Source organism: Argiope bruennichi, chromosome 9 (genome assembly GCF_947563725.1).
Source record: "Argiope bruennichi chromosome 9, qqArgBrue1.1, whole genome shotgun sequence".
In the NCBI taxonomy this organism is placed as follows: Eukaryota; Metazoa; Arthropoda; class Arachnida; order Araneae; family Araneidae; genus Argiope; species Argiope bruennichi.
This window is the reverse complement of record NC_079159.1, coordinates 33,397,448-33,469,536: the sequence shown is the minus strand read 5'-3', so window position 1 is coordinate 33,469,536 and position 72,089 is coordinate 33,397,448. Positions and strand designations below refer to the sequence as shown.

Below are 72,089 nucleotides of genomic sequence, written 5' to 3'. Positions count from 1 at the left end.
TATCATCCTTATCGTTGGTAAATAGCAAAAACTGAACGTCCTTCATTTTCAGAGGAAAAACTGAATTACTTTCATTCCGACAGCATGGAGGTGTAAATTAAGATTGAATCCTAGTCATCGGCTATTAGAAGATACATCCTGTTATTAAAGGGGAGGTAACTCTAGCCACACCCTTTATGTAACAAACGGTAACAGAGAACCAAACTACTATATTGCAAATTTCTTATTCCAATACCCAATGTGTTATACGAAATCTTAATTGAAATTAATAAAATCTATTGGCTCAAATTTTTCATAAACACGTCGTTTGAAAAATATTAGCAGCTCGGTAATGAATAGTTATATAATCGATTTCCAACAACATTAAATTTGAATAGAAAAAGTAAGATAACTTTCCATTAAAAAAATATTTTCTTCAAAAAAAAATAAAGTTTTTATTTTATTCATCAATCTCTATTCAAATATTTGGATGACACTCATAAGACGAACAACAATAATAATAATAATAATAAACAGAAAATTTTAGATTTTCTCTTTGAATTAACGTTTTCAAAACTCTACATCTGACAAAAAAAAAGATATTAGGCACGTCTGTACAAGATACCTTTTACTTTTATTTCTTTAAGGAAGAAAAAAAATAGAGAAATTAAAGTTAGTAATTTTTTGTTTCAGTTCCTTCTTTTCTGGTGTCAGCAGATAAACGGAGCACAAGCGACAGAGAACAAACATCCAATTAGTTCTTACTTGTCTCATGATTCAGCCAAGCTCAATTTAGGAGGCTTGTTACCATCTAGGATTGAAAGGATTAGAAGTAAAAGCAGGATATATATATATATATATATATATATATATATATATATATATATATATATATATATATATATATATATTCCTTTTTATTTATTTTTGAAGATGTCGTGCCTGAGTGCATTTGCTTTCTGATGGCGATTAATTTAGCAGTTGTATGTCTACTTAGATATTTCAGGCCATCAACAAATCTTTGTTTTATACTTTAATATTTTTTTCTTAAGGTATTTTTGAAGTTCATTTCCAGTTGATGACGTTAAATGCATGAAAAGATAGTTATATTCGTCAGAACAAATAAATCTTGTTTGTTTTGTTAGTCTGTAGCAATTAATTACGAGGTCATCATGTAATCGGAAAGTAAAACTCATTACATAAACTTTTGTTTGTAACTCCTTTTCATTAATCTTTTATTCACTGGTATTTATTTATAATCCTTTCTTTAATCCTTTATAATCCTTTTGAATAAAACTTGTATTAAATTTAAATTTAATTCAATCCTCTTTCATATTTTGGGTTCATAATATTTGTTTTTCTTTGCTTCACTTTCTGGTTTGGTTAATATATATGCTGACTGCAATTTCCTTTAATTGCAACCATCGTGCTGTTTTATTGGGAGTACTACTGGCTTCTGGATATTAATACAAATCTTTCCAAAAATAGCATGTTTTATAATCTGGATGCACTATACAATGTAACTTTCTGTTTCCTTTCTCTTTTAACTTTTTTTATTGTTTTTAAAATTACAATACTTGTAAGAGTAATTATTTATACAAGAATTATCATTTATTGTTCACTTTGCTATTTTTATGAATCAGCTTGTTTATTTTCAGCAGTTATTGGCCAGGATTCATTGATTTAAAAATGATAATTATCTGAACGTTTATTTGCACATACCAGAGTTCAACGAACTCTTCTCAGGAGCAGTAGTGATTTCACTAAAACTTTCTTGCGTACTCTCTATTAAAAGTTTTAACCCCATCCCTCGCAAAAAATGTGCACCTTAGAGTGCAGAGAACGCCTTGCTTGGCGTTGGTGTAACATTTACGAAATATTAAATTTTGGCGCGAATTTAACATTTTTGCCTAATCTATCGTGAGTTTCTTGGCGAGTTTTTTTCCGATTAATACCTGTCATGTGGCTAATACTATCCAAAAATCGAATTACTTATTTAGATGTGATTTCCCAATGGATTGAAATCTAAATTTGTCACAAAACTGCAATTGTAGTCGGAAAATCAAATACTGTAAGTCATTGCTGTTATCGTGTTTACGTGCTTATGAAAATATAGACCAACTGATGCTCAATCAACGGAATTTGATTGGGAATTTTGATACATATTTGCAATATAGAATGACATTATTTACAAATTTTTTTCATTTAGCTCTCTTCGTTTTATAGGTATCGTGTTAACTTATATTCGAACAGACGGACAAATAGACTTACACTGAATAATTTTGTTCGAAATTTAATAGAAATCTACAATTTTGGTATAAAGACCACATACCAAATTTCATCTGTCTAGCTCAAAACGTTTTTGATTTATCTGCTTTGCTACGGGCAGAGATATATAATGCCGTGAAATGTGTTTTTCGAAATCAGAGTGGTCTTAAACATGAAGATTTATCACAATCTTGATTTCAAAATTGATAACGATTGCAATACTTTTTTCTATACTAATCTACGAGAAAGTAAAAAATCCATTTTGAATTTTCTTGGTGGCACATCCACTCCCGAAAAATAAAAATGATGACCTCAATGCGCAAATACTCGTGTACTGCCTCTTTTATTGTCTTTCCATTCTTGAAATTTGATTGTCTTTCTGAAGCTATAAGAGACATTCTTTCCCATAATGTTGTTGAAATCTAACATGAAATTCACATTTCCTTTCTCCAACAAGGAATGGTTTCACAGTGCTTTGTTCCAAATTTTGAAATCATTTACATCCGCTAATTTCATTAGGAATTCCCAATAGAAATGAAGACTCTACCTGAAACAAAAGTGAAAATGGAAATTATGACCCCATTTCTTCCAAGGTTTCATAACTGCCATATAATGCACAAAATACAGACTTGGGTACGAGTTAGCATCAAGGTGAATTAGAATGAGGTACTTTCCTTTTGCTAAACAGAATTGCTAAAAAATAAATAATAGCTGGAAGCTGAGGAGGAATGGTCAAAAATTATATTTCTAGAAAGACAGAAGAAGTTATTTAAATACATATCATCTTCTGACAAATAATTTGAAGAAGGAAAAGGATTTTATAGCAGAAAGTTTTTTCTCTCCCTTCCAAATAATTGAAAAAATAAGAACTGCCTTTCATTTCGACCATCTTTCGACCTGTGACCTACTCTTACCTACTAACAAAAGTAACAAATAAGGCATTTGAGGCGAGGGTGATAAAGTTGGTGCTATTAATATGATTATTAGAAGATTTCAGTGCTCATATAAATATTTACCAAAAATAGCTCTACTATCTTTAAAAAATTTCAAGATAATTCCATAGTAATATGCTGTATTTTAGTCTACTGACATTCTTGTGAGTGAAGAATGTTAGATTTTACTTGCCATGAAGTATTGTCATTCGTATTTTGAATTTATAAAGGCAATCATGTTTCTTGTACTGATTGAATTGAAGAAATATGATGAATTTTCTATTGAATTTTATAGGATTTTGCATACTCGTCCATAACGTGTTATGAAATTTCTGAAAATTTGTGTGGATCTAACATAAATCATAACCGATATTATATACCTATTTGCAGAAAATAAGATCATTAATCGCTATAGTATCTGCATACTATTCTTCATGCTTTTTGTTTGAATATTTATGCACTGCATGCGCAAATAAATAAATAATTTTCGATCTCTGAATTTAGAGTTGCTGAAGCTGCAATCAGAGTAGACCCGCTTGATATGCTGGTTGGTCCTTTTCTCCATTTCTATCCACATTTTTTCCTTTATTCTTTAAGGTCTATTTTTTATTGTCTCTCTAATAGGATTTTTATGTGATTTAGTTTCGATTCTTTTGCCTTACAAGCAACACATTTGCTTTATTGAATATTAATTAATCTTTGGGGAAAGTTCTGGAGTAATTTTCTTAAACGTTATTTAGATGATAATTTGTATGTGGGGTCAATCCTTAATAATTGTTACATGTAAAAAACAACTGACATTGCAGATCATTTGCTGCATATTTTATTTGAACATTCGTTTCGAAAGAGCATTCTCGAGCTGACTGGGCAAAGATGCAGGTCTAAGGTGGAAAGGAGGCTATGATATATAATCTCTTGAATTATAGCTCCAACATTTGCATAATTCTCTATTGAATAAAATACAAATAATATAAAGTATCTAATGAATATTTATATATTTGAAAAACAACCAAATTTCAAGGCTGCTTATGGGTAAAATAATTTCTTTTAATTAATATCTATAGGAAAGTTTTTTCTGACCATTCGAAATTTTTAAGCTGACGGGCCCTCACCAGAAATGTTTAGTGATGATGTCGTGTCCGCGTTACCACGGATTGGAGGTGCAGTAGCTTCTGAGGGTAAAGACCCCTGAGCACCCGAGGGTAGAAGTCGGACTTCTAGCTCATATGAAGATGATACACTCACATTCGCTTGCACAACCCCTTTTTACAGGGGGACACATTCACACACCTCACAGACAGAAGACAGATGAAGAACAACCATGCCCGAACCGGGATACGAACCCGGGACGCCCAGATCACGGAGAAGATACGCTACCCCCTATGCCAGGACGCCGACAGACATATTTAGTAATTTTTAAAATTAAATAGACAAAAATAACAAATAACAAGCATGTATTTAAAATATCTGCCTATTATTGTTTCATGGTATACCTAAACAAGATATATTGGTAGAAATTTTCAACGGTTTTAATAATTTTTGATACTTTTATACAAGAAAGCAGAAACAAATGCATAAGAAATATGTACCAATAATTGGAAATAAACAGGAATTAATAACATTTAATTACTAAATATATTTTAACAAACTTTTCAAATTTAATATATTTCTGTATGAATCTCTTTAAGTAGTCTTATTTATCTCAATAAAGTTTTCTCTATTAAAAGAATTATGACGTTATCTTGTCATTAAGATTTTCAGTACAATACCCCAAAGCATAATGCAATTTATGCCGATTTTCAGCCAAAATAAAAATTTTCAAAGCCATCTAAACAATAGATTTTAGTAAATTCATTCATTTTACCAGGTAGTTTCTAAATCTAAACATGTGTCATAAGTGTTTACATTTGCACATATTCAAACATAAAATTGTTTGCTGCTATCCATTTATATCAACCTACTGTTTTCTGTCCACTTTTATCTTATCCACCTACCGGTTTATTTAATCTTATACTGAAACCATAAATTTCTGAAATGAGTTCACTGTACACGTGCCGATGGTAATTTGATTTTTCTTAAGAACAAAATAAACCATTAGATCCATGATAATTTCGAATGTTTATTGCAAATCATTTTAAAACATTAAGGTTGTTTAAACACATGGGGCTTAAACTATTAATTACATTGAGACTTAAATCTAACCCCCTCTCCAGCAATTAGAGTCCATTATATTTGCCTAATTAATTATACGAATGTATTGGAAATTTTATCGGGGGAATTCCAATTGCCAGATGCGATTACAATTAAATACTAAATTCTAATCGATCGACATCCCCTTGGAAATAAAATTAATACGACTTTAATGAGTAATAGTTTTATAATTATTTGGTTGTCTAAAATCTATTAAATTAAGATATTTCCATCATTTTCTGAGAAAAGAAATAAAAAGATATTTTCAAGGGTTTTTTTTTCAATTAATATTACCTTTCATTATATTCTGAATAATTTTTTTTGTTAGTTATTAAAAAAATACAGTGAACAAAATAACCGTATGTTAGCTTCTCATGCTTAAGAAGTTATACCTGGTTTATAGGAAAAATGTCATTGTATAATGAGTTTGATAATAAAATAATCACGTGTTGAAAGAATTATTTTTCATTAATCATTCAGCTTTTAAGTACTAAAGTATTAAATACTAAAGTCAAATCGATCGACTTCACTTTGAAAATAGATTTAATATGCTTTTGATGAATGATAGTTTTATAATTATCTTATCATTTAAAATTTATTAAAATTGAGAACATTCCTTAATTATTTTCATAGAAAAATAATGTGATATTTTCAGAACTTTTTTTTTTTATAATCGCATTTATGTTTTTTTTATCCCCTTTTTTTGTAAATTTGTTTTTGCTTGAGATTATTTTTAAAAAATGCTGTGGAAGAAAAATCGTCTGGTACTAGTTTTTCATGCTTAGCAAGTTAAATTAAATGATTTTTTGTGTGCAAAAAGTTGCCATGTATAACCAGATTGATAATAAAATAATTATGTGATTAAGGAATTATGTTTCATTAATCACTCAGCGTTTTCTTTAATTCAACGAAAAAGGACCAAAATATGTTTTTTATATTCAATCTAATTTACGTTTTCTTTATTTTGTACTTTCTTTCTTTAAGGTGTCTTTCTTTTTTACTTCATACTCAAAACAATATCGCATTATTATCGGAGAAAATGAAAATAAATATCAAATTTTTTCAAGTACATTTTAAAGCGAAAGTTTTATTTCATTTTTACATGCACTGAAAAAAAAATAAAACTGAGCTCATACGAAATTTGCACTTTATCTTCAATACTTAGACACTTAATTATAAATGCTTTAAATGTTTACGCTATAAATGTTTTAAACGAAACTCGTTGAATTAAAAACATTCCTTTTTCTGTTGAAAAATATTACAATATTTTAATACTAAACTTTAGCTAAAAAAGTGTTTTTACTTCATATTTATTTAAATATGTTTTGAATTTATATAATTGGGCAATTTAAAATGATTTCATAAATTTATTCCAGTTTTATTAAAATGTGCAATTAATTTTGTATTAATATTTGTATAAAAAGGAAATCATCACTATTATTTTCTAAGTCACGAGAATTAATCGTAATATAAATTATCTCGCACTCCCTTCTTATTTTTCTATATGAATTGGTCTTTTAGATAACTTTGATAAACTTCAGACAACAATTAAAATAAATAACTAATATTCATTTTCAAAATTTAAAAATGAAATCAGGTAGCTGAGATGTCAATAAATAATATAATAATATCCATGAAGAAAATCATTCATTATATGCATTTTTATTTAACTTTCTTGATTTATGTTTGTAAAGATGAAATTATGACGATATTACATGCCGATGTGCTACTTTTATGAAATAGGCCGCGATGGCCTGGTTATAAGGTCTCGGCTAGTGAGTCATAGGGTTTCAGGTTCGAGACCCGATTCCACCGAAGAACCGTCATATAAGGGGGTCTGTTGCACGTTAAATCCGGCTTGCCAAATGCCCTCCCACTGGTGTAGTGTGGGAAGGGGGTGCCAGCTCAGGTGTCGTCCTCGTCATCTGACCGTGGTTCAAAATTACGATGTTCGTCCCAAAATAGCCCTATCGTTGATTTACAACGGGACATTAATATAGCTAAACTAAACTGAGCTACTGTTATGAAATATATTCTTCTGCGTTTTCAGTAATAAAACATTATTATTATTATTCAGGAAACCAAAATATAAATAATGAATCCATTCAAACGGTATAACATTGTAGCTTATTTGATAAATATTTCAAGATTTCGTGAGATCTATTTAATGAAATATAAATTAAGTACAAAAATTCTAGACAATAATTAGGTTACAGATATTTCTACTTTTTAGTATACTAAAAAAAAGTTTTTCAACAATATTTTTTATTAAATCAATACCACATGACATTCGAAACTGTGCACATCAAGTAATATCACGTGGAGATCATCACATTTTGAAAGCTGTGACTTGTTTTTTCTCCTACGACATGCGCTATAAATTCTAAAATTGGCAAAGAGTATATGACATATACCTTATAATAATGATTCAATTTATGATTTTCTTTTTTTGTGTATATGTGTTTGTGTGTTGCGCATGTGGGGGTTTTGTGTTCACTACTTTCGAAGTTTCTTAACCCCTAAAGTAAGCAGAAAATGCTGACCTTGGATGATTAAGTAGCATGGTAATTAAATGGAAAATCTTGACCCATGGGGAAAACTTCGAAATTAGCCTTTCACGTGCACTCCATCTAAAACTGATCAGCAGTATGGAAACTACTCAGGACTATCTTGATGTGGAGCAGAACACACCAAACACACCGGTTTCTTTCGTTCTGCAAATTACCCGCTGTGGACCTGTTGCACATATACAATGAGAGTATTAATCGAGGAGGGAAGGCAGTTTGTTCTGCATTTTAAAGAGACACTGATTAAGTCGGTTGGAAGATTAGATGGAATGTCTAAACTTTAATGGATTTGCTTGGTGTGAAATGCCAGTGAATGTGCAGTGGAAGTGAATAAGCAGCATACTTCAATAAGCCATTTTGTTCAGAATTGTATGAATTTAAATAAGCCGTTGTTGCATTAAGTCACAAAAAATAAGCATGAAGTAGTATTTAAATTCGGTTGGAAGATTAGAGGGAATTTCTAAACTTTAATGGATTTGCTTGGTGTGAATTGCCAGTGAATGTGCAGTGGAAGTGAATAAGCAGCATACTTCAATAAGCCATTTTGTTCAGAATTGTATGAATTTAAATAAGCCGTTGTTGCATTAAGTCACAAAAAATAAGCATGAAGTAGTATTTAAATTCGGTTGGAAGATTAGATGGAATGTCTAAACTTTAATGGATTTGCTTGGTGTGAAATGCCAGTGAATGTGCAGTGGAAGTGAATAAGCAGCATACTTCAATAAGCCATTTTGTTCAGAATTGTATGAATTTAAATAAGCCATTGTTGCATTAAGTCACAAAAAATAAGCATGAAGTAGTATTTAAATTCGGTTGGAAGATTAGAGGGAATTTCTAAACTTTAATGGATTTGCTTGGTGTGAAATGCCAGTGAATGTGCAGTGGAAGTGAATAAGCATCATACTTCAATAAGCCTTTTTGTTCAGAATTGTATGACTTTCAATAAGCCGTTGTAGCACTAAGTCACAAAAAATAAGCATGAAGTAGTATTTAAATTCTGTACTAACAACATCAATTACAAGAATTTCTTTACAGCACTTTTTACAAAAAAAAACCCTATAGTAAAAGATAAATGGCATCGTCATTGATGTAAGTGACGTATAGCTTTTAAAATGCCAAATATTTCTCGCCTTCGACAAGCCTCAATGACTATTAGATCGCTGAATTCATTCCAAAATGTAAGTCAAGTACTCTACAACACTTTTAAAACTCGTTGAAATCTATCCTATTGGTCCTTTCATATGACTAAAGTAAAAATTATGGGGTCTGTTAAGGTATATAATGCACCGTTGCTATAAGTAAAAGGATGCTGATAAAATTACTTCTCTTGACGGTATAGGGATGTCATATTGGTGACAATCTCAAAAAACAAATTAAAATTCCAAACTTACAGCACTGCTATTGAACTCATTTTAAATGTGTTGTTGTTGTAATTATGGCACTTTACAAGCCCGCTGATTTAAGCCGAGTGAGTGTCTCCTATTTTCTCAGTAACGTCACTAGGGCGAAGAATACGCCTTAGCTACTCACTTGTCACAACCCTTTTTTTACGGGGCGGACTTCATTCATGCATTTCATTCATTCATCCACAGATCGTAATTTAGACCTGAATCAGAGAACGATCACCTCTGAACCAGTACCCCCAGTGGTATTACTCACGACATGTAAGACTTTGTGACCACAATAGATTTATACGTGTGCCAGCCACAACACGGAGAATCTTCGGCCGGCGGGGTTCGAACTCATAACCTAAGGGATGCAAGTCCAGTGCTCCACCAACCAGGTTAACCTGGCCTCTACTCATTTTAAATGACAGAAGCAAGATTTTTCTTTCAAAAAACACTTTTCAACAATACATAAAAAATCAATTCATGTTTTCATTCAGTTTATATCTTCTATTTGTGTCTCAGAGGATCATTTCCATACATTTTTGTACAAAAAAAATCTTTTCCATTCATTCAATTTATTTTATTTTCTAGTTAGCCACCATTAAAAACTTTCACATGATTTCCAATCTGTTTTGTATTTCAAAATTTATTTTCTGTAGGCTAAAATTTTATAAGATGACAATAAAATTAATATAGCTAAAACATTTATAAAATCACTTTCATTACTTTTTGATAAATAGCAGTTTTTTATTTTTGTTTCCTACTTTTACTAAGTTTAAGATCTGTAGTTATTTATCCTCATTACTTCTAAAGCACAAGATTAAATTTAATATTTGACTATTAATTATCTATTGAGAGCACTATAAAAAGTATTATAAAATTCCATCTTTAAGAAAATTAAAATAAGTTAAATAGTATTATTTTAAACTAATCCGTCTGTTATACAGAAAATTTCTTCTTACTAGAATATTATTTGAATTTGATAATCAATAAATAATCAAAGTTGTTCAAAATAATTCTTTATTTCGGCAGTTCCATCTAAATAAAGATGCTGTGAATGGAAATTCTAAGAATTCTAATCTAATTTCGTTCAAATATATGAATAGAAGAAGACATTTCTTTGTTAGACAATACAGTTATACAAATATTGAAAAGAAATTTCCGTTATAGCTAAAGCATACCATATAGCTGACCTGTCAATAATTATTTCATGTTTCATTGTGCCTAGAATTATGAACAGTACCAAAATAATAAAATTCAATTAGGTTTCAAAGTTGAAAAGTATTAAAGCCCTTTGTTTGAGAAATTTTATAATCTGCATATGATCAAAAACAAGGTATTCAATGAACTCAGAAATTGCAAGGTATTCAATAAAAGTAGCTTGCAATACGATCAATTTAGTACTGACTAGAAGTTATAATTACTAAATTGAAAATTACTGAATGGTTATAAAGTTTGTGCAAGTTTATAAAACTATAATAAAAATTCTGAATTTACATTCTAACATTCACAATTTCTTCAGGTTAACGCATTCATCACTAAAAACCAATTAATTCCTTTAGCGTAAGAATTCGCTTCGTTATAGTTAGTTTTTCTATTCTATTCGATTAATCTATATTAAATTTAAGTCACATTAATGATAAATATTTTTCATGTATGAAACATTAATTGAAGCAATGTAATTTATTCATCATAATTTTTATGAAAATAAATCTTAACAAAAGTTCCTCAAATACTATCAAATCTGAATCAAATATGCGTTTATAAAAATAAATTCTAATAACCATGGAAATTCCTTTTTCTTGTTAAAGCCTGTTGTCACAATTATTCATTAAGTCACATGATGGAGATTTTAAAAATCCAACAATAATATTGACAAATTAAATGATAAGTTTACTTAAATACATGCTCATTAACTCCCAAGAATTTTATAATCACTCACTCAATTATAACGCAAAGCAAAATTTAAACATTTTCGCAGAAACGAGTAAACTTGTATCCATGTATTCACGAAATTTTATTGATACATGCTCTAATGAGATAAGTTTTAAGTAAGGCTTCGCGTCAAATATTCGAAATTTTCAGTTCATTAAAGGTTTTCAGCTAGTAAAACGCTCCTGCTAACAGCAACTTTGGATGAAAGAATAATAATAAAATGAGGCGCTCATTTGGCAGTTGAGAGTTTTTTTTTTTAATTGTGAGCTCGAAGTTAAGGACTGCCAAGAAATATTGACATAATGAGCTCTTTCTAATCAATATTGTTTCGTCGTTTTGAGTTGGTTATAGAGCATCTTAAAAGTGTCGACATTTATTTTATTTCATTTTGTACTGTATAATGCTTCAATTAAATCATTTTGAGAACTTTTGAATATTCTCTAATATCCCATCAAGGTTGATTAGGATACTTTTTTTCTGTTTGTACTATATTACCCTTAGCGTATTTACAGAAAAAAATATTCATATTATACTTTCATATCTGGAAAATTGTCTGTCTCTATGAGATTCATTGATGAATAGTTCATTGCTTTTAGATAATGAGGCGCGAGAGCTTTCTGTTTCTGATTTTTTTTTCTTTTGGTATTTAGTAATATTTTTTTTTTACATATTCAATCTTTTCAAGGCATAAAATCTTTGTGTGTGTGTGTGTGTGTGTGTGTGTGTGTGTGTGTGTGTGTGTGTGTGTGTGTGTGTGTGTGTGTGTGTGTGTGTGTGTGTGTGTGTGTGTGTGTGTGTGTGTGTGTGTGTGTGTGTGTGTGTGTGTGTGTGTGTGTGTGTGTGTGTGTGTGTGTGTGTGTGCGTTCGTCCGTGCTTGTGTAAAAACCGATGGATAAAGAAATATACAGGAGTTAAGTGGCTATATTGAAAGATTTTTCTCTTTAAAATGTATTTATTTTAGTACATTCTGCTATAAAAGTGTTTTCGTAAAAAATGTTTCATCAGTCTCCGTGAGGTTCCATTATAGAGATATATATTGTTCCGAATCTGTAATACCGCTTTCTTGCCAAATTAGTCGCAAGGATAGAAAGAGTGATGTATAGATATTTTTAATGGATGCTGAATGGATAATTTAAAGACTCAAACATTTATGCCGGGTTTCCACTCGGACATTTATAAGACGGCAAGTACGCAACGCATGCGCAGAAAGGCTGAAAAATGCTGTTCGATCGATGGCAAGTAATTGCCCGATGAGAAATCAACGGGCTTCTATATTGTATTTTTTCTTACTGCGCATTTTTTTTTTTGAATTTGGCGGTTTTGGGGCGGGAAAAAATTCATTACTTATCAAGAATTAATTCCAACATTTTTTTTTTTTTTTTACTCTTTCTTATGCCAGGTTGTGTTCTTTCAATTCCTAATATTAGTTCACACTCTCCCCATATATATTTATATATCTCGTTCAAATTTTCAATCGTTAATAAAATACTTTTTATTCATCCACTCAAGTTCAAATACATTTTTTTAAACTTGTAGTGGATAACACGATGTTTATACAGTTTTTTCAAATATTAATTCATTAATTATTAAATTTAATTAATATCTAATACTTCAAATAGAGTTTTAACAGATTGTAATGAAAATTGGAAATCAACAGGCAGTAGCTCAATCGATAAAATGCAATGATTTCAGTATTTTTCAGGTCAAGGTGAAGACTGCGAGTTCAATTCTTGCGAAAGTGGGAATTGACTTTAATTTTATTTTTCTTATATTACTTGTTTTTCATTTTATTTGCCCTTTCTTTTCTATAGTTTTCCAAATTTAGGTATGCTAATTTTTTTACCATATTTTTTCGGTTAAATATCAATTATTTTTATTGTTTTTGTTTCTTATTGCACTTGGCACGGACAAGCACGCTGTTACGAAGACAGCGATTTTAAACCGGAGGGGGAGCGTCTCTTGTTTTTATAGTGGCGCCAACTAGGGCCAAGAGTACGACTTTGCTACTCACGCATCACTCATTCGCTTGCACAACCCCTTTTTACAGGAGGATACATTCACACATCTCACAGATAGAACAACGGAAAAACAACCATGCCCAAACCGGGACTCGAACCCGGAACGCCCAGATCACGGTTAAGACGCCCTACCCCTATGCCAGGGCGCCGGCAATCATTTTTATACGATGCGCAGGGGAAAAGAAAAATTCAGTGATACCAAAACTGCAATTTATAGCCAAGCATGGAATGCCTGAATCTACCTTATGAAATTGTGGCAAACATAGATCAGTCCCTTTCCACTCATGCGCTGCCTACTTGCCGTCTTATAACTGGCCGAGTGTAAACCCAGCATTAATGCAACCATTTGGAGACTTCGTGGAGAAAAGCGAGTATTATGATACTATTAATATGAAAAACCGAAATTTGAAAATTTCTTTCGAGAATTTTATGTGAGACCAGGATCCTTCAAGAGACTACATGAACCTATAATCTCAGATGATGGATAATTATCTGTTATTGGAGTTGCATTTGTTGTTGATGAAGTATGATTATCGAGGGATATTTGTGGTATATAATTAGCATTTTATTGTCTGTCTGAAATGTTAGTTTCTATATGTGCTATAGTTTGCGTGCATTTTTGCTGAGATTTTCTTATCCGTGCTTCATATTTACAGAAATAATCTTGAAATTTTGAAAAGAATCGCTTCCATGATCCAACTTGCTAGGTTACATTCACCTTACATCCATCAAATAATCTCTGTAATCATCGGATAATATCTCAGTAGGAAGATAGTTTAGGGACAGCAAAAAGGAACAGATTCCTCTAATATATTGATGATAAAATGAGCAGAAGTTAGGGAAAGTTATAAGATATATTCTTTAAACACATACTTTATTACTCAAAAATAACTCGCTTGAAGAAATTGACGCTTTGATTCTCTCAAAATCTATGCATTTCAATTTCATTAAATATAAACTGCAGTTTTCAATAGAGAAAATATAAAATCAAAATAAAATCTCAATATTAAAGGGTTATTTCGAGTTTCCCTTAATTAACTTTCCAGATTTTAACAAAAGTCTCATAAATTCGATGGATAAAAGTCGATCAAATAAATACCAACAATTTATAATTCTTTTTGAAAAGTACATCTCAAAGACAGCTCATAATTAATAAGACAGCTCATAATAATAAGACAGCTCATAATTAATAAGATAGCTCACAATTAATAATACAGCTCATAATTAATAAGAAAGCTCATAATTAATAATACAGCTCGTAATAATAAGACAGCTCATAATAATAAGACAGCTCATAATTAATAATACAGCTCATAATAAATAAGACAGCTCACAATTAATAAGACAGCTCATAATAATAATACATCTCACAATTGATAAGACAGCTCATAATAATAAGACAGCTCACAATTAATAAGACAGCTCACAATTAATAAGACAGCTCACAATTAATAAGACAGTTCATAATAATAATACATCTCACAATTGATAAGACAGCTCATAATAATTAGACAGCTCACAATTAATAAGACAGCTCATAATTAATAAGATAGTTCATAATAATAAGACAGCTCATAATTAATAAGACAGCTCATAATTAATAAGGCAACTCATAATTAATAAGACAGCTCACAATTAATAATACAGCTCACAATTAATAAGGCAGTTTATAATAATATGACAGCTCATAATTAAGAAGACAGTTCATAATTTCAGTAGCTCAAATACAGCTTATAATTAAATTCCATGTTTGGAAACAATTTTAATAATAAAATTAATTTGCAAATATTTTCAGCAAACTTATTGTGCTGTCATTAATGAACAAACAATACTTTACTTATAAGAATTTAAATAAACTGACCTCGTCTATCAAAGTTCATTCATATGTCAATTTAGAAGAATAAAACTTGTAATAACAGTATGTATTAAAAATAATAATCTCATTTCGTAGTTTTTATTCATTAGTTTGCGGATAATGTAATTGGATTTTCGCTGTATTACTTTTTTTCTGAGAACTCCGAAGAATGGCTAATATTAATAAGTTTAAGAACTTTAATATTTAAAAAATTAATAAACAAATAAGATCACATAAAAACAAATATCACATTTTTTTCAGAATGTGATATTTTCTTAAATAATTAGCCTACCGCAAAGTTTTAATTCTGCTCTTATGTGACTCAACTATTACATTATTTAAGAATTCCAGACATCTATCATTAAAATAACCAATAATAGTGGGTCACTGTTTTGAAGATCAGATCAATTTCTTAACTTCAATTGCATTATTTTACATTCTTTTCAGTAAAATTTTTATGCCTTTAAAATTTGTTATCTTTCATTCTTATTTTTTAAGGTTTTTGTATCTGCATTAATTTATTTGGTCTATAATTTAAGAAAATGTGTTCATTCACTAAATTTAAAGACATATTGAAACAGGGTCATTTTCTAAAAGTTAACTCTTGTATTATGAAATTCTATAACTATTGCGATACTTATTTTATAATTTTTAATTATGTAATGTTATAAGTGACTTGCCACTTTTGTCAAGAAGATTTTACTGGAAATATTAAATTGGTTTTGGAAAACTGGTAACCATTCTAACAAAAGGAATGATTGGTCACACCCTATTCACCCACCAACTTCTGCGTATTTGGTGGATAATGCGGGGATTTCACAGCCACCCCATGTTCCGATATTACCATAAATATATGTAAATATTTTAATATCAGGAATTTGGCGCAACTTAGATAAAAATGCATTTTATGACATAAAACTCAAACAAACTCAATCTCCTAGCTATTAAATTCATCCTTATTTGTGACAAAATAGAAAAATTGAATTAATTGAATCAGTCTATTATAAATAGTTATGAATAGAGTTACAAAGAGTGCATATTACGAATAAAAGTAAAATTGAAAATCCTTCTTCAGTATTTACATCCGAACAAATTAAGATTTCAGAATATTGTCACATAGGTATTCTGATGTGGAACTCAATGACACACACAAGAAGTAGAGCTAAACCAATTTATTAACTCAACTCTGAACTCAGAACACAGTGACTGATAGATGTTCTGCTTTCATACAAGCAGAGAAAGTTCCAGAATACTTTTCTGCAGACAGTAAGAAAAGTCCAGAACACTTATCTGGTAAATTAAAGAAAGATCCAGAATCTTCTGGAACATGAAATAAAGGAAAACATAAAATCAAGGAGTTAAATATTTACACAAACTGTAAATCGCATTGTCTCTAGCGGGATTCGAACTTACGATCTCTTGATTCTGAGACCAGTGCTATGACCATTCGATTATGGAAAGTCGACTGCCTCTTTTCAATGTGGAAATATTAACACTGGCACAAGTACATGAATGAATAACTTAATGGAATAAAGAACTTAATTTAAATAAATAACTAATGAATTATTAAATACATACTTTAAATAATATCATGAATATTAATTACTCATGAGAATAAAATCCCATCATTCAGATTTTGTATCAAATTAGATTTTAAAAAATTAATAAAATTAGAGAAAAAAACTGTATAAAAATAATTGGTATTATTAAATAAATATTTGTTTTCGTTTAATTTTATTATGAAAATCATTTTTGTGAGACAAAATTAGATAACTGACACATTCTAAAACTTTGTTTATTTTTTAATCAGCTTATACCTGAGTAAATTTTTGAGCTTTGAAATACTAACTGTGACCTTTCTCTTATCTTCAGGACCGTGTTCGTGGAATTTCAAAATGGGACAAAAGTTGAGTATTTGTAAGAAACAAACAAAGGCGTATTTTGCATTATGCATTTACAGATTCGACAATGATATAAAAGTGAAATTTCAAAACAGGACAAAAGGTCTGTATTTTTAAAAGAGAAACAAAGAAATATCTTTATTAAGCATTTACAGATTCGACAATGATATAAAAGTGGAATTTCAAAACGGGACAAAAGGTCTGTATTTGTAAAAAAGAAGAAAAAAAAAATACTCTGCATTATGCATTTACAGATTCGACAATGATATAAAAGTGAAATTTTACTTTGAGTACTGGTAAAAAAGAAACACGTCTAAAAAATAGTGAGACCTGAGGTAAAGTTTGCGAGAATGGTTAATGGTTTCGTTTCGCTAGAGTCGCTAAATCCTCACTACTGATATAAAATAATTTTTTTAATGTTCTTTCGGTGCATTGAATTAACTTTTAAGCTAGGTCAAAGTTTTCGTAAAGAACATATATAAGGAACCAAGTCATACTCTTGACCCTAGTTGGCTCGACTGAGAAAACAAGAGATGCTCACTTGGCTTAAATCGCTGACAGGTAACTGTCAGCGGGTTCATAAAGTGCCATAAGTCACAATACAACAACATGTGTTACTAAATTGCATTTATCAAAAAATAACAGAAGCAAAATAATACATTTATCAACGAATTTTAAGAAACTGTCGAATTTGAAAATTTATGCAATAAAAATTCATCTGACAGTGAATATTCATTTGTTTGTAATATTTTAATGACTCCAAAAGTGGAAATATTCTAGTCATATAATATTAAAAAAATGAATATGATACTGTAACCAGCATTTCAGCAGCAAGAATTAATAAGAATGCTTTGAATGTTTCTGAGTAATTAAGGAAATTTAACTTTTGGGGAATGACTTTAAACTATATTTAATTGTTTGAACAATCCATTAACTTACCGAAAAATTTTCTAAAGCTATTATGTATTTCATTTAACAGCAATATTTACATTTTTTATGGGTAGTTTCTTTCACTTTTTGCATTATCTTTTGGTTTCCTTTTTAAATATACTTCAATGATGAATAGGAAACATAATGTTTTTTTGACAAAAATTAATATCTTAAGTCGTTAAAAGATCATTAAATGTTTTGACCCATGAATAAATATGTACAAAAATTATAAAAAAATTCATCGAAGCATGAATGAGCAACAAGAATACTTTTTTAAAGTTTAAAAAAATTATTGATGTATTTACCTAAATATTAACGATTTAAGCAAATTATTGCTTGTCCCCAATTTCAGAAAATGCTTAAATTTTTGTGATCTCTGAGTCACAATATATGTTCAAAAGCCTTGAAAGGGTATTTATGTTCTTACTATAACTTTGGAACTGAAGATGATAACATTGTATAAAAAGATTTCTTTAAATTCTCTTGGAGTAACCCGTGTTTAAGAGAATGACATAATTCAGTATCAAAATGAATATTAGTTCTTCTGTAAAACAAATTCATAAAACAACAAAATAGTAAATTATCAATAAGAACACAAAAACGAATATGGTTTTGTTGTTACTAAGGACATTTGTCATAGACTTTAGAAGTGATTTAATTTAAGGGTGCGTCTCCTGTTTTTTCAGTAGCGCCATCTAGAGACAAGAGCACGACTTAGCTACACACGCACGTCACAACACTTTTTATGGGGCGGACTTCATTCATGCATTTCATTCAAAGCTCTGAATTTAGACCTGAATCAGAGAACGATTACCCCTGATCCACTACCCCCAGTAGTATTACTCTCGGCAAGAAGGACTTTGTGACTACGACAGATTTATACGTGCGCCAGCCACCACACACACGGCCGGCGGGGTTCGAATTCACAACACACGGGACGCAAATCCGACGTTCTACCAACCAGGCTATCCCGGCCCTCAAAAATGGTTTTAAAACATTAATAAATCAGGAAAGAAGAGGAAAATCCATCAAAAAAATTCCTTTATGTAAGCAGAAAAAATATCTTATTTAATAACAATTCATAAGAATTTATGCTCGCATTTTGAAAATTTTTACAGATAGAATAAAAATCCCCAATTAGCTGAATTTCGAAGAAAGAGATACCGGTATTTATAATACTTTGAGCAAATGTTAATTTAAAATATTATAAATACCGGTATATCTTTCTTGTAAGTGGCAATTATAAAAATAAATTTCGAAAAAGCGTGATTTTGAATTAAAAGAAAAGATTCTGAAATGAAGCTAAGATGAGCAGAATTTTGAAAGAGATATTTTTTAAGACAACTCCAATTTCCAAGAAAGAATATTGAGGAAAAGCAAATACTTCTCGAAAACGTGGGTTCATAAAGAATATTAAAAATTAAGATTATAAAGAAAACTAAAATAAAAAAAATGAAAGTTTTGACATTGATGAGAATTTGATACAATATTTGAAAAGAGATTTTTTTCTTTTTTTGCCGTTGAAGGAAATTTTACTTTATAAATTGATATTTTGATAAATAAATATGAAATTAAAATATTCTAAAAGAAAACAACTAGTAACATAATAAAATTATAAAAATGAGATGTATCTTTCCATCATGCTGACGATGCATAAAATGGATTCAAAATAAATGGAACATTTTTCAGATAGTGAACTTTTCATTTATAAATAGAAAATGATCTGCAAAGAGAGGGAAACGTTTGTATACATAAGCAACTCTGGTTTTTATGTAAAATAAACTAAATTCGTATCAAACAAAGAGAATTAAAAAAACTGAGATAAGCCGATGCATTTGAAAGAAATGCGAGATTGAAAGTTAAATAAAATCTTTTTAAAATGCTTAGAGCAGTTTTCTCATGAAATAATGCTAGAAGCAGATATTAGAAACAATGTCAAAGAAGCTTAAAAAAAATTGAAACCTTAACAAATTTCATGTGTTTAAAAATTTAAACTGAGTAAATGAGAGTGCTTTTATTGAATTTTTGCTTGGCTTTCTTTTCATTTTCTAAACAAGATCTAGCATAGTTTCTTTTTTCAAATGCATGAAAATGGTAGTAAAGAAAATAAATTAATGTAAAACAAGTTTAATTGAATTTATACTACTTTACTCCTGCTTTTCTAGTAAATATTTCTGTAATAAATAAATAAATTGTGGTAAACAATTAAATTGTGTAATGAATTATCTACTCTTTTTTAAATATGGCAAAGACCCTACGGGTTGTCATTAAATACTTAACTGGTTCTCCAGTAATTCGCCTTTGTCCCATCATCAAATTACTAAAAAACAAGTCATAGCTTTCTAAATATGGAATGAAGTTTCATCTATTCTAATCTTTTAAAGCGTCATAAGTAAAATATTTTGCTGAATATCTAGATGCTCTTCAGATGATCTATATATCAATAGAAATGTAAAATTACTTAAAATTATCAAGTCAGAATGGCAGTAGTAAGTATGTGGGATATATTTTGGAGGAAATTTAAACATTTTATATATCAGCTATATGATAACAGAAGAATAAATTTATTTGCGAGTTGTTTAAAGATAATATTGATAAAATCATTACAAGATATTAAATATCTAATAATTCAGTGTTTTATAAACAGTATTCGAAATTCCACATGCAGTGAAAAAAATATAGGATGTTCATAAGAGAATATCAAAAATTCTGGGTCATTAAAAAAAACTAAACAAAGGACAATCTTGATTTCATTGAAAATCATATTAATAATATTTATAATCAATAATTCAATTAAAAAAAACTAAACTAAGTACAAGTATGGCGTAAAAATCAATTATTCATTGATAATCGATTATACAATCAAAATCAATCATAATCAAATAACGGTTGAAAATTTACATTCAACACAGTTATATGTGTCAGTATAAATCCTTCTAGAAACATGAGAGATACGGTAACTCACTCTACAATTTTGTATGTTTGTTTTGATGTTTTCCCGCTAGTATGGCGTGAATGCTTGGAGAGGGGGTGCCATCGCAGGTGTCGTCCTCGTCATCTCGTTCAAAATTACGAGGTTCGTCCCAAAATAAACCTAGTGTTGCTTAAAAAACGGGACGTTAATATAACTAAACTAAACGAATTTTGTTGTGATGCTTTGAAAAGCTATAAGGATGCCTGTATTGCAATCATTGGAGGCACAAGAGGCCATTAGATTGCTGCTGAGATCAGCTGCGAATTTCGCATGTATGATCATTTCTCGCTGTTACGAATCTGTAATATTGCTTCGCTGCGTAGTTAATTTCATAGTAAAGAAGAAAATTTTACAAATATTTTAATGGTTGCTAAGTGGATGACTGGGCAATGATCCTCCATCCTTCGCAATAAACTTGGGGATCATTTGGTGACAAATAATAAATATTGAATTTCAATTTTCAAGTGTTATTCTTTTATTTACAGTGAACAAAAAGATTGCAATTTGTTATCATGTGAGAACATGATGTTGTTTTGGTTAGGAGATTTTAAAGCTCAAAATCGTGAGGGCAATTAATAATGAAGCTTGGAATCGCGTTGGCAATGAATATTGAAGCTCGAAATCGCATAGGCAATACATAAAGCATAAATGGCAATTTTCATCATCATCTTTTAATCGTATATATTTTTTATCTGTTTATACTAGTATTGCGAAATGAGGATATATATATATATATATATATATATATATATATATATATATATATATATATATATATATATATATATATATTGTTGTTGTTGTTTCAAACCCGTTTAAACTGGTTAATGACTTAAATTAATTAAGACAAATAATGACTTAAAAATAATAATGTTCACGCATGATATAACTTGAAATTTGCAATCTTAGATTTCATTTTAATTTTTCTTGTTTTGTTTTCGTTTAAATGCCATACAAAATGAGGATAGTAATTTATGAACACCCTATACACTGATTCAATATCTCTAGATTCGAAAGGTAAATTTTCATATAAACAGTCTATCTTGCTGTCTTGTATACAGTATATCCTCATTTTGCTTGATGATGTGTTGTAAGTAGAATAACCAGACCTCAGCGAATAGTAAATTTCGATTCTATAGTAGACTCATAATAGTCACTATTAGTAGAAACATACACAATAACTTCTTCAAATAGAGATACAGCCATCGGCGGCTGGAAGGTCATTATTCAGATAACACCAATATTATCGAATAATTCAAAAAGGGAAAACCTTTTTACCGCAGTCTCTCAAAACCATATTTCGGATAACGCCCGGTGATATCAATCCTTGTAAGGAAATATTGGTTAATAAAATGATGTCTTTAATTAGGATGAAATGTCATAATAATCATGCCATTAACATACTCAGGATATATACTCAATACCTATAAAGCCCCTAAAATAAACCTAGATTTATAGTAGGTCTACAATTATGAGATGAAGCGTTTATAAAGAGTTATTTTAGATACCATATCTGCTACGAATCAGCTAAAACAGATCAAATGCTCATGGGAATATACAATAAATTTAAATAACCATGAAAATTTAAAAAAAACTCTTAGCTCCAAGGATGAGATACTAAGATTAAATGATAACATGAAAATTTATATTTGGCCAAAAAGTATTTGAGGAGTAAGTAAAAAAACGTATTACCGAAGGACATAATCAATGATAAATTGTAGTTAACTAAGAAATAAATTTCAAAAAAATGTAAAAATTAAAATGTTAATATAGCATAACATAGAAAGGAACACAATTGCATTTTTATTGTGATACTGCTATCCTAAATATTTGACTCTATTTGAAAAAGTCATGTATTTATAGATTGTCATTGTATTTAGTGTTAATATAGCATTCATAGAAACGAACGCAATTGCATTTATATTGTGATATTGCTATCCTAAATATTCGGCTCCATTTGAAAAATTCATTGTATTTATAGATTGTCATTGTATTTAGTGTTAATATAGCATTCATAGAAACGAACGCAATTGCATTTATATTGTGATATTGCTATCCTAAATATTCGGCTCCATTTGAAAAAGTCATTGTATTTATAGATTGTCATTGTATTTAGTGTTAATATAGCATATTATAGAAACGAACGCAATTGCATTTGTATTGTGATATTGCTATCCTAAATATTCGACTTCATTTGAAAAAGTCATTGCATTTATAGATTGTCATTGTATTTAGCATCATATCATAGAAACGAACACAATTGCATTTGTATTGTGATACTGCTATCCTAAATATTCGACTTCATTTGAAAAAGTCACTGCATTTATAGATTTGATTTTTTCATCATTTATCAATAATGCATTAAGCCATTTAAAATCATGTGATAATTCTGCACATCGTGACTACACTCAAATTCATCGAAGAAATAAATTAGAGTAAAAAGTTTTATCTTCAAGCATCAGATTTTATAATGGATTCCTTTTCCAAAACACTAGAGCTGATTTTTTTTTAGCATGGTTGTCCCTTCCTTAAATCATTGATATCTCCCTTATCATCCATCTGCCATATGTCCCACCTCATTGGCTTTCCCATTCCCAAAAACGAGAAGGAAGGGAAATTATTCTTGTTTCCAGCCTCTTGAGGGAAAAGATGAGGATATTCATTCACATTCAAATCACGTGATATACGAACCCAAAGTGTTTTGTCTAGCGCCATTAACACTCCGCTCGGGCTTAACTGCAGAGAGGGATACTTAAATGTTCAAACATCCGTGATAAGGGTAATCCTAACGATAATGTCATTATAGAGACTTGGACATTACAGACGTTATTAGGTCTCTTTCACGTCGTTTTTATCAAAAGAAAACATCAGTTCGGTCTGCCTTGTTACGAAAATTAAGCTAAATGAGACGAAAGAACTGTAAGCTCATCAACAGTTTTAGCCATAAAATGACCTTCTTATAGCATGTTTCAAAACATTTTATACTAAAGACCAAATACAAACTTGACGAAAAAATTACAACTCTATGAATGAATAATAAAATATCTTTATGTAAAAAGTTTTTTATAAAATATTAATAAATTATTTTCTGTGCCAGAAAATAATACGATCATATATTCTGTTTCTTCAGATGTTAGTATCATTCGGGCCATTGATACTGTTTTTACCAATATAGGAGTGAAATGAATTATTTAGGAGCTGCTTATTTTTCACGATGCAATATGTAAAAGTATCGCAAAAACTAACTAATTAAAACCATATAATACAATTCAAAATGGAATTGAGTGAGAATTTTAGAAAAGTATATCTAAAAATAAAATGCGTCGAGTGAAGAATTTAAGAAAAGAACTATTTTCACTGACAAATTCTGCCTTTTTCTGAGGTAAATCTCCCCAAAAGTGATCGGTAAGCAATAAAACTATTTATTTATAGCATTTTAGATTGGAAACAAAAAACTTTTTACTAAAGATATATCATTCTAATAAGAAAATGAATTAATTAATTTGAAATAAAAATCAAATTTAACGGCTATTTTTGAAATATATTTCTTTCATTTCGTATGCCCATTTATATAGAATTTCAATCCTGACAAGAGGCTGCAATCATTGTAATGTATAAATTTTATTTGAAAAAAATGCCATTTTAGATTGGTCAGAACAAAAGCAAACACCTCTTTGACAAAAGGAGTAAAATATTTGCCCAACCTGCCGACAATTTACTAATATTTGTGCTGGAAATATTGTGCTATTCACATTTTAATAATATTTGTACTAGAAATCTACGGGCATTTTATTAATATTGATATTTGGAAACCTATATATATTGTCACGTAGATACTTTAGTTTAGAACCGAGTGACACACACAAGAAGTAGAGCTAAACCAATTTATTAACTGACCTCTGAACACAGTGACTAACGCATCTTCTGCTTTTATACTAGCAGGGAAAGTTCCAGAATACTTTTCTGGAGACTGTAAGAAAAGTCCAGAACACTTGTCTGGTAAACTAAAGAAATGTCCAGTATCTTCTGGAACATGAAATAAAAGAAAACATAAAAACACGGAAGTAAATATTTACACAAATTGTGAATCGCATTGTCTCTAGTGGGATTCGAACCCACGGTCTCTTGATTATGAGACCAGCGCCATGACCATTCGACCATAGATATTCGACTGCCTTTCTTCGATGCGGCAATATATTAATATTATTTGCACAAGAAATCTATCAAGATTTCACTACTATTTATACTCACGATACGTTAAGTTAGAGAGAAGTCATCACCCGTCTCCTCCTAAAATATAAAACAAACAAACAAAAAGAAATACATAAACAGCGCGATAGCGTCTCCCGCGTCATTTAGCTGAAAGAAAGCGAATTCCTTTTTTTGAAAGTAATAGAGGTTAAGCAGATAACACCTGCATGGCACATAGACACATTTTCCCCCTTTCTTTCCCTTTTTCTCTTTTCACTTTCTTTTCTCCCCTCACAGTGAGGAGGGAACATTGCTTGATCTTAAATTTATAAAGAAGTTGGAAGTGCTAATTATTACAATTTCTACTGTGAGTTTATGTTGATATCCATCTTGAAAATTCTTCACTACTATCGGGGACGAGGAAAAGATTTAATGAGGGTTGCTTATAACATGCAAGTTCAAAAATTCATTAAAAATCACCTAATGAAGTAATTGAATCGAGTTTGACTTTACTTAATTGCAAATCTCTTGCTAATAAATGCGATTAAAGAGTTATATTGATAAAATATTTACTAAAGAAGTTATTAAGGCGTTAATTCAACTTATCGAAATATATTCTAGAGATATTAAAATTGAAGAGAAACAATGATTTATAGAGTTATTTAAAAATAAGCAACGACATAACCAAAATATATAGATGATATTTTAATTTACACCCTTGAATTCTCTTATAAGTTTTCTAACATGATTAATTCAAATATGATTTATGGGCTTTGAAGGACGTTGGAAACAGGAAAATAAATTTTGGAGACTGAATAAAATCAGCAAGGAAGATGGGATATGTAACTAAATTCATAAAAATTTTCAAAAAAAACCCCATAGGATTTATAATTTAGATTTATAAATGTACCTATACCGCATGACACACACTAAAAGTTCAAGATATTTAGAGAACATTTACCCCATTTGCCTGAAGAGCTCTTAGCCTAGTATCTTTGAACAGCAATAGGTACGAAAAAATTCAATTTGTCCTCCAGATGAGACTCCAATCGACTCATACAAAAGCTCTGAAGTACACGATTTGTAATGGTAGAATCATAAATGATCTTGTACAGGCACAAAACACTGCGAATAAACACTAGAATCCCTGTTGAGATGTAAAAAAATAAAGTAAGATAGCTCGCAGTCTGAAGTTCAGTAATTGCTGAGATGATGCGAGATTGAAGTACGCTCTTTGAGAAGAGGACAGTAAGCACGACCGCTCTCGTTGACAGCGGAGAGTCGACTCTTCAGCAAGACATACATATAAAAATTCTAAAATGACTTTTAAAAAAGTCATACAATTAAAAATACTGTTTTCGTCAAACTCAATAGAGCAAATTTGGATTCACACAACATTTTATAAAATCCATTCTTCGTGGACAAAAAAAAAATTAACAACATGCATCTGCATTGTTCAACATTAACACAATAAAGTAGTAAACATACCGCTGTATACTAACTGCTTACTAGCATTCGCATAGTCTATACTCCCGCCTTACTTAAATATCCAGCGAAAAATAAATGACCGTGGTGCCGACAGCATATAAACGGAAAATGTACTCTAAATGCAGTAAAACTCTTCAAGTAGGAGTTATAAATATAAAAGTGGATGATATTTTTGTAATTAAGATTGCATGCAGTTGTTGTGACTCCAATTACTGGGACGTTTTAGAAAAATAATTTTATTTACATTTTAACTAAAGAAATTGAACATTTCATTTTTTTCCTACGAGCTTCACCGAGGCAGTGTGCGATGGAATTCCGAAGAGAAGGAGATAATAACTTTTTTTAGAAGCATACCCGGATGATGAGCGGTGCAGCAATTATGTAACACACAGCCTCGATGGAGCCTGTAGTTTAGAGATATCTGATATGATTTATATAACTGATGATATATATTCACCACACAAACCAACCCTATTGCCTTAAAGAAATCCCCGTGGGAAGAAAAAAATCAACCAATATACCCGAAGCTATTTACCTATATGAAAGAGTTACCATGTGTGAGTGGTATATTAAGTGGTAATTAAAATTAATAAAGTGCTGATTAAAAGTTACATAATCAGTTTGTCAGCTTTTCATATAACCAGGATTTTTCTGAAACATGCGGATTTGAAAAATAATTGCACACAGCAGTGAACAATTCTGCAATTAAACATTACGAAATTTTAATAGAAAAATTAAGACATTTTTTTTCATTTAAAAAAAAACATTATATTTTGGAAAAGAAGATTTCATTCTATAAATTAATTTCTATTTAGATATCTAGATGATACCCAATGCGACACGTAAAAAAGGCAAAAGAATTAAAATTTAAAAAAAATGAAAAATTTTAGATTTTCGCTTTCAATTAAGATTAACGTTTTCAGAATTCTGAAAAAAACGAAAAAAAAAATTGTAAGCGAGTCTGATGCACATTATATTCTTCCGGGCCAAACATCCTATCACTGGTATGGTGTGGAGAAGGGGTTGCCAGCTCAGGTGTCTTCCGCGTCATCTGACAGCGGTTCAAAATTACGAGGTTCGTCCCAAAATAAACCTAGTGTTGCTTAAAAAACGGGACTTTAATATAACTAAACTAAACGAATTTTGTTGTGATGCTTTAAAAAGCTATAAGGATACCTGTATCGCAATCATTGGAGGCACAAGAGGCCATTAGATTGCTGCTGAGATCAGCTGCGAATTTCGCATGTATGATCATTTCTTGCTGTTACGAATCTGTAATATTGCTTCATTTCGTAGTTAATTTCATAGTAAAGAAGAAAATTTTACAATTATTTTAATGGTTGCTAAGTGGATGGCTGGGCAATGATACTCCAGCCTTGGCGATAAACTTGGAGATCATTTGGCGAATTAATAAATATTGAATTTCAATTTTCAACTGTTATTCTTTTATTTCCGGTGAACAAAAAGATTGCTATTTGTTATCAGGTAAGAACATGATGTTGTTTTGGTTAGGATATTTTGAAGCTCAAAATCGTGAGGGAAATGACTATTGAAGCTCGAAATTGCGTAGGCAATAAATAAAGCATAAATGGCAATTTTCATCATCATCTTTTAATGGCATATATATATATATATATATATATATATACAAACATTTTTTTAATCGTATATATCGTATGCATATATATTTTTTATCTGTTTATTGCATAAACCCCTGGGGGGGGCACTTCTAATGACAGCCATCGTCGGCAGGAAGGTCATTATTCAGATAACACCAATATTATCGAATCCTTCAAAAAGGGAAAACATTTTTACCGCAGTCTCTCAAAACCATATTTCGGACAACGCCCGGTGATATCAATCCTTGTAAGGAAATATTGGTTAATAAAATGATGTCTTTAATTAGAATGAAATGTCATAATAATCATGCCATTAACATACTCAGGATATATACTCAATACCTATAAAGCCCCTAAAATAAACCTAGATTTATAGTAGGTATAGAATTATGAGACGAAGCGTTTATAAAGAGTTATTTTAGATACCATATCTGCTACGAATAAGTTAAAACAGATCAAATGCTGATGGGCATATACAATAAATTTAAATAACCATGAAAATTTAAAAAAAAAACTCTTAGCTCCAAGGATGAGATACTAAGATTAAATGATAACATGAAAATTTATATTTGGCCAAAAAATATTTGATTAGTAAGTAAAAAAAACGTATTACCGAAGGACATAATCAATGATAAATTGTAGTTAACTAAGAAATAAATTTCAAAAAAATGTAAAAATTAAAATGTTTATATAGCATACATAGAAAGGAACACAATTGCATTTTTATTGTGATACTGCTATCCTAAATATTCATTTAAAAAAGTCATTGTATTTATAGATTGTCATTGTATTTAGTGTTAATATAGCATATCATAGAAACGAACGCAATTGCATTTGTATTGTGATACTGCTATCCTAAATATTCGACTCCATTTGAAAAAGTCATTGTATTTATAGATTACCATTGTATTTAGTGTTAATATAGCATATCGTAGAAACGAAAGCAATTCCATTTCTATTGTGATACTGCTATCCTAAATATTCATTTGAAAAAGTCATTGTATTTAGTGTTAATATAGCATATCATAGAAGCGAACGCAATTGCATTTGTATTGTGATACTGCTATCCTGAATATTCGACTAAATTTGAAAAAGTCATTGTATTTATAGATTACCATTGTATTTAGTGTTAATATAGCATATCGTAGAAACGAAAGCAATTCCATTTGTATTGTGATACTGCTATCCTAAATATTCATTTGAAAAAGTCATTGTATTTATAGATTGTCATTGTATTTAGTGTTAATATAGCATATCATAGAAACGAACACAATTACATTTTATTGTGATACTGCTATCCTAAATATTTGACTTCATTTGAAAAAGTCATTGCATTTATAGATTTGATTTTTTTCATCATTTATCAATAATGCATTAAGCCATTTAAAATCATACGATAATTCTGCACATCGTGACTACACTCAAATTCATCGAAGAAATAAAACAGAATAAAAAGTTTTATCTTCAAACATCAGATTTTATAATGGATTCCTTTTACAAAACACTAGATCTCATTTTTTTTTAGCATGATTGTAATTTCCTTAAATCATTGTTATCTCCCTTATCATCCATCTGCCATATGTCCCACCTCATTGGCTTCCCCATTCCCAAAAACGAGAAGGAAGGGAAATTATTCTTGTTTCTAGCCTCTTGAGGGAAAAGATGAGGATATTCATTCACATTCAAATCACGTGATATACGAACCCAAAGTGTTTTGTCTAGCGCCATTAACACTCCGCTCGGGCTTAACTGCAGAGAGGGATACTTAAATGTTCATACATCCGTGATAAGGGTAATCCTACACGATAATGTCATTATAGAGACTTAGACATTACAGACGTTATTAGGTCTTTTTCACGTCGTTTTTATCTAAAGAAAACATCAGTTCGGTCTGCCTTGTTACGAAAATAAAGCTAACTGAGACGAAAGAACTGTAAGCTCATCAACAGTTTTAGCCATAAAATGACCTTCTTGTAGCATGTTTCAAAATATTTTATCCTAAAGACCGAATACAAACTTGACGAAAAGATTACAACTCTATGAATGAATAATAAAATATCTTTTTGTAAAAAGTTTTTTTTATAAAAATATTAATAAATTATTTTCTGTGCTAGAAAATAATACAATCATGTACTCTGTTTCTTCAGATGTTAGTATCATTCGGGCCATTGATACTGTTTTTACCAAAATAGGAGTGAAATGAATTATTTAGGAGCTGTTTATTTTTCACGATGCAATATGTAAAAGTATCGCAAAAACTAACTAATTAAAACCATACAATACAATTCAAAATGGAATTGAGTGAGAATTTTAGAAAAGTATATCTAAAAATAAAATGCGTCGAGTGAAGAATTTAAGAAAAGAACTATTTTCACTGACAAATTCTGCCTTTTTCTGAGTTAAATCTCCCCAAAAGTGATCGGTAAGCAATAAAACTATTTATTTATGGCATTTTAGATTGGAAACAAAAAACTTTTTACTAAAGATATATCATTCTAATAAGAAAATGAATTAATTAATTTGAAAAAAAAAACAAATTTACCAGCTATTTTTGTAATATATTTCTTACATTTCGTATGCCCAGTTATATAGAATTTCAATCTTGACAAGAGGCTGCAATCGTTGTAATGTATAAATATTATTTGGAAAAAAAAATGCCATTTTGGATTGGTCAGAACACAAGCAAACACCTCTTTGACAAAAGGAGTAAAATATTTGTCCAACCTGCCGACAATTTACTAATATTTGTGCTGGAAATATTGTGCCATTCACATTTTAATAATATTTGTACTTGAAGTCTACGGGCATTTTTATTAATATTTATGTTTGGAAACCTATATATATATTAATATTATTTGCACAAGAAATCTATCAAGATTTCACTAATATTTATACTCATGTTACGTTAAGTTAGAGAGAAGTCATCGCCTGCTTCCCCCTAAAACAAACAAACAAAAAGAAAGCCGTAAACAGCGTGATAGTATTCCCTGCGCCATTAGCTGAAAGAGAGCGAATTCCTCTTTTGCAAAGTAATTGAAGTTAACCAGATAATACCTGCCTGCATGGCACTTAGAAACATTTTCCCCCTTTCTTTCCCTTTTCGTCTTTTCACTTTCTTTTCTCCCCTCACAGTGAGGAGGGAACATTGCTTGATCTTAAATTTGTAAAGAAGTTGGAAGTGCTAATTATTACAACTTCTACTATGAGTTTATGTTGATATCCATCTTGAAAATTCTTTACTACTATCGGGGAAGAGGAAAAGATTTAATGAGGATTGCTTATAACATGTAAATTCAAAAATTCATTAAAAATCACCTAATGAAGTAATTGAATCGAGTCTGACTTTACTTAATTGCAAATCTCTTGCTAATAAATGCGATTAAAGAGTTATATTGATAAAATATCTACTAAAGAAGTTATTAAGGCGTTAATTCAACTTATCGAAATATATTCTAGAGATATTGAAATTGAAGAGAAACAATGAGTTATAGAATTATTTAAAAATAAGCAACGACATAACCAAAATATATAGATGATATTTTAATTTACACGCTTGAATTCTCTTATAAGTTTTCTAACATGATTAATTTAAATATGATTTATGGGCTTTGAAGGACGTTGGGAAAATAAATTTTGGATACTGAATAAAATCAGCAAAGAAGATGGGATATGTAGTTAAATTCTTAAAAATTTTCAAAAAAACAACCATAGAATTTATAATTTAGATTTATAAATGTACCTATACCGCATAACACACACTAAAAGTTCAAGATATTTAAAGAACACTTGCCCCATTTGCTTTAAGAGTTCTTAGCCTAGCATCTTTGAACAGCAATAGGTACAAAAAAATTCAATTTGTCCTCCAGATGAGACTCCAATCGACTCATACAAAAGCTCTGAAGTACACGATTTGTAATGGTAGAATCATAAATGATCTTGTACAGGCACAAAACACTGCGAATAAACACTAGAATCCCTGTTGAGATGTAAAAAAATAAAGTAAGATAGCTCGCAGTCTGAAGTTCAGTAATTGCGAAAACGATGCGAGACTGAAGTACTCGTTGAGGAGAGGACAGTAAGCACGACCGCTCTCGTTGACGGCGGAGAGTCGACTCTTCAGTAAAACATATAGACAAAAATTCTAAAATGACTTTTAAAGAAGTCATACAATTTAAAATACTGATTTCGTCAAACTCAATAGAGCAAATTTGGATTGACACAACATTTTATAAAATCCACTCTGAGTGAACAAAAAAAAATTAACAACATGCATTTGTATTACTCAATATTAACACAATAAAGTAGTTAAAACATACCGCTATGTACTAACTGCTTACTAGCATTCGCATAGTGCTATACTCCCGCCTTACTTAAATATCCAGCGAAAAATATATGACCGTGCTGCTGACAACATATAGACGGAAAATGAATCCCTAATTGCAGTAAAACTCTTCAAGTAGGAGTTATAAATATAGAAGTGAATGCAATTGTCGTAATTAGGGTTGCATGCATTTGTTGTGGTTCCAATTATTGGGACGTTTTAGAGTAATAATTTTATTTATATTTTAATTAAAGAAATTGAACATTTGATTTTTTCCTACGAGCTTCACCGAGGCAGTGTGCGAAGGAATTCCGAAGAGAAGGAGATAATAACTTTTTTTAGAAGCATACCCGGATGATGAGCGGTGCAGCAATTATGTAACACACAGCCTCGATGGAGCTTGTAGTTTAGAGATATCTGATATGATTTATATAACTGATGATATATATTCACCACACAAACCAACCCTATTGCCTTAAAGAAATCCCCGTGGGAAGAAAAAAATCAACCAATATACCCGAAGCTATTTACCTATATGAAAGATTTACCATGTGTGAGTGGTATATTAAGTGGTAATTAAAGTTAATAAAGTGCTGATTAAAAGTTACATAATCAGTTTGTCAGCTTTTCATATAAGCAGGATTTTTCTGAAACATGCGGATTTGAAAAATAATTGCACACAGTAGTGAACAATTCTGCTATTAAACATTACGAAATTTTAATAGAAAAATTAAGACTTTTTTTTATTAAAAAAACATTATGTTTTGGAAAAGAAGATTTCATTCTATAAATTAATGTCTATTTAGGTATCTATATGACACTCAATGCGACTCGTAAAATAGGCAAAAGAATTAAAATAAAAAAAAAATAGAAAATTTCAGATTTTCGCTTTCAATTAAGATTAAAGTTTTCAGAATTCTGAAACAACCAAAAAAATCTTATTAGGCAAGTCTGTTCAAGATACATGCCTTTTACTTTTAATCTGCTTAAGAAAAAAAAATAAACAGAAAAAGTAACTTTAATAATTTTGAGCTTTAGTTCCTTCTTTTCTGGTGTCAGCAGATAAAACGAAAACGGAGCACAAGCGACAGAGAACAAACATCCAATTAGTCCTTACTTGTCTCATGATTCAGCCAAGCTCAATTAGAAGGCTTGTTACCTAAATGTTAGGATTGAAAGGATTAGAAACAAAAATAGGACCTATTCGTGTTATTTTTTATTTACTTTTGAAGATGTCGTACCTTGAGTGCGTTTGTCTTCTGTTAACAATTAATTTAGCAGTTTCATGTCTACATAAATATTTCCGAAGTCCTCTGTTTTATATTATGATATTTTTGAAGATGATTTTTAGTTAAAAATGTTCAGTGCATGGGACAGATCATTAACTACAGTGTCTTTGCTTTGTTGACTAATCGGAACCAATTGTAAGAATATAATGCAGTATGAAATATTAATTTTCTTTAGCATAATTTTTTTTGCTAAAGAATTTGCTAAAGAATTTTTTGCTTTTCATTGACATTTATTTGTCATATTTTTTATATATATTCTTTTTCACTGACATTATTTATTTAAATAACGCCATGTATGAAATTTAGGATTAAACTTTATCCTCTTTCAGATTCTGGACTAATATATTTTTGGGTTCTATGTAGTTGTATAAGATAAATATATTAGTTAGACATATGTTAAATTACTGTATATTGTCATATAGTATTACTATTTCCAACTATCTTACTATTTTGTTGTGAGTACTCGTTCGTCTGTCATGTTGCAACTCTTTTCTGCATATATTTTTATATGGAGGTAATAACTTCGGAATTTTTCTATTTTCTTGCTTTATAAATTTTTGTTGCTTTTGTAATTATTCATGTAATGATTTATTAGAAAACTAATGTTAGTTCTATACATTATTTCATAATTAATATACATAATGATTGCAGCAGACACAAGATGGTTCAAATATGAACAATATTGCTTGCTTAATAACTGTGATCGCCAAATATTTGCTTGAACATGTCAGTTTTATTTCGCCGTGTATCCACTTCCTAACATTCTAAATGACGGTTCCATTGGCCATAACCTTCAGTTCTGCATGTCTGATTGTCACTTAGGAGTTGTTATAAAATTTAATACGCAGATGTGTGAGTAACACTCTTGCCTCTATTGTTGGTGAGCCCGGTGGTGAATTTTATTCAAGTAGTTGTTATCTCCAACTCAGAGCTTGACGAAAATGCCTTGCTGCAAATTCCATGATTCCTTATATTCGCTCATCAAATAAGAAAACCTAAAGGGAATGAAAATGTTTTAATCAAAGCAGAAGATTTGATTGGAGAATGTGATTTCGTTCTTCCAAGACCGTGCTGTTGCTGCATAGTGCTGTTTATTTCCGCAAAGGTCAAAGCTTGACACATTTCAATTGCCCTTCGTCTTTCAAAGCTGCTTATTTGATTAGAAAGAGAATGATAGAACACTATCTTGTAGCATTTTCTCTTTACATATTTGACATACTATAAAGCAAAGAAAAATGCAAAAGTATACTATTAATTTGGCTGACAACAAACTAATTTTTAAGTTGTGTATTTCATTATAATTATATCTACCATAAATAACCAAAATAATATTTTTAATCGAGATAGACTGCTCGAAATTTTCAATGGATTTAATAATTTTTCCTTCGTGAAAAAAGAAAAAAAAGGGTTAAATGGTAACACACTGCGAACGGATCACGAGATTTCTCGTTTTTAGCTGGTCGGAAGTTGCGGCCAGGTAACGAGATATCTCGTTTTCATGTTTTTTCGTCTGAATCGATGCATAATCTAACAGAGGAAAATATTTCTTTTTTTTTTTACGTTACCAGGGTAACGGAGCCTTTAGCTTTCTTATGACAAATGATTAGCAAAATAACCGAATGTTGACATTCCAAGCATGTGGAAACAATCAGTCAGTATAGCCAGTACGTCGTCGATAAATCTGTGACGATTTATCGACCGTATCGACTGTATCGATTTATCGATCGTTTACCGTACCTTATAAATTGTTTTATTATTGTACATTTTGTTATTTCCAAGCTTGTGCTTTAATTTGTAAGGAAAAAAATCTTATATAATAAATAAATGTATAAAATATATAGTAATTTTTAAGAATACTTTACATAAATATAATACTAAATGCAAATTAAAAATGTACATATATGCATCCTATTGCTTGAAAAGCAAGCTTCTAGAAAATTCAAAAATGTGCGGGCTATGGGAGCACGTTGACCTTGCATAAGTAATGTGCTAATTTTCGATAGCGAATAGGTATTCTTTGACATTCTGTCATGCCATCCTTCCAGCAAATATGGACTATAGGCTTCCAAACATTTATTCACATTAGGCATTTGCAATAATTCGTGATTTTTATAATTTAATTTACTGCTAAAGCAGACAGATATTTCTATATATATAGGATTTCGATGATTATAATGATTTTCATTAATTACAATTACATGTCTAATAATAATAATAATATAAATTATTTAATTCTATTATACCTGCAATTATAGGTTTAGAAAGCTAAAATATCTGTTTGGTAACTAATCATATACAATTGCATTCGAATGCATTTCTGTTCTCAATGTAAAATCCAAAGAAGCTAAATTGACTGAATAATATAAATATTAACTAATCATACTGTAATAACGAATGTTTAAGCATGAAACAGTACGAAATTTTATTATATAAAATGAATAACTATATATTATCAATATTCACAAAATTGATATATTTTTGTACTTGCCCATTTAAATAAAGTTTTATTTTAATCTAAATTTCTCTGTTAGAAACAGATATAATTCCCCCCCCCCCGATATTTCTATTTTAAATGTGCATATTTATATATTATAATCCAGTTTATGACTATTAATTAAATATAAAACTTTCCGAATCCATCTAAACAATGGATTTAAGTAAATTATTTTATTTCATCAGCGCAAACTCAAACTATCATATAGTTTCGAAATCCAATTATAAGTAATTTAAATGTTTACATTTTTATACATGGAAACATAAAATCTTTTGCAATTACTCATTTATATAATGAGGATTATTTTCCACTCATTTTAATCATATCATATATTTTATTCTTGGATTTAACCAGAAGTTTCTGAAATGCTTGCATATTCAAATATAAAATTATTTGTATCCAATAGAAATGTAAATGATAATTTCTCATTAAAGATAAAATTAAACATTCATACGTAATAAGTCGAAATCGTTAATGCGAATTATTTCAAAATGCATACTTAGACTAAACACATAATACTTAAACTGTTTGTTATATTTAATTTAAATCTAGACCCCGCAGCAATTAGTCTCAATTACATTTCCCTAATTAATTATACGAAAGTATTGGAAATTTAATCTGGGGAATTCCAATGGCCCATTGTGAATATGAATTGGTACTAAATTCTGATCGATCAGTTTCACTTTGGAAATAGAATTAATACGATTTTAAAGAGTGATAGTTGTATAAAGAGTGATAGTGTTAATATCTAAAATCTATTAAATTGAGGCATTCCTAATATTTTTCTGAGAGAAGAAATAATAGCATAATTTCAAGGATTTTTTTCAATCAGTATTACTTTTCATTATATTGTGAATAATTTTTTGGTTACTTATTAAAAAATATGATGAATAAAGTAACTATGCTAGCTTCTTGCTATGTTAGCTAGTCTGTGTATAATTAGATTGATAATAAAATAATCACATGCTTAAAGAATTATTTTTTATTAATCATTCAGCTTTTTCTTTAATCCAGCCAAAGATTGCACAAAACTGGACTTTATATTTTAAAATTCAATCCAATTTATTTTCCTTTATTTTACAAAATTTTTATTTTTTCTTTATACTGAAAGTAAATTGCTTTAACATAAAATACGTATTAAATGATTTGAAATACTTTTTAAAACGAAAGATATACTTTATTTTTATAATCACGAAAAAACACTTAATATTAATGAAATTTGCCTTTCTTCTGTATTCTACAATGCCTAGTTTTACTTTATTTTACAACTTTACTTTTTACTATCTACGCCAAAACAATGTTTTGATAATATATGACAAAAGATGAACATAAAATCAAATAATTTTAAAATCAATGTTCTATTTTAATTTTATAATCATAGAAACAATAAAAAAATTGAGTTCTCTATTAATTATAATAAAATTTGGATGTGAATCTAGATTCACTTCAAAACGCATTCACTTCAATCTAGATTCTTTTGTAGGGGAATTTAGATTGATCCGCAAACCAAATAGAATGCAGGGACAAATTGCTATGAAATCGTTTGTCAAGCAAAAATCAAATGCCTATGATGGTAGTTATGTAATCTAAATAATAACTTTTCCATTTGTCATAAAAGTAATGTAGTTACAAGCATTTTAAAATATGAAAACATTATATGAACAGCAGTAGTAATTTTCTTCCCATTCATCAAAGTATAAAATGTCTGTTTAATTTTTGAATAGATAGTAACAAACAAGCACATGATAACAATAGTGTTATTTATTTAATAACTTTATATTTTCTATTAAAAGAAATTGGTAATTTTTCATACATAAGCAAGATGTTTGCTCAAAAGTTCATTTTTCCCTATCGGTAAGAATATTTTTCTTCATCTGAAATCTCTTACACACTTTTTAAAGCACAATATGCCTGGATATACCCTGTTTAACCCTGAGTTACCTTGCTGAGCTGAAAAAAAATTTTTGATTAGTCAAAAAAAATATCAAATTTAAAGTTTTAGAATTTCTGTCTTTCTGTTTGCATTTTAACGCCACTGCATGCCTCTGCATCTAGAATAAAAAAATTTCAATTGGCCGGAATGGAAAAGAGGCAGGGAAAAGTAAATCTCTTTGGGGAAATATTGCAACTGCTACATATATTATATATATTATAACTACATCTGCTGTGACTTTTTACTTTCTCATATGCGCAGTTAGTATATGCTTTATTTCATATGCTCAGAAAGTATTGTAATAGTCAAAAAATTTGAACTCCAGATTTTGAAGAATCTCCACGTTTTAGACCACCTTGAGTTCTAAAAACACATTCTTGGAAATGTCTGTCAATCTGTCTGTGTATGACAAGAATAACTCAAAAACGCTTTGAACTAGACAGATGAAATTCAGCGTGTCATCTTCTCACCAAATTTGCAGATTTCTATCTAATTTTGAGCAATATCTATTCAAAAGAAATCTGTCTGAACGGCTGTTCGAATATAAGTTAACACAATAATTACAAAGGAAGAGGGCTAGCTAGATGAAATTTGGTACGTAGATTAAACATTTATCTTTGTATACACCTATCAAATTTTATGCTAAATTTAGCAAGAGATTGGCAGTCTGTAGATCTCTTCTTTAAGAAACAGGTAATGTGATAACTCAATATCGCATTGAATTTAATACATAAAATTTGATGTGGGATTTTGCGACTACAAGTGCAATTTTGTGGTCAAATCTTTATTTTAATGGATTGGGAAAAGCGCGTTTAAAAAGCATATTCGATTTCGGATATTATTAATACATGCCAGGGATTAATCGCCAAAATACTCGCCAAGGATCGTACTATAGATTTAACAAAATACTAAATTCACTTCAAAGGTTACTATTTCGCCAATTTACTATTTACCAACTATTGTACTCCAATACCATGTAGGACGTTAACTGGGGTAACACTTTTAATAAAAATTATGCGAGACTGTTTTGGGAAGATGACTTCTGCTGGTTCAGAAAATCGAAATATTAAACCTGCACCTGAAGAGCAATTAATAAAAGAAAAACACGGTTTCATTGATGTTCGACAAAGAGGGAAAAGAAGTCAAGAATCGGAGGATTTTTCCCCCCTATCGTAATCTTCCATGCTTCACGATTATTTAAACAAGAAAAGGGGTTCCTCATCGCACTTTTTCACTCGTTCGCAATCTTCCTTGGACTGATGAAATTTAATGGGCTGCAACACTGTGAGCTACATAATGTGCTTTAGCAAGTTAATGGAATAATGCTAGAAAGAACACATTGATTTCTTCACTATTATTACCTATGGAAGAAGGTGAAATAATGTATTAGAGATTAAATTCTAATTTAAGTTAGAAATTAAATTTATAAATCAAAAATGTTATTTAATTATTTATTTTAAATATTTAAAAAATTTAAAAGAACACCGATAATAGTTACATATCTGAATTTTTTTATTTAACAATTTCGATATATAATTTCTTCATTTCTCTTGTTATTATGAATATATAAATTATGACCACTAGTAGTTGCGAAGAACGACATCACAGTCAGTATCCTAAGTACAGTTCTATTTACTAATGAAAACAAAACAAATTATAACTGATGTTCAATCTATCAGCGATAAAAGGCAAATCTTACACCAAACTTGGCATCTTAAAATATTATCAACTGATGTTCAATTTAACAAAATGAAAATAGTAAATAGATGTGAAATATATAGGAAGATGAATTTTAGTTAAGAAAGTACAAGGGGTGTTCAAATGAGAAGATACGAATCAACACTGTGTGTATAAATGAAGACTTTATTCGAAAAGTATACACCATATGCCTGAGAGCAACGATCACATTATGCCGTTCTTTGATTTCGCCTTCCGAGTTGAAGCGCTTCCCTTTCAGATGTTTTTTTTATAACCATTACCACCGATATGTACTGTGAGATACTCCGAAGACTACGCAGGTCCATCGAAAACAAAAGACCGGGGCTGCTCACCGTGGGTGTGGTTCTGCTTCATGATAACACGTGTCCATACGTCTCCAGAGTCACAAACGAGGAACTGGCCTTGTTCAAGTGGGAACCGCTTGACCATTCGCTCTACAGCCCGGACATGTCGCCCTGCGATATTCATGCGTTTGGTCCTCCGTAAAAACATCTAAATGGGAAGTGTTTCCACTCGGACGGTGAATTCAAGAACGATGCGAAGAACTGTGTCTCTTCACGGCCACAAGAATTCTAGAAGCAAGGAATCCTTCGGCTCATTAATCAATGGGATCGTTGTGCTCAGACCTATGGTGTATACTTTGAATAAAGTCTTCATTTGTACCCACAGTGTCGTTTCGTACCTTTTTATTTGAACACCTCTTGTATTAAGGTTAAACTACTTCATTTATAAAAGTAAATCTTAGCAACGTTTTCATGTATACCAGTTATTCGAAACAGATCAAATTTTCTTTTATAAAATTAACTTCAAATAAACATCGAACTTATTTTTTTCAAATTTAAATACCATTATTCTTTATTAACGCTCCACTTTAAGATTTTTTTTTTAAATTCTGCATTAATATAGGCAATTTATTTTACAGTAATAGAATTACAGTTAATTCAGCAGCACTATTAAATAATCAATTTAGTTAAACACATGTTCGTCAACTCCCAAAAATTTTATAAACACTTTCTCCCATTTAACACAATGCAAAACTTAAAAATGTCTGGTGTGTCAGGTTAAATTATATCCATATAATCAAGAACTTATTGATACATGTTCTAATGAGATAAGTTTTACGCCAAGGCATCTCATCAAGTATTTGAAATTTTCAGTTCATTAAAGGATATCAGCTGGTAAAATGTTCTCCCTAACGCATCTTCAGACGAAAGAGTAATAATAAAACGGGTGTACAATTAAGGAGCTCATTTGGTTGTTGAGAGTTTTTTTAAAGTGCGAGCTCGAAGTTAAGAATTTCCAAGAAATTTTGAATATAATGAGCTCTTCCTAATCAATATTCTTCGCCATTTTGAACATAATTATGCCACGTCTTAAAAGTGTCGTCAAGTCATTTTATTTCACCTTGTGTCTTATAATGTTTCAATTAACTCATTTCAACAACTTTGCAGTTGTCTGGATCAGATTTACCACGTCAAAACTGGTTAGGGGCATATTTCTGTTTATAATGTATTCTGCTTATAATGAATGTTTACAAATTAAATTTTCTCAGATTAAGCTTTCAGACCTCTAAGAACCAAATCTGCCACTAAGAAACTCAATTATGGAAAATGTGCATGTGTTAGATGGTTAGTGATAGTTATATTACGTTTTTATTTGCATTGGATTTTTATATACTTAATGGTAAAACGGTAAAATCCTAGATGGGCCCACCTCTTGGCGACTTATTTGAAATCTAGCCAAGTTGACTACTAATTGAATATTTGTTATTATTATTATTTTTCAATTAAAAAACGATACTTGAAGGCCTGAAATAATAATAAATAAAATAAATATAATAAAAAATAAATAAATAAATAATAATAAAATAAAATAATAAATAAATAAATAAATAATAATAAAATAAAATAATAAATAAATAAATAAAAATAAAATGAATAAATAAATAAAATAAATATAATAAAAAATAAAATAAATGAAATAAAAATAAATAAAAAAACATCCGTCTAGGTTGCCACATTGGCGATGTTATCGCCATTCGTTTGGCGAGAATTCAAAAAGACGCCAAGAAGTGGGATGTGCTAGGATCCACCCGGTCAAACCTTTTTCAAACTAAACACTTTCAAGCCTTTAAGTTTTGCCTGTCATTTTACCACTCCTTTACAGATAGACGTATAGAATATGATCAAAAATGTTTGGACAGTTTCAAATTTATTCATTTTTTCCGCATGTCTCCAGGTAGCGGTAAATGAACTGCATTTGAAAATTAGGCTTTATCTCAAAAGGAATAATTTTTTATTAGGACATTTAAGAAACCCAACAGAAAATGGCAAAAAAATGTAAATATTCTATTTTTCTTCCGTTTAAAAAAAACAATAAATGACTTACAACATTCGTTAATAGTTTTCTGTATTGTGCACTATACTTACATTCATTTCTGTAAAATAAGAAGCATATTCGGAAAAATATAAAAGAATATTTTTTCATGATTCCTTATTTATCCCAAAGTTTTTCTATAGAAAAAAGTTGAATTTATTTTTCATAAATAAAACTTGCAGAACATGTCAGAAAGTATTAATGGAATAATTTATATATACAGAAAATTCTTTAAAAATTCAAAGAAATGTGAATATTTTTAGCATATAAATTTTAATTGCTCATAATATCAAATATGTTTTGATAGTGGAAGTATTGAGTTATGAAACGAGCTCAAAAACTATTTGTGCAAGTGCTTTGGAATTATTAGGGAAATATGAATAAATGTGAAAATATCTTCATATTTTATATCCATCGCTTAATATGTATATTTATGGATAGATAAGTAGTTAAATATAAAAAAAATTAAGCTAACAGATATTTTTTTAATATGTATTGCATTTTGACATATTCTGCGATCAATAAATTCCTTCATTAAAAAAAATTACTTTTTTTATCAGCCAGCATGAAATTAACTTATATACATATAGTGTCATATGCAGTTATATATATTGTTATGAATCTGTAATATTACTTCCTGTATTACTTCCTGTGTTACTTCCTGTATTCCTTCCTGTATTAATCTGTAATATTACTTCCTGTAATAATTAATATCTGCAGTATTACTTACAGTTAGCTCCATCGTAAGAAAGACAATTTTACATACAGCTCTATTGGGGGCTGCTGAATGGATGTCGGATCAATGACCTCCGGCCTTGCCGATAAACTTGGTATCATTTGGCGAAATAGCAACTAATTTGGCAAGAAAACTGTTGATACTAGAACTTTCAGGAAATTTTACGTTAGGAGCAATAGGAGACGAAGTATGCTGTTTCTTCGAGAACCTTCTGTGATCTTCTCCGGAAACTATAAAAGGGAGGCAGACTGAATTTGCTGACTCTTATATATAGTAAGTGATGAATCAGTTGAAACAGCCCAGCTAAGTGCAAGCGTTGAGTGGAGGTCAAGTGATTGTAAATTGAGAACTGAACCGAGAGCTGAGTCTTGCAGTCTAGTGTAGAAGCAGCATCGAGTCGTATGTTGAATAGCCAGTCGTATAACTAGTGAACAGGCAATTGAGTGCAGCTAAAGCAAGGAGACAGTGGAGAATAGCATTAGTTTGGAGAGAGCTTACATAATAGTTAATCTCTCTTCCTGCTGAGTTCTGTATGGCCCCTTTATATGTTCTTGTGGTTGTTTACTACCGATTACTACGTGGGTAGCTGTTTATTCTAAGTGAAGCTACGTATTGCTTGTATACGTCTCAACAGTATTTCGTTATCTGTGGTTTTTTTTTTTTGTCTTCATGTTACTGAGCATCGCTGTTTGAGGTCTCCTGACTTTGTCATCACCCCCCCCCCCAACAACAACAAACATCCCTAATTTATGGAATTTTTTACATGCAGAATTCTTCCGTACCAACAGATAGATAGATAGTAAAACGGATAAAAGTTATTAAAAATAAACTAAAGTAAAAAATAGAGGTCTTTATTCTCAAAAATATACTGAACTGAAAATCAACAATTTTGAATACATCAACTGTAAACTATAATTTAAATAGATGAAACAATTGTCAACGTTTAAAATTCACGATATAAACAAATGATAGAGAGCATGATTTTTCTCGGCATGATTTTTTTATATATATTCTTAACAAAAGTCTTATAACTTTGAAATAAAAATCGATCCAACGAATCATAAGCAATTATTCTTTTGAAAAAATATTTTTCTTACTCGAATCATAATCAATTTTTATGTTTAAAACCTGTCTGTATTAACAAAAGTATATTTCGAACAAATTCAAAAAATTATTTGAATTCCATTAAAAATATAAATAATACTTAACTAATAACACTTTAAATTAGATAATCTCATCAAGAAATATTAATTCAATATTAAATAAGCCAAATAAAATTTTTAATAACACGACACAACAGATATTAATAATTTCATTTCACATTTTTTCTCATTATTTTGCGAATAATTTAATTGAATTTCTGTCCTTTTTTTTAATTTTCTTCTGAGAAGAATTGCAGCTATGTAAAGCTATTCTAATATTCAGAAAATTAATTAACATTCGCATTTTTTTTCAAGCTATGACATTTTCTAAAATAATTAACTGGCAGTGAAGTTGCAGTTCTGCACTCCTGTCATTCAATTTCCACATCATTTAACTGTCAGGCATCAAGTGGAGACATTAATCTTTAAAATAATCAATAACACTGGATCATTGCATTTTAGATCATATTATTTTTTTAGTTCGTAGTATGTCATTTTTCCTCATTATTATTGAGAGATTTCCTATATTTACATAAATTTATTCGAGCTGTTGTGTAAATATGATGAAAATGTATTAATTCAGACATGCTCTTGACATTTCAAACAATATTCCAGCACGGACCTAGTATGAAATTATGTATTTCATAGAACATGATATGTTATTTCATAAAGTAACTAGATATTCTATGAAATAACTGAAAAATCAAGATTAGTTATTTCATTAAAAAAATGGGAATTCTATTAAAAATTGTATTTCACACGTTAACGTTGACACATATACTATGAAATAAAAGAGGAAATAAAAATCCTACTTTGAAATTAAATAACCAAGCATGCAATTTTTTAATCTTAATTTTAACGTTGTCAAAAGCACAAGATTGAATAGGTTGACGAAACTAGTATGAATTTCATCATAATATATATCTTATTGTAGATTCTATAAAAAAAATTTTTAATGTAATTAAAATTTGAAAAACTGTTGTACGAAAGTTAAATTGGTTTTTGGTCTTTTGGTCTTATTAGAAAGGCATTTTTGTATGTGGTTTTAAGCAGTGTAAACATCAGTTTTTGTAATAATGTTTTTAGGAAAAAAAACAATTAAAAAAAATAATGATACCTACATATATATATACATACATACATATATATATATATATATATATATATATATATATATATATATATATATATATATATATATATATATATGCATGATTTATTTAGCGACACAAAAGCAGAAGTAAAGAAGGAGAGCGAAACAAATGATCACTAGTCATATATAACATGGTATTTCCGCCCACGCGCCAATTCAATACACGTGGTGAACTTTGAAAAGGGCAAGGAAGTATCACTTTCACTCGATAAGTAGAATTGATTGCGCAGTAATTTTTACACAGCTGCAGTTGAATTATTAAGTGGAATGAGATCAGGAAATAAGAGAATCTTTTACTATGGTCTAAATTAAGAAAAAGTTTTGGAAATTAATTTGGATTAAATTAAGAGTTTAAAATATCATTACTTATATATATATATATATATATATATATATATATATATATATATATATATATATATATATAGATACCTAATGTTATAAGCATTAGGGATTTTTATCCTTTCACTAGGAGCGTTAGTTTTCTAGAGCTCGTTTAGAATGAATTAAATAAAAAATGGAAATTTGATCAAGAAATTATAGACCATTTTAGAATGAAGTTGAGCGTTATATAAATATGAAGTTAAAATGAATAATATATGAAGTTAATATGAAGGTATTTATAGTAGTAGTAGTAAAGGTTTTAAAAGTTCGTAGTGAAATATTGTTTGAAAGAATGGAGTAATTAATAATATGCTTCATTAATCATTGCAAATTTTATTTGAGCAAAATGTGTAACGATTATTTTTGAAAGATTAAAGTTAATTCACAGATGGTGCACTCACAATTATAAATATGAATTTTTAAATTGCTCATTTTATTACTATTTTTAATCAGCATATAAGGAACGAAAACTTCTATGAATGGCATCATAAATCATGAGCTTGAATAGCAAATATTTATCTTTGGAGAAAATCTCTAAAATCTCTCATTTGAAACATTTTAATATATTATCACTGAAAATGCAAACAGTCGTATATCGAACATGCCATTTGTCTGGAATTGAATTGTCAGTACCTATTTGTATTGCCAATGAAAGTCCAAAAAATAGATGCTAAAGTAAATTATACAATTAAGTGATCACAGTTAATTAACATAAAATTAAAAGCTACCTTCTTGAGGAAGCATTAATAGATTTTTTTTAAGCTTATTAGATGTGTTTGCTCTAAATATCATATTTTATGTATTAGCAATTTAGCAGCTTGCATTTTGCAATTGGCTATTTCACATCTGTTTTCAAGATAAAAAGTTTGAAACAAGTTAATTTTAAATATGTAGAAAATTTGATTTAAATTATCTTAGGAACTTTCAAAAGTGTTTTGTTGCAATGGTATTTGCATGTCCACGTCTCCTTCTATTATTTGTCACTGCTTCTTAAGCACATTTTCATCTCCTTTTAGAGGAGAAAGGACGTGTAATCTAGTCTAATATTACATATTCATCGCTGAATTCTAGTGTTTGTATATCTATTTTGTTGGTTTTCATATACATTTTAGAATATATTATTATTTTTTTAAAGAATCAATTATTGTTTCAATTGATACTTTTGCTTCATAAATCTCTTTTAAAAATTATCTTTGATTCATGAAGATTTTTTAGCTAGAATTTTAGAATTTTTAAAAAAACATAATCGAAAAATACAGACAGTTTTTTTTCAAATTATTGGAATTTAAATTTAAATTTCAGATATGATTTCAAATTATTGCTTACATTTTTATTTGGTCAAGTTTTGCACCATTTTGATTATATAAATAGTCTCCACTCTTCTCTAGATCATTTATAGATATTATAAAATCACTATTAATTAAATTTAATGAAAACAATTTTAAGAATCATATTTACACGAGCATGCTAAAAGGATTCTCCTGTTTATTACATTATTTATTCTTTTCCTGTATTATTACTTACTTACTTTCATTATTATAAATTTTACGAAATTTTGAAATTAATGTTTGTCAAATTCTCTACCAGGTGTCGTCCCGTAAGAAAAGTTTAATTATTTTAATAGATAAATTAACCTTTAAGTTCTTAAAACATCGATACAGAAAATTATCATAAAAAACAAAAGTTAATTAAATTTTAAAAACTAATTCATTTGGTAGTTTAATAATTTTTTTTATAAAAGGCTCCGCTTTTTTGATAATTTTTACAAGTTAAGTAATTGTAACAAGTACATAATTCCGTAATTATTTTTCGCAATGCGTTTACTTAAAATTAAAAATATTGCAGTCTTTTCTCTTACCTTTAAAAAGCAACCAAAATAAATAATTAAGCTACAACAAAATAAAACAAATTTTTAGATTGAAATCGCCCTGAGCAAAATTTTGTAAGCAAGATTCTTTTTTTTTTTTTTTTTTTTTTTTTTAAAGACAGCTTTATTCAAAATGAAAGAATATTTTCGAAAAACCGGAATTTTTTGAAAACGCGATACATAAAGAATATTTAAAATCAAGACTTCAAAGGAAGTTGCAAAGAAGCTGAATGTTTTGACACTGATGAGAACATGATAGAATATTTGAAAAGTAATTTTTTTACGATGATGAGAACTTTACTTCAAAAACTAATATCTTGATTAACGAATATAGAAGAAATATTTAAGTGAAAATAACCAGTGACATAATAAAAGCACAAAAATGAGATGTCTCTTTTCATTATGCTAACGATACGTTAAAAAATCAAAATTAAAGTATTATTTTTAGTAGTAGCTATTCATTATTATTTTTATAGTGAGCTTTTCATTTATAAATAGGAAAGAATGTATAAATGGAGAGAAAAATTTTGTATAAAAATATATTTGTGGTTTTTATTAAAACTAAATCAAATTCATACCAAACAAACAGAATTTTTTAAAAACTAATACAAGCGAGTACTTTGAAAGAAATGCTGTTTTTGAAAGTTAGATAAAATATCTTTTAAATATATAAAGCAGTTTGTTCATGAATGAATGTTAGATGTATGTATTAGAAATGATAATGTCAAAGAAAATTAAAAACATTATCTTAACAAATTTTCTTTTTTAATAAACGTATATTTTATGAATGAAAGGCATTCTATGAATTTCTTCCGAACTTCTTTTCATCTTCTCAGCCACATCTAGTCTAGTTATTTTTTGAACGTATCAAAATCGGAGTAAGTACAATTAATTACATTTCGAATGAATTTTACACATTCATTTCAAACAATAAAGATTCATCCTGCTAAATATTTTATAACTAAAAGCACGCAAAATAACATAATGAATTCTATAATCATTAACTATTGCATTCACAAATCAGATTGTCATGAAATATGGCTACTTCCGTATTAGCACATCACTCTCCTTTATTTATTCTTATTCAATTAAATATTTAAATAATGCCAATGTGTTACAAATTTTCATACATTCTAAAGACAAATATTCGTTTATTCTGAAGACAAATATTCGTATACTCTGAAGACAAGTGTTTGTATATTATGAAGACAAGTATCCGTACATCCTTAATACAAGCATTCGTATATTCTAATGACAAGTATTTTTACATTCTGAAGACAAATATTCGTAATTCTGAAGACAAGTATTTGTACATTCTGAAGACAAATATTCGCATATTCTGAAGACAAGTATTTGTACATTCTGAAGACAAATATTCGTATATTCTGAAGACCAGTATTCGTATACTCTGAAGGCAAGTGTTCGTATATTCTGAAGACAAATATTCGTAATTCTGAAGACAAGTATTTGTACATTCTGAAGACAAATATTCGCATATTCTGAAGACAAGTATTTGTACATTCTGAAGACAAATATTCGTATATTCTGAAGACCAGTATTCGTATACTCTGAAGGCAAGTGTTCGTATATTCTGAAGACAAATATTCGTACATTCTGAATACAAGGATTCGTATATTCTGAAGACAAGTATTTTTACATTCTGAAGATAAATATGCGTATATTCTGGAAACAAGTATTTGTACATTCCGAAGACAAATACTAGCAGATTCTTAAGATAAATATTTGAACATTCTGAAGACAAATATTCGCATATTCTGAAAACATGTATTTGTACATTCTGAACACTAATATTCGTATATTCTGAAGATAAGTATTAATACATTCTGATATTATTAATACATTCTTCTATACAAATATTCGAATATTTCGGAGACAAGTATTTGCACATTCTGAAGATAAATATTCATACATTCTAAAAATAAATATTATTATATTCTGAAGAAAAGTATTTATACATTCTGAAGACAAACATTTGTATATTCCGAAGATAAATATTCGTATATATCTATACTTATAGAATATATATTTATATATATTCTATCAGAAAGATTGAAGGAAGATGGAATATTCATGTAATATTGCTCAAAGTAATAAAAGGGGCTGTGATTAACATTTTTTATATTATTTAAATATTAGATATTTTTATGTTATGGTGATCTCCGGGAATATTGCTTCTGTTTAATTCCAATCAAGTCTGTGATGATGTTAATAAATTTCTCAATACAATATATTTAATTATTGATTGTGACGGACAGAAAAGATATTTTATTTTCAAAGTTTTACCCCGTCTAATTCATTGTGTACTTGAAACTACTTAATTTAGTCAAGTACCATATGACCTACATGCCACGAAAAACTGATTAACCTATTAAATAACCTACATTGTAATTTCATTACCATTCATTCATTCATCAGGAAAGCGCAGATTTCTTACTTCATTTTCAACTATCGAAAAAAACGCGAAATATTTTTGCAACATAAAATATTTTGAATTTCGAAGAATGTTTTTGATAGCGTCTGAGATGAAAAGTCACGACTGAAAAATACGTCCAAAGAATTGTTTCTTTATAAATTCATCATATAATACAATTTGCATTTGTCTGTTTTCGGCTGAGTAACAATTGAAGCGCCATCTGTTACTAAGAAACGTTACTAAATTTGCTTATTTCATTCTTGAATTTGTTATATATATTTATGAAATATGATATTTTTATAAACTAAAAATATGTTGAAATATGGAATATAATTAATCAGAAATAAAATAAAGTCTAACATCTATGGAGCTAACTTTGTTTTATTCAAAATGAATATTTTTAGTACATATCTAATTTTACATATTTAATAATGCCAATTAACTATGTATAAATTATAATGTCATTTTATGTAATAAATCTATGTAATATCTATGTAATAAATTATAATATTATTCTTCAGACATTCAAAGTTTACTTAATAACATTTTAAAATTAATTTGTGGTAAATTCGGAGCTTCAAAATTCTCTGAAACCACTACTCAGATTTCGAGGGAATTAATTAATAATATTGAAAACGATTCTACACTTCATATTTCCAAATTTATTTATTCTGAGTATGAGGTAATCCTCATATTCAGCTCATACTTAGCTCATGGAATTACTAAAATTTGAAGGCCTTTAATAATAAGCCTTTCTGTAACAGGCCTTTGCTCTCTAATTGTTAATCGAATCCAAAAATTGTGCAATTTATTAAACTTATTTTTTATTTTGTGACACCATAGTTTTATGGAATTTATCTTCCATTTCCGAGGTAAGTATGATATACTTTATTCTCTCCTTTAATAGCAGATAATAATAAATTACTTATAACGAATATTTTCTTCTGAATATATTTCATTACATTATCATCTTGATTTCTTTTCTTTTCTTTTTATTATTTTTTCTCATGCAGAAAACATATTTTCTTACCATAATGAGTTGACTTTTTTTATTGTATCTCCAAACTAAATTCCTCCAAGTCCCTGTTATGAAAGATACCTGTACACTTCAACTAAGCTAATGACTGATTTATATACATTTTTTCTATTTTTTAAGAACACTTTTTAAAACATATCATTGGATTTTTTTTATTTTCAATTCTGTTTATTTCGCATTAAATCATAAATATTAAGTAAAATCAGAGATTCCTGATTTTTGTTTGCATTACAAATAATATATCTAACGAAATACTCACCAAAGGAGTCTAGATTTTTTTTTTGTTGTTGTTGATACATTTTCGCAATGCTGAATCGATTTTATAATTTCAATTAAATATATAATTTATTAAATTTGCGTATCCACAAAGAATAATTCAAAATATGTCAAGAAAAGGTATAATGTAGATGATTAAATACGTGCCTTGGTATAAAGAAGTAAACATACATATCGGGCTACAAAGTTAAGGTATGTGATTAGATCTGGACTAAATTTTTTGAAAAATTCTCTAATAGGCATATTTTTGAATTTTTTCATGAAAAAAAACAGATTGAAAAATTCTCTAATAGGCATATTTTTGAATTTTTTCATGAAAAAAAACAGATTGAAAAAACGTCTATGAAACCAAAATGTGCCAGTAAAGTGGCAATAGTTTTTTTAAAAAATTGGAAATAAAGTGTTTTTTTTTTTTTTTTTTTTTTTTTATTAAAAAGAGGTATAAAGCAAAAATCTTTTTCTTTAGAAGTTAACAAATGATTTGCTTCAAATTTTTCAGACAGCGTAAAATATATATTATCTAGCTCATGAACTAAAAAGGCAAGCGTATTTATATCAATTCTTTAAATACTGGATTGCAAGTAATAAATCAGAAGAAATTTCTTATTTTTTTCACATTATGAACCATCACAACAACGATAAAATATTTTTAGATGAGTAGCTTACTTATTCTTCACTTCAGGAACTAAAAACCTATTGAAAAAAGTTTACTACAAAAAAACTACTATTAAAAACTACAAAAATGTAAACGAAAAATATGCATTAAACTTTAATTTATGAGGTTTTTCGTGAAAATAATGCCTACAAAAGATTAGAATTTGAAAAAAACAGAATCTTATAAAGATATAAAATAGCATTAAATCGTATGTAAATTTAATTATAAAAATCAATATAATTTCTCAAAAAATAGACTTAGAAACAAAATTCAAACGGTTTTATAAAGAAGCTTATTCAAACATTCAGAATATTAAATCACAATTTTCATAAATTTTTCACAAAAAATTGACTTTTCAAAAATAACCTACCTTAAAAAATATTATTTTGCTAGAAATTAACGAGAATATTGATAATTTAAAATTATTAATTTAATTTTTGTGAATGCAATACATAAAAAAAAATTTCAAGTGTCATATTTGTTGCTTTGACAACAAACATATTATAGAAGTAATACTATAAGTTTATTTTTCTAGAATACATTTTTGCAATGCTAATAGTCTCTTGTGCAATGAACTTTATTTGCTTCACTTTTGAATAGTAAAATACTCACTAAAGTTTTCAATAGTAAATCCAATATCTGTGAAATTTTTTATTATTCCTATCCGAATAAAATGATTATTTAATAACTACGTATATAATAATTTAGGAAAAAGGTACGCAAAATCAGTGGAGTCTTCGATATAATATATTTATTAACTTGGAGATATTTCTTGAATCCAAAGGGCATGAAAATGATAAAAACTTTATCCTCAAATGCCAAACAATTAATACTAAAGTCTATTACGTCTAATCTATGTATTATACAAATTTAATAACAATAATTTCTAATAAGAACAGTTTTAAAAATGGTCTTTTATTAATGTATCAAACAGCAGATAACCGCTTATTGGAATTTGTCTTTTTATTATTTTTTTTACTCAATAAATAATAATTCATCATTAAACATTATGGAATATTGCAATCGATATTTCTGAAATTCATAACTAAGGAGCTCCATTAACGCGAATTTTAAATTCAAGTAAATTTATTGATTATCATAGTATTACAAATTTACCCTTTTTAATTTTTTAGATTACTTTTTAATTTTACGAGCAAAGTATCTTCAGTCTTGAGAGAATAGTCTTTTGCAGTAAAAATAAAATATCATAATAGCTGTTTTTCGCTGAAATTTAGTAAAAATAAAATAAAAATGTCTAAACTCATGCTTTAATAGGTGCACTAATCAACAGAAATTTGATTTATTTATTTTCTCCTCAATTATAAGACCTATAGTTTCTCAAATTCTCTTTATTTAGATGGCTCTATTTGCAAGGAATCTAAAGTTCTTTTTAATAATATTTTTATATGATTCTTTGGAACAAACATTAAAAAGCGTTCAGTTCAATTGTTTCTTAATTCACTTCCAGATGATAACACTCATATTAATCCAAAACGTAGCTGATAATTAATTTCAGAAAATATTCAAATTGTATAGTCAAACCGAGAATATAAAATGTGAAACTCACAAAATTCTAGTACAAACAATTACTAAACTAGAGAAAATCAATTGTAAAATCCCATCATTACAAACCTGAGAGAAATCAAACTAAACAAAAACGTGTAAAAGCATATTTATTAGTGTACTACAAAATAGAATTATTTATTCTACGTAGTTTTTCGGACAATTTTTTATTCGCTGCTACAATATTAATGAACTTTAAGATCTATTGTTTATTAAATTTATTATGTGGTGGCGCCACTCACATGAATCCGAAATTTAACTAAATTAATATATTAACAACCTGTACATATGGCAAAATATTATACTTTTTCCCAAAACTGAGTTTTTCGCATTTAGGAGTCTCGTTCCTTAGTGTTTAGTTGGTAATGAATATACAGAAATTAATAATGAATATACAGAAGGAAAATACAAATTGGGATTTTTTTTTCTTTCACATTTTGAATCTTAAAATAGGAGCCACCTAATTTTTTTTTAAATTGCTTAACAACATTTTACCATCTAAACACAAAATTGATCATTAAGTTCTATAAATATCAAAATAATGTATTATCAATGATGCGAATACACATGCGTACAAAATATCAAAATCTGACACATTGCAAAATGAGTAAAAATAGATTCTAGAATTTCATATCTATAAAAATAAATAAAAGGATATAAAAAACAAAACCCGAGCACTATCGCCAATAACATTATTAAAAAATCTGCAAAGAATGGATGAATACATTATATCTAACGAGTTCAAACAATAAATATCCAGCAGTAATATTTACAAATAATTAATTTAACAGAAAAATATAAAAACATTTTTCTTTTAGAAAAAAAATGATGGAAATTCGTACAAAATTGATTGTGATAAGAAATAAATGTGTACATCCTGTTTTAAAAAAATGCATTGTAATCATATTATCTAAACCGAATTCCCCATAAAAACATTTTTAGCACAATGAGAAGCTCAGCATGAAAATAAATAAATAGTTTTAATGAGAACACTGATGGCATATAATAATAATAAATACTTTTAATACAAATCTGGGACTCAACGTTTAAAAGTAGCATGAAATACAATAAATTAAATGCATTTTTGAATTGATACAGTATAAATCTTTATAAAAATACTCCAACAATTATCGAAACATTCATTATTAAACAACCTTTTAAAGGAAATTTAATAACATCCTTCAGTGAACGATGTTATTCAATCTCATCATTTAATTAACATCATTTAGTGAATGATGTTATTAAATCTCATCATTCACTTGACATCATTCAGTGAACGATGCTTTGAATCACATCATTCAGTTAACATCATTTTGTGAATGGTGTTATTAAATCTCATCATTGAGTTAACATCATTTAGTGAATGTTTTTATTAAATCTCTTCATTCAGTTAACATCATTCAGTGAACAATGTTATTAAATCTCATCATTCAATTAACATCATTTAGTGAATGATGTTATTAAATCTCATCATTTAGTTAATTAAAAATATTTATTGAATTATTATTATCATAAAATTATTTAGTGAATGATGTTATTAAATTTCCAATTGATATAAAAAGAACCCAAGAGCGTGTTGTCTGTTTTGCTTTTTGATTCAATTTGTTTTTTAGGACTGAATATTTTTCTAGATATCATTCGTTAGGAATGTTGAAAGTTTCTTAGTAACTTAATCCAATCAAGTTTCTTCGTCTGGTTTTAAAGACACATGGAATATGCTCATTTCTTTTGATTTTTCTTTCGATGCATCTGATTCATCTTGATCTTCGTCAACTGCCCATTCCTGAAGATCGGAAGTTCCAAAGCTTAAGAAAATTGTAGTGGATAAAATTATAATTCCTATACTCCAATAATAAATGTAACTCCACTGTTTGAACGATTGCTAAAAATAGACAAAATATGTCAACGAATTCACATTTTGCATAAAAATCTGCATTTTATTCAAATTTAGTAATTTTTAAACACATTTTAATTAACTGTAACTACGAGGAATGTCAAAAATTAAAGGGACAATTTCTCTTTCCAGGGTTTGGTAACATTGCTAGTATCTTGCGCTGAATTAGTGTAATTGGCAACACTTTTATGCAACGTGTCACGTTTATTCCCTTGTTAGCCCTTTGTCGAAATGCACCAATGAGGAAATGAAGGTAGTAGTTTGCTTTTTGTTCGCGGAAAGTGTTAAACTTACTGAAATTGAAACTGCGATCAGATCCAATCGTCGTGGGAAAACTGTAAAAAGTTGTCATCCAGCAGCAAGATAATGCTCGGCCATATTTTTCCCAAAGGACGGTCAAAACAATAGAGATGGGATTCAAATTACTGTAACAACCACCATATAGTCCAAACCTGGTTCCAGGCGATTTTCATATGTTTGGATCAATGAGGAAATTAAGGGAAAGAAGATTTGCAACTGATGAAGAAATCATTGATGCGGTGCAAAATTAATTACAGATGCAACTGAAAAACTTTTATTTTCGACAGAATTAAAAATGTGCGTTGAAGTGCAGGGTGGTTGTGTGGAAAAGTAATGTATGTTTCAGTTTTCTATCATTCGAATAGATGCACATTTTCTCATTTTACTTCTCTCATTTTTCTTTCTCATCTTAATCGTATATATCATTAAGTTACATAATAGGTTTTATACCTCATAATGGAATAAAGTTATAGAATATTGAGAAATAAAATTTTATTTAAAACTAAGTACAATTTAAATACATCATTTAATTTAAATTAGATTTAGAAGATATTAAATGAGTTAAGTATTGTTCTTAGAACATAATGTGTCCTATCGTCTAGAATTTTCATCGTCTTTTAGAAACCATTGAACTGGGCAGAAACTTCAGCGCATTTATTTATCGACTTTTAGTTACATTTTTATAGTGTATGTCTATTAAGAACGTATATTAGACCACAGAGGGTAAAAAAATAGTCAATGCTGTATTTTCTACTATAATAAAGCGCTTCGCTTATCCAAATATACTCTAGCAAATATGTAGGGTTTAGAAAAATCAGTTTACTGAGCTTCATTAAATTTTTTTTCTCATTCAGATGTTAAACGTCATCAGAAGTGTAATCTCAAATTCAAGAATACTTTAGTCTCACAAGACATATATTTCGTGCTTAGAAAATCAATTTATTATATACTGCCAAATTGGGTAGTCATTCAGTGGGTAAATGTCCAAATTGCTGTGTTGACTGTGTTTGGATTTGTATTTGTCTTATTCAAATAAATATTTAGATCATAGGAAATCAGTTCGCTGTGCATGGTGCATTAATAATGGGGTTTATAATTCAGAGGCAATTGTTTTCTGGGTTATAATTTTAAAGCCAAGCATACTGTAACATTCCCCGTTTCCCAGTACTGATAAGACATTTACAGCCAGTTGTGTCGTCGCTGTTACTTACTAAACTCCTCGAGATAGCCAGATGGTGGATCTTTTCACCTGGGTGGTCTCTCATCGGTTCATTAGCGACTACAATGAAAGACCACATGTGGAATTCCTCGTCCAAGAGTTATTGATAGTACCTTCAAAGAGAAAGGAGTGTCCAAACATCTGGATGCTAGATGTTTCTCTTTGTGAAAGGACCTCCCCACGACCCACTGCCGCCACTGAGAGAGCATATTGTTGAACCCCGATTGGCTGAAAGAGAGCTCAAATGACCAATGTAAATTAAGAGGCGAGATTGTCGCCGAAATAAAGTGCGGAGATTTTTTTAGAAGAGAGAGGAAAAGAATTGCAGACAGACTGTTGGACTACGCCCACGAAGTTCGGAGTCCTAGAACCAACTGAGTTTCAAGAAAGTCTTCGACTTCGACTGTTGTATCTCCTACTACAGGTGTAAATAACTATTTATTTAACCAAGATTAGAACAAGTTGTTCTTTTGTACATATAGGGCTGTAAAATAAAGAATTGTCAGGAAATTCTGTTTCGTTATTTGATCAGTCTATATCAAGACTTTACAGTACCTTTTGATTAATCTAAAACTGACGGATAAAATATTTAGTAGTAAGCAAATCAATATAAAACACAATTTCTTCTTTATATTTTAACTATTTTATAATGTTAACTTTTATTTAGCTGCAAGGATAATTTGAGAAAATAAATTTATTCACCCATTGTCAATTTCAAATCTGCCAGCATAGTCAATGTTAGAAGTAAATTCTAGTTTATAAAAAGATTTATTTATATTAATTGATTTATTTATAGGTTGCTGAAGGCAGGTCGAACGTCACACCGGCATCTGCTGGTAAGAACTGGATAAATCAAATAAAAAGGAAAATGACAATTTCTCATTTAAGTTTTACTGCCTCCGAAAATAGATGCTAAAATTAAGCTATAATAGTTACCAATGTACTGAACTTAAATTTTTAATATTCGCATTCATATCCACATTTGTATTAGAAACAAAACACTAAATTCCAAGAACATGGTAGAAAAATTAACAAATTATTCTAACCTCTTGTTGAGTAAGGTATCCAATCATAATTGTAAGTATAATATATGGCAAAGTGATGACAAAATTCATCATTCCTGAAATTGTACCTAAAAAAATTTTAATGATTATAATTCTACAAAAACGTATAGTATAACTTCATAATGTAAAATATAAATTTAATATATTAGGCATTTTAATTTCTATACGTTTTGCTTTCATTTATAAAGAAAATTACAAAATAAAACTGACAGCTATATCTGCGGTATCTACCTTGCTTTAGAATGGATCGAAAAGTTAAAAGTTGTTTTATCAATTCGCGCGGGTTTTCAAGTGTTGTATTTGATTATAATATGAATCGTGATTTTCAAAATTTTTGCACATTGTCTTTATTATTCGAAAAAGCCTCAAACTCTTTTTCTTTATAAGAAATATACATACTTAATAATTATAGTTTTAGAAGTAGTTACAACTATTTAAAATTATTTTGATGCATTCTTTTAAGTGTAATATGTGTCCAGAGATGGCAGCAGTGGCACGAAAATGGTGGGAATTATAATATATGGCAGTTTGATGTATTTAAGTAAGATTCATCTATGGTCCATTGGGTACTTTTCATTACACTTTTCAAATCTTGTGTGTTTAAGCTAGTGATGGGTTTTTTTTTTAATATTTATATTTTTAAGTATTAATTAGTTAAATTTATGTATAAATTTTGACTATTGTTCATATTAGAAACTAAATTATAAACAGCCCTTTAAAGACGATTAAAATGAGATCAGTTACATTTTTTACCAATATTTACAGATATATTGAGCTAATAAAATGTGATTAGGATGTTTAATGATTACTAAGACATTTATAAATGGAAAGTGATTGAAATTTGAAAAAAAAAAACTCTCTTAAGATCGTTCTTAAGTTCGACCTAGTTCTTCATCATGTAAGAATAATTACTTTAATAAAGTTGGTCTTTAGTCATGGCCTTTCATCCATTAAAGGAAAGACCATGAAAAGATGTTCTTAATTCTTATCTTAGCCGAAAATTTCCAAAATAATAAAGAATAAATAAAAACTCGAACGCGCAACAAAATAATCACTGGACAAATAATCACTATATCAAGCCATAAGAGAAGAAAAAAACCCAGCGTACAAATGTATCGATAATAAATTGTACTGGTGTGAGAATGCACAGAAATGCCACAGTAAAAAAAAAAATTATTTCTAACCTGCCAGATACCTAAAAAAGCAATGATTATTAATACTATTGATCTACAAACCTCTCGACAGTTTCAGAAATTGTTACAAAGAAGGAGAATATGCCAAATTTTAAAAATTGCATTTGAATTCTGCTGGAAAGTCTGGAACTCTCTGATCTTTCACCTTATAATAGCTTTAAGACAGAAAATAAATACATAAAATCTTAAATTTTGTGATAAAATAACTATTGACGTTGACCAAAATACTCCAGTATGATTTTTTCCTACCTAAGGCTAAAGTTCACAACAACTGCAAGAAATGTGACAGATATGCAATTCAGATCGTTCAGCTGCAACCTTTGCATCAGCATTAATTCATGATATTAGCCATGAGAAAGCAACTGATGAAAGTTTTTAAATAATTATTGGCAGAATTAAAATTGAAGAGAGAGATCGATATGTGGGGGAAGCTTTCAGGAATAACTATTGGCGAAAAGTAATAGTTGTACTCTACATGACTGACTCTACTATTTTTGTATCTATATTATTCAAAAGCATTTTAAGAAACCTACGATATCTATTTCTCTTAGTTTTCATATTATTGCCCATTATTGTTACCTATAAAATGTACAAATACAATACATTTTGTTTGCTCAATTAATTGCCAAATTGAAGGGAAATCTAAAATCATTTTAATCCAATAGAATTTATAAGCTTATAGCGGATTGGTTATGAGCGAGGACAGAACCCGGGACCTTGTGGTTCGCAGCCGAGTAACAAGACCACAAGACAAAAGCAAATGCCCGCGTTTCGCAGTTGTTAACTGGCTTATAAGCTCTTCACCATAGTACTCTCCTTCCTGTGAGTCGGAGGTGAGACGAACGATATGGCTATTGAGTGGTGATGTATTAACTGTTGAGTCAAAAATGTGCCTGTACCCATTTGCGTAGCGCCAAGCGTTATGTCGAGCTTATGTGGGAGAGTGGTTGCTGTTGTGCAAAGCAAGTCTGACGGCTTTGTGTTGCTGCGGCCTATTTTTTTCTGTGTTGCTGCATCAAGTGAACAGGACGACTTTGGGTTGCCGTGGGTAGATGGCGCCACAACAACTGTACGAAGGTTGAAGTTTAATCATCCGAGGTCACCAATGTGGCGGTTTGTTATGAGCGAGGACAGAACCTGGGACCTTGTGGTCCGTTCGCAGCCGAGTAACCAGGCCACAAGACAGCTGTTTCGTAGCTGTTAACTGGCTTATAAGCTCTTCACCACAAGCTTTTTAATTTCCACATTTTCTTAGAATAAAGCAATAATATGAATAACAACCTTATGAAAGTATGTTTGAAGAAGAAGCAAATATTTCTTACCTGAAAGATGTGGTGCCAAATCTACTGGAACTAAACAAACGCCAAATATAGTGAAATCATTTGATATACATGCTATTATAAACCAAATGGCATTGATAGTTATATCGCATCCAGCATATAAAACTCCTGCGAAACCAAGTACTGCAGTAATGGAATCTATAAATATGATTAATGCATTAGGACAATGAAACAATATCAACTCTAGGATATTATTTCTTCTCAGTTATTTTCACTTAATTTTTTTTATAATATTGTTTTCCAATATTATACAATATTGTAATGTAATTTATAAAATAAGAGAAGAATATACTTATTTGTAATATTTTTTTGTAATTACAGGCTTAATTTCATGATATGAAAGAAAAATGTATCATTTTCCATTTATTTAATTAGTATAATTATTATTTAATTAGTATAATAATTATTAATTATAATTATTTATTTATTTAGTATAATAAAATTAGTATAATTATTTTAACATACAATTCAGTGAGTTTCAACAAAAAAAATTAAGAACGTAATTCAAAATTAATAATTTTATGCATTATGCTTGCTGCATTGTGTTACCAACAAATAATCTTTATGATCATTTTATTTACTTTGCTTGTACTTTTGATAGTAAAATCTGATTTATATATTGAATGTAACAAATCATTGAAATTTACAAAGCTATTTATCCAATGAATACACACTAAGCATGTGATAATAACTTATCTCAAAAACGTAAGAAACAAATGCTGAATATAAAAGAATCAAATCGTTTTCACATTTTCTCAAAAACTTGTCACAAAAATCGAATTTTAAAAATCAGATATTAAAAGCTTCTAAATAACATTTAATTAAAGTAAAAAAATATTTGCTATAAACTGTGCACTCTCTAAAACTTTTAGAAAGTTAATTACTTATCTTTTAAATATAGATTCACTTAATTATTGAAACAGATTAAAAATTTTACATTAAAAAATGCACTAACTTGCTATTGTCGCTCCTTTTCTTATATAAGTTATCGGAATTTCTGTTTTCTCCAAAGCATAGTCAATGCCAACGCCAACAAGGCAAGCCAAAACTGCTCTAAGTAAGTTTGGGATACAAGAAATATATCCGTTCTGCAATGAAAAAATTAGATAATTAAGGTGTTGATGGAATTCCTTTAGAGATAAGAAAACACATGGAAAAAATAAAATTCATAATTGCCAAAGCATTAAGTAATATAGAAGAAACTAAAAAAAGGATAGTAATTCAAATCACGAAAAAAAAAATACTTGTGATGGAACCCAAAGTCAAGTTCCCCTCATTTTTGTATATTCTGTCGTAGACTATTTCATAAACTTTCACAATATCATGAAATAAGTTTATCTAAGTTCATGGGGGAAAAACTCTATTTTACAGTTTCGAATTCTTCTCTTAGACTAACTGAATTCAAAATTTGAATTCAGATCTAATTCAGTAATAAAATTTGAATACAGATTTATAGCTATAATTTTAAGACCATATACCTAATTTTAAGAAAAATAAATTTAATTTTAAGAATGTTAAAAATGTTTATGAATTTTAATGTTAAACAAAATTATAAACAGTGTATACATTGACGATATCAGTCCAAAATTAGACAAACATCTATAATTTTGGTGTTTAAATTTCTACCAAAAATTACAAATACAACTTGTTGCATTTCGTGATCAGCGTATTCCAAAACGTATAAATGACAACCTATGCACAATTAACCCATTCTTGAACTTCGCCCAAAATTCTACCGTTAAAGTTGTATGTAGAATTGAATCTCATTGCATTCAGTGTTCGCATGCATCTGGACATAAATCTCCATCTAGGAATTCTATCAGAATTCAATACAAATTCGTGATTTTGATTTTAACACCATAAACTAAATTTCATCCCGTTGACTTCTAAAGTTTGATATTATCGTAATTATAGATAAAAAGACATATTTCACAAAATATGTTTTTTGTTCTCAGGGTCCAAACTCCACCTCTAGACAAAAAATTTCACTTCGGGTATTAGTCGACATATTGGATTTGGTTTCTCTATTGCCAGTTTTCTCCGTTATCTTTTATCTTTCAAAGATTCTGAACATACACAATAAAATTAAATTATAAGTTATAAAGCAATAAAGCATAATTTGTTAAGCAATAAATTAGTAATAAAATTAGATTACAAGTTAAAGATTTTTAATACTATTCATGACTAATCTACACATAGAACGAATAATCTGCTTTACCTCCACACTATCCAAATTGAGAACAGTTCCCATATAAAGGGTTAAAGACGTGGCAAAAAATGCTATGATCCAAAACTGACCAAACGCCCCTATGGCTAAAGCCCAAAGCGGAACGGAAGTCGCCATAGATTTCCAAGGGATGGATTTTACCTAGAAAAGTATTTGCAAGTATATAGAAAAACTTTTCCGAAAATTCACAAAATGAATAGAAAAATTCACAATGTCATTCTCAACAATGGAATTTTATTTCGATGCACTGTTTTTTAATGTATACAGTTATCTTCTTCATATTGTATTGAATTCTATTATAAAAGCAAAACAAAATTTGGGTTTTAGCAGCCTTTTTAAAAATTTGAATAAGATTTAAATTTCTTGCTCGAAATATCATAAATTGATGTTTTTTGATCAATTGGACCGTCTATGTATTGTTTCTAAGAATAATCAATCTTCGTCGCTATATTCTTAATAGTAGCGAAGATTGATTAAAAATTTAATCTTAAATATAGGGAATAATTAAATAAATTGTGTATTTGTAAATAATTAAAATGTTTATTTATTTAAATAAATAAATACAAAGTAAACGTATGATTTGCATTTATTGAGGTGGCAATGTTTTTGCGTAAAAACACAATTACTAAAATAAAGTCAAATATTATTATATTTTTAAATTTTCTGAAAAAATGTGCAAAATTAAAATTTTATGAATTAGGTTCTAAGCATCTTAACTATAGCGCCTCAGAAAAAGATATCGGCATGTAGGTAAACTGTGAAAAATGTTGACTGAAGTATTAAAATTCAGTACGAATCTGTACAAATGTCTGTAGTATTTGCGCAGATAGTATTTTATCTGTACAAATGTCTGAATCTTGCCTGTATATATCTTTCATTAGAATATGTTGAAATTTTTTAATATCCTATAAAAATACAAACAGCTTTAAAAAATTTACCACACCTTTTTCGTTTGAGACGATGTATGCTTGTTAATATAGTCCACTTCTTCCATGCTGATAGTTGGATGCCTTTGGGGCTCATCATATAAGGCAAAATACGCCCAAATACTCCAAATTAATCCACTAAGAGCTAAAAATAAAATAATTTCATAAGTAAATGTTATATATTTGAGGCAAGGTTTCAAATTTCTTGTTATATTTATTTTCCTTATAGGTTGGGGAGGAGAAGAATAACCTCTTCAAACAATTTTTAAAAAATTGTGCTCCCTATGCCAAAAGTCAAACAAGAAAATAAGGAAATGATAATTCTTACACTGAACAGAATTTTCTTCTAGAAAAATCAAGACATCAGAAAATTTACGCTCGTGCTGCCATCTTTTTGCTGTATTAGACATTAACGATGTAGTTTTATTAATAAAGATTCAGACGTGTATATTTTAAGATATATTATGAAAGAGGTTATTTCAAAATTAAAACTATCCCTAAAGCAATTAAATTTTAAAAAATTAACTTTAAAACATCTATTCATTAAATATTATTGTAATTCTTTGTATCAAAATAGTTACTTTTGCATATAAATAGTAAAGGAAACAAATAAGCAGTTTCCATAATAATAACAAATAAGCAGTTTCCATAATAATAACAAATAAGCAGTTTCCATAATAATAACAAATAAGCAGTGAATAATAAAACAAATAAGCAGTTTCCAGATAATAGCCATAGTTTCCTTATCCATTAGTGTTCTATTCGATCCTAATCTAAATCATTACGCATAATTTAAGAAACTGTTTATATTAATGATTTAAATAATTTGCTTATAAATAATCTTTTTTCGTTAATTCAGCTTGATTTCGTTCTTTATTTTTTAACTGTATAATTTCCTATATAAAATTGTATTTAACCTGAATTAATGAATGATATATTTCTAGAGAATGATATATAATGTTATATTTAATTCACCCAGAATTCTATGCTTTATCTGAATCCAAAATTATGAAAGTCTTGAATGTTAAGAATTCGGAAAATAGTACATCTACTGTCATAAAAATATTTAAAATTTGCATATAAAATTACCATATGAAGCAACACGTACAGAAATATCGTTTCAATACAGCCTTAAAAACCACCATGTTCTTATATAAAGAAATGGATCCTTTATCATCCGTTAAATGCCCATACAGCAGAAACAAAGCATAATTCTTTTGATTTATTAAAACCTGAAATGTGAACTCGAAATTTTCTAAATTTATATAACATTCACAGAAATATAAAAAACTTCTATGAAATATGTCTTCTTTCGTGGAAATATTAGTTTTCACCATCATTTAAAATTTTTAAAAAATTATTTTAGATTCTGCAATTGCTTTCCAAAGTACCGCATAACTAAAAAAAATTTGAGTCAGAAACATTAAAAAAATAAACAATAAATTGTCCGGTTGATTTTCCAAAACACGTTAATATTCTAAAATGAATTCCTTCCATATTTTTAAAAAACTGTAAATATAAATTTTATATATTTCCAGAGTTTTAGCGATGGAATAGCATAATTAATTATTATTCTTTAAATTTAAAAAATCATTTATAACTCCTACTCATTCCACGTGTTAATCGAAAACGACAGTAAAACAAATGCAGTAAAACAAAAAAAAAAAAACAGTGTATGCAGTAAACATAAAAAAAATATTATCTAAATGCCGAATGTTATTTCAAACTCCAAAAAAATATCTAGATTTTACATGATATTTCAGTATATAGACTTTTACAATGCAAAAGGCATTATATTAAAATTATTTTCATTTGAATCCTTTTATCGATATTCTTTCAAATCACCATACTAGAAAGCATGTTGTTTGCATATATAAACAATACAATGATTTACGAAGTGATTTTTTTCAAATGTAAGGATTATGGGGTTTTCCTATTCAGAATATAAAATATCATATGTTAGATATTAGTTCTAAATTCCAAAACCTCGTATGTTTCAATAAATCTCTTATAAAATATCTTAGTTTCTAAATTATTGCCTAATGCAATAATATACAATACCATAATTAACTCCATCTACTGAACTGAATGACTGTCGCTGTGATAGAACTTGGAACAAGATGTTGAATTTTAATGGGCATTGCCGGTTACTATGCGCACTTTCTTGTGGGAGGTTCGCCCCTCATGAAAGTGGGAGCAATTCGACCCTACAAACTTAATGTACCCACCAGTAAAAGCAACCCTATTACAATATCCGAAACTTCTTATTCCCATATCTAAAATTCCCCCAATTGGAATTCATATAAATCTAAATAAAGAATAAATTTCAAATTAATAACGGTAGAATCAAATAAAAATTCTTTAAAAAATAGTGTCCTCTTTTCAGCGACGGTATTTTAAATACTTATTTAATGACCCTACAATTACAAATCAAATAGTTATAAAGCGGCGATGGTACAAATTAATGCCTACGTTCGTAAACATCTAAGTGTAAGTCATCTTTGTAATATGTTCCATTAACGTTTGTAAATAGAGCAAATATAAACTATGACTATAATAAAAAATTTGATTATAATATTAAAACTAATTTTGATTGTAATACAAAAAGTGTATGAATTTAATGGTAAATATTGAGAATTTATTTAAGCTTTAATCAGTTAATTTTAATCAGTGATTGCTTCTTCATATATTTTTACCGAAGCAGCTTTTTTAGCGCCTCGGCATAAATAAGCTGACACTTGTTGATAGTATCAATTAAAATTGAATACAATATTTGACATGCGATAATTTAAAATATCAGAGACACGCGGAAAGAGGAAAAGCCGTAGCAGATTTAGTGTTAACTAGGGTGAACCACGTGGATGCCTGCTACATGACACCCCCTTACTACAGGCCATGACTGTATGTCCTTATATTTGTATTGGCGTAGATTTTGTGATTCCCCCTTATGTCCTCTGTGCAGACAGCATCAAAATTTTAGTGATAAAAAAATGCTACTCATTTTGACTCGTGCTCTGTATTTGTGTTTTTAAACTGTAAAGTTCAGAAATATTGGAAGGCTAGAGATCTAATGGTGTCATAGCAATCAATTTTTATTAATTAATTAATAATAAATAAATAAAATATTCTGAAGTTTTTAATACTGCACAATTCGAGTTCTTGATTTGTCAAAGATTAATGTGAACCTAAAACTAAGTTGATACTTAAACCCTTTAATGACTCTTCGATCAGTTTCAGGCGCTCATATGCTTCATTTAACTGCAATAACAGTCATTCTGTTATTAAAAAGTTAATACAAACAACACTATTTCACGTCAGATAAATCGATCACTACAACAAGATGTTGAAATAAATAAAATACATTACCACTCAAATAAAAAACAGATGGCCAACCACCTAAAAAATCAGAAGAACACAGAAAACCAGCTGCAACATATGAAATGAACGTTCCTGTTCCATATCCCGCAAGCATGAAAGAAGATACAAAGCTCTGTTCTGAAGCTGGAATCCAATGTGAGATCATATAGACTAGAACTGGAAACACTGGGGACTGAAGAAGGAAAAAAAATTGATTTACAGGAGTTTCAAATCTCTAGACTGATAAATTTCAGAAGTTTTTTTAGATTGGCTTCAACTATTTTTAAATTTACTCTAGTTTATGCAGAGCAATAACTTTCATACAAAAATATATATAATTAATTTCATTTCAAAGCGATTCAGGATGATTCTGTTAACTAAAACAATAAAAATACTTGTTGTAAAATATATTTAAAAATATTTTTAAAGATTTGTTGAAATTAGAGAGAAATATCTATGGTAATAAAATCGATATAACTTAAAAACTAATTTTATATTTTAAAATGCTGTATGAATATTTTGCTTTATAATATGATTTAAAGTTACTAAAGAAAAGTGTAAAAATATCAATAATTTTTATTAGGTTTTTTTATTTCTATTTTAAACTAAATGATAATTTTTTTATCATCTAGTTTTATTTAGATAGCTTTCCCATTTTGAAGAATGCATATCTTTTAATATCATATGCATAGATAATGTTCTATTTTAACTCTCATGGTATAATATTATTGATAAATACAATATATGATATATAATTTTTTGCTACAGAAGAGAAATGTCCACTTATATAAGAAATATTCGCTATTCATAATAATATTCACTATGAAATAATGATAAATAAGATGGCAGAATAAATTCGATTATTGTGACTGACAAATTATGTGATTGCTTATTTATTTATTTTTTGTGAAGAATGCACAGATAAGTCGGGTTTCTTCTCTTTTTAAGATATTTTCAAAATTGAAAGACATTAATGGATAAAGGATAACTATCGAACTAATTAAAGGTCATGAGCTTCCATATGAAATAAAAATTGTTGAAATTAATGCATTAGTTAGTACAAGAGATCTATTTTTTTATTTTACCCATTATTTTATATATATAAATAAGATAAATCATTATAAAGGGCATCCCAAAATTAACGCAAGATTTGAATTTCCCACCATTCGTGCATTAAAGTGTTGGCAAGCCTATTAAAAAAACCATTTGACAACTGATAGTGCAGCGCTAATAAAAATGGAACGTTACAAGATAGAAGAACATATTTTCTTTGTTGAACAATATTTCAAAAATAATGAAAGTCTGACAGCAACAGTTCGGAAATTCGAGAATTGACTCCTTAGATAGTGTGATTTAACACCATTTTTTTTATAGGTCTATGACAACAAATCCACAAGCACGCGTGCATTGAAGGAGGAAATTCAGAGTTGAATCAACGAAATTCAGCCACATTTATGCAAATTGGTCATGGAAAATTTCGACAAAGCAGTGCCCATGTGCCAGCACAGCCGTGGAGACCATTTGTCCTATATGTACGATTCAATGAAAATATAATAATATAAAGAAAAAAACTGTGTTTTTATTTAATTCAAATCTTAACACTTTGTTCATCATCACACTGCATTAACACGTTGTTCCATTGTGAAACGCTTCCTTTTTACTAACCCTAAACGATCAGCTGTCAAATGTAATTTTTTTAATAAGATTGCCAACACTTTACTGCAAGAATGGTGGCAAATTCAAATCTTTCGTTAATTTTGGGACATTTTTTTACTTCCATTTAGTGTTTCTAGTGTTTTTGGGTTTGTTTTCTGTATCTTCACAACATAATTGTTTAGTTGAAAGAATAATTCAAAAATAAAATAATACTTACAATCCCCAAACCTACAATGACCCTGCAAAACATAAATGCATAAACAGATGAATATGCTGCCGATGGTAACAATGCCGTGGCAAAAGACGCTAAAAGAAGAGTGCTTATCAGTATAATCTTGCTGCCGTAAACTTCAGCTAATCGCCCTCCAGGTATGCAACCAATCATGATGCCTACGAATTGAATACCAATTGCCAGGCCTTGTGTTTCAGGACTCCAATCTAAATCTCCGTATGGCATCTGGAGAAACAATAAAATCTTAATAATTTATTTTATGAAAATAAATAATCATAAATCTACTTCATCATCATAATTTGCTATAAATCTAGAATGATGTGTCTATTAATCGATATTAAATTAAATGTTGACTGTTAAAATAAATGTTGAAAGTTAATATATTTAGTTAAATGTTGACTGTTAAGATATCTAGTTAAATGTTGACTGCTAATATATCTAGTTAAATGTTGACTGTCATCTAGTTAAATGTTAACTGTCATCGATACATTTGGCTCATCAACTATCCAACAACAGCAAGCACACATAACACGTGTATGTGTGTGCTTGCATGCTTTCTTGTGCGTATTTGCATGATAAATTATTTTCTGCTCAATATTTACTAAATATACTTCATCATTATTTGCTAAAAATAAAGAATAATTTATGTGCGTTCATGCGTTCGTTTGTGCATTTGCATGATAAATTATTTGCTGCTCATTATTTGCTAACTCTACCTCATCATTATTTGCTAAAAATAAAGAATAATTTGTTCGTTAATCAGGCTCATTATTTGCTAAATTTACCTCATCATTATTTGCTAAAAATAAAGAATAATTTGTTTGTTAATCATGCTCATTATATGCTAAATCTACCTCATAATTATTTGATAAAAATAAAGAATGATTTGTTTGTTAAACATGACTGTCATTTAAAGATTTGGCAACTATCCAACAGAAGCAAGTGCACACGCACACGTTATGTGTATGCGCATGCGTTCGTATGTGTATTTGCCTTAAAAATGTGTATGTGTATGTATATATGCGAATTCTTAAAACATATTAATTTTTAATCACTTAAACTCAGATAAAAAGAAGAATTTTAATTTTAGGTTACGAGTTACACAGGCTTCTGGCTTTTCTACTTTCCTTAAATTCTAATATCCGTAATTTTAAGCTGGTTGCGGAAACACGTGAAACTCTTAAATAACTGCTTGCTCAACTTGCGCCTTAAACAACTGCTTGCTCATCTTGCGCCTTAAACAACTGCTTGTTCAGTTATATTGCAGTAAAATCCGCATCAAGAACTTATGTAAATTCTGGATGTTTTCCAACTATCTTTTCACCCCGCTTAGCTTTATTCTACTTTATGACCATAAATTTAACAAATACATTTTTTTTAATCTTTAAAGGTTGAATATTTTACTTAGTAATGACTGATGAAGAAAGTGTATTTTATCACTTCATCATCGCCAGAAATAGGCTTTATGAATGGCACCAGCGAGCATTATAAAATTTAAATAATTTATACTAAAATAGTTAATTAAAAATCTCTCTTATCTTAAATTTCTTATAAACGTGAACGATTTGCTAACTCTGATCACCATCGGCATATTTGTTTCAATGAGTATATCACTGAACATTACCCGTAACGTTCTTATTATGCAACAGGGGCATTCAGTCGACTGACTTTCAAAATTATGCTAATTAAAATTTATATCTGATACATCACTGTGGCCAATAAAAGCACTTTAGATTTTGTCTTCACTTTAAAATTTTGTCATATTTTATATATGAGGCAGACTCTATTATTTAAACAATAATGTCACAGCAAAAACGACGGTTCAGTCTTTCGTTTCTTTAGAAAACTATAAATATTACCTTCTTTCCAGCAATACCATTTGTCTAATTTTAATTCATGATATCATACCCATAAAACGTTAAGCAATGCTTTTTTAATTAATAACATCTATATCTACATTCAAAGCTAATTTCTAACATAAAATACAATCTATAAGAGGATAAACCTATTAAGTGCTATCTTGGAATTTTCTAAACTCACAATATAACAGTTCTTGTTAAATATATACCCTCTTACCTTCTCCCACTGAGTTAAGTTGCTTTTGATATTTTGATTTTCAGGGCATTCTCTTCTTGATGGATTGTTAAAGGAATTTTGATTGGACCAATGAACCATATAGACAATAGCCATACTGAGATTAGATTGAAGCATTATAGCCAATGTCGCGGCCGCTAATCCAATCAATGCAAAAACATAGCGTTTGGGGATGACATCTGCAAGAAGAATTAGAAATTTTCGTTACTTTAATTACGTTATATTCACATTTTATTCACTGCATCCAAAAACTCGCTACTTGAAATGATCATGTTAATTAACAGGCGTAGTAACATAGTAATTAATAAATATAAAACAGAATACTGCAAACATAAATACGCAAGCAAATCCATTATTCTTTTGTAAACTACATTTTATACTTTGAAATAATACGGATTTTAAATATATATATATTGTATTTAATATATAAAGGTTAATAAATTTCATTTTTACAAAAACTTAAACTTGATCATTGTAACAGTAATATAAAATTTTTATAAAATGGGAAAAATTAAAAATTTTATTTACTTACCAAACATGTTAACAAGAATCGGTGATATAACATAAAAGAGATCTAGGCTGTGGATAACAAGAATATTATAATTTTAGTGAAATTAAAAATAAATTTTTTGCATAAGTAGCACTACTTTAAAAAATTCAAACAGAATTCAGAATTTTGCAGCAAATTATTTATTAATCATAGTTTTGTGTTATTATTAATCGAAAAATTCGTTATTTAGTTTAATTGTTGATTTTTGTATAAACCTACTATATGCTCATGTCAATATAATTATATTATGTTTAAATATACTTAAAGATCTTCGCATGTCATTAATACATTTTTAGCCATTGGCAATTTTTATTATTTTACTCAGTTTCGGGTACTTTTTGGTTAAAGTTTAGTTTGAAAAAAGCAAAAAGTTGCAAATAATTTAGATATGTGCCAAAAAAAGTCGCTAAAATCAGTTTTAGCA

General features: G+C 28.9%; 1 protein-coding gene across 1 annotated transcript; it reads right to left on the bottom strand.

The window, feature by feature from the left end:
* Positions 1-43,166: 43,166 nt before the first annotated feature.
* Positions 43,167-71,654, bottom strand: LOC129984918 (sialin-like). The gene is made up of 9 exons (XM_056094867.1): positions 71,648-71,654; positions 71,098-71,294; positions 69,007-69,246; positions 67,143-67,326; positions 63,794-63,921; positions 62,842-62,991; positions 61,579-61,711; positions 60,606-60,761; positions 43,167-43,333 (listed from the first exon to the last, which is right to left on the bottom strand). Exons 1-9 carry the CDS (start codon positions 71,652-71,654, stop codon positions 43,167-43,169), a joined length of 1,362 nt encoding a protein of 453 aa, XP_055950842.1.
* Between the last annotated feature and the right edge of the window lie 435 nt (positions 71,655-72,089).

Bases quoted from the DNA above. Each gene is read 5' to 3' on its own strand.
- LOC129984918 (XM_056094867.1), bottom strand. The intron at 62,992-63,793 runs GTGTGGTAAATT...ATACTTTTCTAG, and splicing joins CATCGTCTCAAACGAAAAAG to GTAAAATCCATCCCTTGGAA. The intron at 60,762-61,578 runs GTTAGTGCATTT...TCATATTTATAG, and splicing joins AAAAGGAGCGACAATAGCAA to ATTCCATTACTGCAGTACTT.